Consider the following 69,770-nt stretch of genomic DNA (forward strand, 5'->3'; position numbering starts at 1 on the left):
TATTCGTGAAGAAGAAGGATGGTAGTATGCGGATGTGCATCGATTATCGAGAGTTGAACAAAGTGACGATAAAGAATCGTTATCCATTACCTCGGATTGACAATTTGTTTGACCAACTCCAAGGTGCAACCTATTTCTCTAAGATCAACCTACGGTCCGGCTATCACCAAATGCAGGTCCGTGAGGAGGATATTGAGTAACCGACTTTTCGAACGCATTACGGGCATTATGAGTTTCTAGTTATGCCTTTCGGTCTTACGAATGTACCGGCGGCATTCATGGATCTTATGAACCGAGTGTGCCAACCGATGTTGGACAGGTCGGTGATTGTGTTCATTGACGACATACTTGTCTATTCGAAGAGTATGAAGGAACATGAACATCATTTGCGTGGTGTGTTGAAGACGTTGCGGAAGGAGAAGTATGCAAAATTCTCCAAATGTGAATTTTGGCTAAGGGAAGTTCAATTCCTTGGCCATATTGTGAACAAGGATGGTATTCAAGTAGATCCGGGGAAGATTGAGATGGTGAAGAGTTGGGGACGAACGACTACGCCTACGGAAATCCGAAGTTTTCTCTGATTGACCGTTTATTATCGTCGATTTATCCAAGACTTCTTTAAAATCGCTTCTCCTTTGACAAAGTTAACGAGAAAGAACGCGAGATTTAATTGGGAAAACGAGCAAGAAATTGCTTTCCAATTGCTAAAAGAGAAGTTATGTAAAGCTCCGATTTTAGTGTTGCCGAAAGGTGTAGAAGATATGACGGTTTATTGTGATGCTTCTTTAAATGGGATCAGTTGTGTTCTAATGCAACGAAGTAAAGTCATCGCGTATGCCTCTCGACAATTAAAGGAACACGAAACGAGATATTCGACTCATGATCTTGAGTTGGCGGCGGTTGTTCATGCGTTGAAAATTTGGCGCCATTACTTGTATGGTGTCAAGTGTACGATTTATTCGGATCACAAGAGCTTGAAACATCTTTTTGACCAACGAGATTTGAATTATCGTCAACGTAGATGGATGGATGTGGTGAAGGACTATGATTGTGAAATACTTTATCATCCGAGTAAGGCGAATGTGGTCGCGGATGCGTTAAGTCGGAAGAGTCAACATCCGACGATACGAGTAGGATCGTTACGCATGATTATTACTAACGATTTTCTTGTAAAGCTTGGTGAGACTTAAATTGAAGCTTTTGTTAACAATAAGCATGAAGAACGAATCGTGGGACAAACGGAGTCTATTACTTTAGGTTCGCATGGTTTGTTGTCTTTTCAAGGACGAGTGTGGGTGCCTAGAATGGGAGATTTCCGACGAGTGCTACTTGATGAAGCACATAAGTCAAAGTATTCCATTCATCCGGGCGCGAATAAAATGTATCTTGATTTGAGGAAAGAGTATTGGTGGCCGGACATGAAACGTGATGTTGTTAAATATGTTGAACAATGCGTTACGTGTTTGCAAGTTAAAGCTGAACACCAAAAGCCGTATGGTACATTACAACCTTTAGAAATTCTGAAATGGAAATGGGAGCACATTACCATGGATTTCATCACAAAGTTACCAAAGACGGCGAGAACCCAATTTGACTCGATTTGGGTAATAGTTGATCGATTGATGAAAAGTGCTTTGTTTCTTCCCATTCGAGAAGCGATATCATCGGAGGCCTTATCTAAGTTGTTTATCAAGGAGGTGATATCGAGACACGGGGTTCCTATATCTATTATTTCGGATCGAGATACCCGTTTCACATCTCGGTTTTGGGAGAAGTTTCATGAAGATATGGGTACACAATTGAAATTGAGCACGGCGTATCATCCTCAAATGGACTGTCAAATCGAACGTACGAATCAAACATTGGAGGATATGTTACGGGCGTGTATTATTGATTTCGGCGGTAGTTGGGATAAGCACTTACCATTGGTGGAATTCTCGTACAATAATAGTTATCATACTAGTATCGGGATGCCACCTTACGAGATGCTTTATGGGCGTAGATGTCGAACCCCGATTTGTTGGGGTGAAGGGGGTCAAAGAGAAATCGAGAGTACTGATTTGGTTTTAGAGACGAATAGCAAGATTGATATGATTCGGGCTCATTTGAAAAAGGCTCAAGATAGGCAAAAGGCGTACGCCGATAAACGAAGGCTACCGATTGAGTTTCAAGAAGGCGACATGGTGATGCTTAAAGTTTCGCTATGGAAAGGTGTCATTCGATTTCGAAAACGGGGAAAGTTAGCTCCTCGGTTTGTTGGGCCATTTAAAATTCTAGCTCGGGTTGGTGAAGTTGCGTACCGTTTGGAGTTACCCGAAGAGCTTGCGGGGATCCATAATACATTTCATGTTTCTCATCTCCGTAAGTGTCTTGCGGATGACACGGCGTGCGTACCGCTGGACGAGATTTCCTTAAACAACAAATTAGAGTATGTTGAGGAACCAATGGCAATTCTTGATGAAAAAGTTAAAATGTTGCGTAACAAAGAAGTGAGGACTTTTAAAGTCCAATGGCGTCGTAGTAAGGGTTCCGAGTTTACGTGGGAATCCGAAGAGTTTGTTTTGGTGTATCTTCCTGCTTGTCATGCGGCTTGGATCACGAGGTCGCAATCCGGTTCAAGTGGGGGAGAGTTGTATGATCCTGTTTTCCAAGTTGTTTGGGACGCCGTTCAAAATGGTGGGACGCCGTCCCAGTGTGATGGGCTGGAAGCCGTCCAGTAATTTGGACGCCGTCCAGATGAACTGGCGGGCCAGCTGTTTTGTTTTTAGATATTTAAAATGGGTATTTTGGTAATTTCACATGGGGGACGACTTAAAGGTCCCAAGATCAGTTTGGTGAGCCTCATTACTCCATTTTCAACAACTCTTTCATTTCCACTTCAAGTTTAGAGAGAGAGGAGGTTTTAGAGTGAGAAAGCTCAATTTAAGGAGGAAGAATCTTGTTTTGGGTTAAAGCTCGAGTGTTAATGTTGTTCATCTAGTCTCTAGCTACATTTTGATTGTTGTGGTAAGTCTTAACCTTGATTTCCTTGTTTTAATTGTTTAAGGGTTAGGGTTTGGGTTAGAGATGAATATAAAACCCATTTGTTAGTGATTTGGGGGTTTTTGGGTCATGAGTATTCAAAGATGACTAACCTAGGGTTTTGAAATGTTAAATTGTGTTTATGGGTCTTAAATGTTAGTAAGTCACTAGCACACTTAGTGTTTAAAGTGAATGGGTGTATTTGGGTATGATAGTGACCCAAATGAGTGTGTTAACCTTGAAATGGATCAAATGAGTCTTTGATGACCTAAATGGGTTAATGGGTGCGAAAATGAGATAACTTTGTGTTAAAAGGTGTATTAAGACCATAATCGAATTGTTAGTAAGGGTTTGACGAAATCCCGACCTAGTGTTAGAAAGAATGGTGAAAATGGGTCACGTTTGCACTATGGGCCAAATGGCACTTGTATGGCGAATAAGTTGGTTGACCAACTTGAATGAATAATTGATATATGTACTTAATGTATTAGGTACTTTGCTTTGAAGCGTACGGAAGTGTTTAATCATCACCGATGTGTAAGGTGAGTGGAATAATTATGCGTGTACGTATATAATGTATTTATTTGTGTAGCGTGGAATGTGGAATTGTCGCGGTGTTCAAGACACAACATTCTACATAACGAGTGGAATTGTCGCGGTGTTCAAGACACCACTCGTTGATTTGACTGACATGTGAAATAGTCGCGGTGTTTAAGACAACACATTGTCATGGGAGTGGAATTGTCGAGGTATTCAAGACACCACTCATTTGGTTTGATTGACATGTGGAATTGTCGCAGTGTTCAAGACACCACATTGTCGTGGGGGTGAAATTGTCGCGGTGTTCAAGACATCACCGGGATTAGTGATTACGCGTCGTATGTACACTAATGGATGTTATGAACTCCGATGGTCTCTAGCGAGTACCGTTCCCTTGTACGATTGGTTAACCATGATTGTGTGAATTTTGTATTAGCATATTTAATTGTGAACTATATGCTTTTGGTGTCGCTAGCTTATTATGAATTGCGGTTATTGCTTTATGCATAATGTTTGCATAGTTGTCGAATTGCTAGCTTGTATGCGGTATTGTGTAAGTGATTGCAAGTAAGTAGGTTATATATGTATATGTATAATTATTGCATTCATTAAGCTTTAGCTTACCCTCTCGTTGTTTACCTTTTTAGGCTACGACGTGGACAAGGGCAAAGGTATTCGGTTGGAATAGTAGTGGCTCTCAGGGGTTTAGCTTTTTGGAAGTTCGGCCAAAAATTGGGTAGTTTAACCCCAAACACCATGCTCTAGTGTCGTTTGGAAATTAAACTATAACGGTCGAAACTTGTATTTTGAACGAAACTCGTAAAACGACCGATGTGGGCCCGATGTTGTAAAACTTGATTTTATTGTGGAATCTCTTAGTTTAACTTATATTGACATGTTGTGAAAAGGTTTTCATTTAAAAGTGTCGGGAAGCGGGTTTTTCGCTTACGTAAGTGGGACAACCAAATCAGTAGCTGGCAGTTCATTTGAACGCCGTCCAAACTTTCTGGACCGTCCAAGGCTTCTTTGCTGGACGCCGTCCAGAAGTCTGGACGCCGTCCAGATGTATTGAAACAGAATTTTTTTTTAGTGTGTTTTTAAGATAACGAAGTCGGGTCGTTACATGGTTGATGCGCTGTACTCATGTCTAAACGTTGTCCCAAGGCTTTTTGTAAGTCTAAAAGTTAAATGAGCATCTCGATCCAAAACAAGGTACATTTCCTTAAGATATATTTGAACAAGCTTTCGTTCCTCAAGAAATTCGCGCCGCGGAAGATTTATCGGTTTCTGAAAACGTTCGTTAGGACTATTCACCCTCGTGGCGAATACTAGTATAACGTGAAGAGTCTCTCTCTCCATTGAGAATTTAGATAAAAGGTTTCCTTATACGGGGGTACGAGTTTAATGCGAGAGAAATTTCCGCCTCGATGTGAGCATATCATGCATTTTGTAGTTCGTCGATAAAACTGTGCGAAAACGAGATAGTATACACGTGTAACATATGTTTGAAGTTGAAAGAATTTGCCATTCATTCGGAAGCATAAATATGGTTAGGCAATAATCGAAGGTGTGTCCTTGGTATGGTTGTTATCAATATTCTCGGAGTTTTCGGATGTCCAACAAGAAAAATGAAGTCATGTACATGGCACATGGTGGTTATTAGGTTGATCGAGTCCAATCACCATCAAGAGTCATTAGAACTTTGTTATGACTTTCCATAATATAACCACATTGATCGAGTGTCATTATATTACGCTAACTCATACCTCCATTCCCACATCACTCCATAGAATTAGTGCAACTCTGAAGAAGCGTTTCTCGAGGGAAGTGTATAAATGATTGTTCACGTCAATGCGGTTCAAGTCAAACAATAATGTCTTTAGGCACGAAAAGAGTAAAAAATTATGATAACGAGTAGTACGCAACCTTAGTGATGAGTAGTGATGATGATACCCACTAGAGTAGTGGCAGTAGTAACAAGAAGTGGTAGATAGTGAAGAACACCGGTGTAACATCGGTAGTGGTTAATGATTGCCATAGTGGTGGAAACTTTACAGCACTTGTGGATAGTAAGCTGGGACGGTGGTAAATAACAATCTGGGAGACAGAGTTCCCGGACTTGTGTGACTAATGAATTCGTCGTCATCCTTGCGCGTATGAATCTCGAATTTACGTGTGTTACCAGAAAGTGGCAGAATACGGATTCGTATGATGAAAGTTTGGTACCATTATGGAGTTCACCTAAGAAAGATTCAAGTATAAATGCACAAGTAGTCAAGTAAGTGCTATTTATAGCAAATGCAAGTCAGGATGCAATGGTTAACTATCCGGTTGTAGTCTAGATTCACTAATGCGTCCTAACGACTCTGTCAGACACACTAATGCACATCCTCGATCCCTACAACCAACGCTCTGATACCATCTGTAACGACCCGACAAAATCGTTATTGACGACGCCATTAACTTAGGTCCCGTTACGTGGTCATAGTCCCTTAATGAGACGCGTTTGACCAAAATTATATCGCATTCATTTGAAACATGCATGACTTGTAAAGTTTTAAGTTACCAAACAGTTCGATAACAAGTTTAAGTTTATAAAAGTAGTAATGTATAAATGAAATAACTTGCGACATAATAAGTTGAAAATCACGGTTGATATAAATAGCGTAAGTATGTAAACAATATGTTTGAATCCAAAGGTGCTATCACTAGCGAATGCATGTATTCTTGATCCCAACCAAGTAATCAAAGTGTGCGGAAGCATGTATCAAGTAGCCAATCAAGAACCTGAGAAACATATAGAAAACTGTCAACGAAAAACGTTGGTGAAATCATAGGTATTTTTGTAAACGTTGTTTTTGAACCACAAGATTTAGTATTTCCATAAAGTTGATTATCCAAATTGTTTGCATTCCAAAATTACGTTCGCGAGCACCCAATTATCAAGACTTAACTGTTTTGTACCCTGTTACGTAGTGTTAGAACATACACTATACCCGAAAATATATTTCATCCGCTAACGGTAGCGAACCATCCGAATGAGGGCGCGTCAAGCCCGCATGGATCCACACAACATAAGTTCACGTTTACACCCTACAAGTGTAACTAATGATAATTGAATTGAGGCTTTTTGTTCTAACTCGTTGTGGAATGTTTGTTTTCGTACTTGTGTTCAAAGTATAAAAGTATGATACGTATATGTTTCTCATCCCATGATTTAAAAGTATAAAAGTTGTTGAAAAGATGGGACTATGATCTCACCTCGAGTGCAAAAATATAAAGGTACTTCACAAAGTAAACGTGTGCATAAAAGTCGTTTAGTCTTGACCTAAACAAGTAAGTTGTATCAAAATAGGGTAAGACACAGGGTCGGTCGAAATGTGTTCAATTAGTCATATGGCTCGTTACGACTCGATTATATAGCATATGAGTCACGTTGTCAAGTTTCATGCAAGAATCAAGTATAAAAGAAGATTAGAACGATTGCATAAGTATTTGGTTAAGTTTGACTAAAAGTCAAACTTAGGTCAAAGTCAACGAAAAAGTCAACGTGTTCGGGTCGGGTCTCGGACAATTTTTCTGAGCTAATTAATCATATATGAGCATGTTAGAACAAGTTACATGTTAATTGGAGGTGCGTGGCATAGTGAGAATTAAATGTAAAAATGAAATTTTGAACAGCCCACGGATAAGGCATATGTCGCGCCGCGACTAGGTATGGCCGCGCCGCGGCAAGTGGCTGGAGCTGATTCCTGGGCTGTTTTAATTGTTCAAGTCTCGAACCGAAATTCATTCATACACAAATTATGAACCGAAAACACTTACAACATGTATCTTATATCGTTGGAAAGGTATTTTGATAAGGAATACAACTAAGAACATCTCATCAACCAAAACTAGCATTTACAACAATAAATTCCGCAACGAAAGATCATTAGATGTTCATTATCAAAAGTTCAAAGTTCATAACGCATAAGATGATTCGGGAATCCAATTTACACATACGATATGCCGTTTCGAAGGTAATTACACACACAATGCAACTAAACACATACAAATAACGTCTCATAGCATTCAATGCATCAAATGTTCATTTTAAAGTTCATCATGTAGTGACCCGAACTTTTCCATGTTTATATATATATATTAAATGAAATTATTATTTACATGATTAAGTGTTTCCAACATGTTAAGCAATCAAACTTGTTAAGACTTGATTAATTGAAATAGGTTTCATATAGACAATTGACCACCCAAGTTGACCGGTGATTCACGAACGTTAAAACTTGTAAAAACTATACGATGACATATATATGGTTATATATATAGTTAAAATGATTTTATTATAAGTATGTATCTCATTAGGTATTTTAACAATGAGTTATATACATAAAAATGAGACTATTAATTTAAGAAACTCGAAAACGATATATATAACGATTATCGTTATAACAACGTCTTACTAGGTACATATGAATCATATTAAGATATTGATACACTTGGTTAATTATGTTAAATGATAAGTAATATATTATTAAGTGTATTAACAATGAAATACATATGTAAAAATAAGACTACTAACTTAATGATTTCGAAACGAGACATATATGTAACGATTATCGTTGTAACGACATTTAACTGTATATATATCATACTAAGATATATTATATATCAAAATATCATGATAATATAACAATTTAACATCTCATTTGTTATAATAAATAATGGGTTAACAACATTCAACAAGATCGTTAACCTAAAGGTTTCAAAACAACATTTACATGTAACGACTAACGATGACTTAACGACTCAGTTAAAATGTATGTACATGTAGTGTTTTAATATGTATTCATACACTTTTAAAAGACTTCAAGACACTTATCAAAATACTTCTACTTAACAAAAATGCTTACAATTACATCCTCGTTCAGTTTCATCAACAATTCTACTCGTATGCACCCGTATTCGTACTCGTACAATACACAGCTTTTAGATGTATGTACTATTGATATATACACTCCAATGATCAGCTCTTAGTAGCCCATGTGAGTCACCTAACACATGTGGGAACCATCATTTGGCAACTAGCATGAAATATCTCATAAAATTACAAAAATATGAGTAATCATTCATGACTTATTTACATGAAAACAAAATTACATATCCTTTATATCTAATCCATACACCAACGACCAAAAACACCTACAAACACTTTCATTCTTCAATTTTATTCATCTAATTGATCTCTCTCAAGTTCTATCTTCAAGTTCTAAGTGTTCTTCATAAATTCTAAAAGTTCTAGTTTCATAAAATCAAGAATACTTCCAAGATTGTAAGTTTACTTCCAAGTTTTCTAAATCCATTCCAAGTAATCATCCAAGATCAAGAAACCTTTGTTACTTACAGTAGGTTATATTTCTAATACAAGGTAATAATCATATTCAAACTTTAATTCAATTTCTATAACTATAACAATCTTATTTCGAGTGGAAATCTTACTTGAAATTGTTTTCGTGTCATGATTCTGCTTCAAGAACTTTCAAGCCATCCAAGGATCCTTTGAAGCTAGATCTATTTTTATTATTTCCAGTAGGTTTATCCAAGGAACTTGAGGTAGTAATGATGTTCATAACATCATTCGATTCATACATATAAAGCTATCTTATTCGAAGGTTTAAACTTGTAATCACTAGAACATAGTTTAGTTAATTCTAAACTTGTTCGCAAATAAAAGTTAATCCTTCTAACTTGACTTTTAAAATCAAATAAACACATGTTCTATATCTATATTATATGCTAACTTAATGATTTAAAACCTGGAAACACGAAAAACACCATAAAATCGGATTTACGCCGTCGTAGTAACACCGCGGGCTGTTTTGGGTTAGTTAATTAAAAACTATGATAAACTTTGATTTAAAAGTTGTTATTCTGGGAAAATTATTTTTATTATGAACATTAAACTATATCCAAAAATTATGGTTAAACTCAAAGTGGAAGTATGTTTTCTAAAAAGGTCATCTAGACGTCGTTCTTTCGACTGAAATGACTACCTTTACAAAAACGACTTGTAACTTATTTTTCTGACTACAAACCTATAATTTTCCTGTTTAGATTCATAAAATAGAGTTTAATATGAAACCATAGCAATTTGATTCACTTAAAACGGATTTAAAATGAAGAAGTTATGGGTAAAACAAGATTGGATAATTTTTCTCATTTTAGCTACGTGAAAATTGGTAACAAATCTATTCCAACCATAACTTAATCAACTTGTATTGTATATTATGTAATCTTGAGATACCATATACACGTATAAAATGTTTCGACCTATCATGTCTACACATCTATATATATTTCGGAACAACCATAGACACTCTATATGTGAATGTTGGAGTTAGCTATACAGGGTTGAGGTTGATTCCAAAATATATATAGTTTGAGTTGTGATCAATACTGAGATACGTATACACTGGGTCGTGGATAGATTCAAGATAATATTTATCAATTTATTTCTGTACATCTAACTGTGGACAACTAGTTGTAGGTTACTAACGAAGACAGCTGACTTAATAAACTTAAAACATCAAAATATATTAAAAGTGTTGTAAATATATTTTGAACATACTTTGATATATATGTATATATTGTTATAGGTTCGTGAATCAACCAGTGGCCAAGTCTTACTTCCCGAAGAAGTAAAAAAATCTGTGAAAGTGAGTTATAGTCCCACTTTTAAAATCTAATATTTTTGGGATGAGAATACATGCAGGTTTTATAAATGATTTACAAAATAGACACAAGTACGTGAAACTACATTCTATGGTTGAATTATCGAAATCGAATATGCCCCTTTTTATTAAGTCTGGTAATCTAAGAATTAGGGAACAGACACCCTAATTGTCGTGAATCCTAAAGATAGATCTATTGGGCCTAACAAACCCCATCTAAAGTACCGGATGCTTTAGTACTTCGAAATTTATATCATATCCGAAGGGTATCCCGGAATGATGGGGATATTCTTAAATATGCATCTTGTTAATGTCGGTTACCAGGTGTTCACCATATGAATGATTTTTATCTCTATGTATGGGATGTGTATTGAAATATGAAATTTTGTGGTCTATTGTTACGATTTGATATATATAGGTTAAACCTATAACTCACCAACATTTTTGTTGATGTTTAAAGCATGTTTATTCTCAGGTGAATACTAAGAGCTTCCGCTGTTGCATACTAAAATAAGGACAAGATTTGGAGTCCATGTTTGTATGATATTGTGTAAAAACTGCATTCAAGAAACTGATTTCGATGTAACATAATTGTATTGTAAACCATTATGTAATGGTCGTGTGTAAACATGATATTTTAGATTATCATTATTTGATAATCTACGTAAAGCTTTTTAAACCTTTATTTATGAAATAAAGGTTATGGTTTGTTTTAAAAATGAATGCAGTCTTTGAAAAATGTCTCATATAGAGGTCAAAACCTCGCAACGAAATCAATTAATATGGAACGTTTTTAATCAATAAGAACGGGATATTTCAGTTGGTATCCGAGCGTTGGTCTTAGAGAACCAGAAAATTTGCATTAGTGTGTCTTATCGAGTTTGTTAGGATGCATTAGTGAGTCTGGACTTCGACCGTGTTTTCTTTAAAAATGATTGCTTAACATTTTTGTTGGAAACTATATATTATTAACATGTATATATTATGTGATATATTAATCTCTTAACATGTTTGATATTGTGTGATAGATGTCTACCTCTAGAACAAGTCCCATTGACTCACCTAATAATAATGAAGAGTCAAATGTAAATTGGAATGATTCGTGGACTGATTCACAAGTTCCCGAAGAGGAACCGGAAGAAGAGTCGGAACCGGAAGAAGAATCGAAACCGGAAGAAGAATCGGAACCGGAAGAAGAAATAGAACTGGTGGGGGAAATAATAAAACGGGTAAGTAAAAGAAAATCCTCAACCAACCGACCAAGGTTAATTATGGTCAATGGTGTTTCCGCCAAGGAAGCAAAATATTGGGAGGATTACCAATTCTCCGATGAATCGGATTCCGACAAGAATTCCGATGATGTTATAGAAATTACCCCAACTGAATTTAAAAAGGCAAAAGAAAATAATAAGGGAAAGGGCATAAAAATAGAGAAATCTAATTCCAACCCCGATGAACTTTATATGTATCGGCAACCCCCGAAGCCCTTAAGTTGTAACAATGACCCGGGAACCTCTAAACCACCAGGTTTTTCTAAACCGTTGTGGAAAACGACAGCTCGTATTAGGGGAACATCATATATCCCTAGAAACTTGGCAAAACGAACCAAAACTGAAGAAGAAGAAGAAACGAGCGAGTCGGAATAAGATAGTTGTATTCGTGTGGTGTAATATATGTAATATAGTGTGCTTATGCTTTATGATATATGTAAAAATTGCTTGTATTAATAAGTATTTTTTTTTATGAATCTAACTCTTGTCTATTTTACAGTATAAAAACACAAAATGGATAGACAACCCAATATTTTAAGAGACCTACCCGGAGACATGATTGATGAAATCTTGTCTAGAGTCGGTCAGAATTCTTCGGCACAACTATTTACAGCGAAATCAGTTTGTAAGACATTCGAAGAACGTTCCAAGAATGTCTTGGTTTATAAGAGACTTTCGTTTGAAAGATGAGGGATATCACATTGGGAAACCCATAAGTTACGATGTATTTACTTTGACGCATATATTGCGGGGAACCCAAATGCTATTTTACGCAACGGGTTAAGAAATTATTTTGACTCATTGTATCCGAATATAGGACTTCATGATTTAGAAAAAGCGGCTAACATGCAACATAAAGAAGCATGCTATGCTTACGGGTTAGTAATGTTCGCTTCTCACCAAAGTGAGAAAAAGAACATCGGGCTACAACTATTAAACAAAACGTATCCACAAGTGACGGAGTTGGTAATTGGGGTAAGAAATGAGGTTTTTAGGTTATTACGAGACTGTTGGTCATTACGTAACCCTCGTCCCTTTGACGACGTTACAACACGCTGTCTTATCAACGGCCATAACGGTTATGTTCCACAAGACCAAGGATGGGAAGTAGTCCTAGTAAAACCAGAATGCATGACTTGTTTCTGGACGTATGAATTACGTGTCTTTATTGCCTTTGCTGAACGACTTGTGTACTAGCTAGAATTATCTTCACAACCATATTGTATCAAATTTATTGTGTGCTATATTTCATGCTATATGTAAAATAAGCGGTATTGTAAGTTTGTAAAATATTGTGTAAAAGTTTGAACGCGAAATATTATTATGATCAGTTTTTCATATAGAATTGTAGTAGTTGAATTGTATATTAGCTACTAAGTATGAACTTAACGGGTAGGTACTACCCGAATTTAAACTTATAAAATGCTAATATGAAGAAAAAGCTTTTATAAATGAGTTCATATTATGCTACGAGATACTATTGACTACTCTTAATATTCTGTATGATTAACTTGTTCCATTTGACTATTTTGAAGGAAATGGCACCAACTACTCGACACACCGTGAATATGAGTGAAGAGGAATTTCGTACTTTTCTAGCGTCGAACATAGCCGCAGTACAGGCTGCGCTACATACCAACAATAACCTTGGATCTAGCAGTACAGAAAATCATGTAGGATGCACTTACAAAGAATTCACTGCCTGCAAACCTTTGGAATTTGATGGAACCGAAGGACCGATCGGATTGAAACGGTGGACCGAGAAGGTCGAATCGGTGTTTTCCATAAGTAAGTGTACTGAAGAGGACAAAGTGAAGTACTCTACGCATACCTTCACAGGTTCTGCGTTAACATGGTGGAATACCTATCTAGAGCAAGTGGGACAAGATGATGCTTACGCACTACCGTGGTCAGCATTCAAGCACTTGATGAACGAGAAGTACCGTCCCAGAACCGAGGTCAATAAGCTCAAGACAGAACTTAGAGGGTTACGAACCCAAGGATTTGATATTACCACGTACGAAAGACGATTCACAGAATTGTGCCTATTGTGTCCGGGAGCGTTCGAAGATGAGGAAGAGAAGATCGACGCGTTTGTGAAAGGATTACCGGAAAGAATCCAAGAAGATATAAGTTCACACGAGCCCGCCTCCATACAACAGGCATGTAGAATGGCTCACAAACTAGTGAACCAGATTGAGGAAAGAATTAAAGAACAGACGGCTGAAGAGGCCAATGTGAAGCAAGTCAAAAGAAAGTCGGAGGAAAACGGTGATAAGAATCACCAATACAACAACAACAGCAATTACAACAATAATCGCAACAACTATCCGAACAATCGCAACATCAATCGCAACTACAACAAATGGCCCAACAACAACAACAACAACAACAACAATAATAACAACAACAACAACAACAACAACAACAACAACAACAACAACAACAACAACAGCAACTACAACAATCATCCCAACAACAATAATAACCGCAACAACAACAACAATCAGAAGCAGCTATGCCAAAGGTGTGAAAAGTATCACTCGGGGTTCTGCACCAAATTTTGCAACAAGTGTAAAAGAAATGGTCATAGCGCGGCAAAGTGTGAGGTCTACGGACCAGGGGTTAACAGAACGAAAGGAACAAATGGTGTCGGAACGAGTAATGGCGGAGCAAGTAGTGTCGGAGCAAGTTATGCCAATGTAGTTTGTTATAAATGTGGAAAACCGGGCCACATTATTAGAAATTTCCCGAACCAGGAGAACACGAATGGACAAGGTCGCGGAAGAGTTTTCAATATTAATGCGGCAGAGGCACAGGAAGACCCGGAGCTTGTTACGGGTACGTTTCTTATTGACAATAAATCTGCTTACGTTTTATTTGATTCGGGTGCGGATAGAAGCTATATGAGTAGAGATTTTTGTGCTAAATTAAGTTGTCCATTGACGCCGTTGGATAGTAAATTTTTACTCGAATTAGCAAACGGTAAATTAATTTCAGCAGATAATATATGTCGGAATCGAGAAATTAAACTGGTTAGCGAAGCATTTAAGATTGACTTGATACCAGTAGAGTTAGGGAGTTTTGATGTGATATTCGGTATGGACTGGTTGAAAGAAGTGAAAGCAGAGATCGTTTGTTACAAAAATGCAATTCTCATTATACGAGAAAAAGGAAAACCCTTAATGGTGTACGGAGAAAAGGGCAACACAAAGCTACATCTTATTAGTAATTTGAAGGCACAAAAACTAATAAGAAAAGGTTGCTATGCTGTTCTAGCACACGTTGAGAAAGTACAAACTGAAGAAAAGAGCATCAATGATGTTCCCGTCGCAAAAGAATTTCCCGATGTATTTCCGAAAGAATTACCGGGACTACCTCCACATCGATCTGTTGAATTTCAAATAGATCTTGTACCAGGAGCTGCACCAATAGCCTTTTGCTCCTTACAGACTCGCACCCAGCTAGATGAAAGAACTGCAAAGCCAAATTGCAAGAACTATTAGATCGTGGTTTCATTCGACCAAGAACATCACCATGGGGAGCTCCCGTTTTGTTTGTCAAAAAGAAGGATGGTACATTTAGGTTGTGTATTGACTACAGAGAGTTGAACAAACTTACCATCAAAAACCGTTATCCACTGCCGAGAATTGACGACTTATTTGATCAACTACAAGGCTCGTCGGTTTATTCGAAGATCGATTTATGTTCTGGATATCATCAAATGCGAGTAAAGGAGGATGATAATCCAAAAACTGCTTTTAGGACGCGTTATGGTCATTACGAGTTTATGGTTATGCCTTTTGGATTGACTAACGCACCAGCTGTGTTCATGGACCTTATGAACCGAGTGTGTGGGCCATATCTTGACAAGTTTGTCATTGTTTTCATCGATGACATACTTATTTACTCAAAGAATGATCAAGAGCACAAAGAACATTTGAGAAAAGTGCTAGAAGTATTGAGGAAAGAAAAACTGTACGCTAAGTTTTCAAAGTGTGCATTTTGGTTGGAAGAAGTTCAATTCCTCGGTCACATAGTGAACAAATAAGGTATCCAGGTGGACCCGGCAAAGATCGAAACCGTTGAAAAGTGGGAAACCCCAAAAACTCTGAAGCATATACGTCAATTTTTAGGATTGGCTGGTTACTACAGAAGGTTCATCCAAGACTTTTCCAGAATAGCAAAACCCTTGACTGCATTAACGCATAAAGGGAAGAAATTTGAATGGAAGGATGAACAAGAGAAAGCGTTTCAGTTATTGAAGAAAAAGCTAACTACGGCACCTATACTGTCATTGCCTGAAGGGAATGATGATTTTTTGATTTATTGTGACGCATCAAAGCAAGGTCTCGGTTGTGTATTAATGCAACGAACGAAGGTGATTGCTTATGCGTCTAGACAATTGAAGACTCACGAACAAAATTATACGACGCATGATTTGGAATTAGGCGCGGTTGTTTTTGCATTAAAGACTTGGAGGCACTACTTATATGGGGTCAAAAGTATTATATATACCGACCACAAAAGTCTTTAACACATATTTAATCAGAAACAACTGAATATGAGGCAGCGTAGGTGGATTGAATTGTTGAATGATTACGACTTTGAGATTCGTTACCACCCGGGGAAGGCAAATGTGGTAGCCGACGCCTTGAGCAGAAAGGACAGAGAACCCATTCGAGTAAAATCTATGAATATAATGATTCACACTAACCTTACTACTCAAATAAAGGAGGCGCAACAAGGAGTTTTAAAAGAGGGAAATTTAAAGGATGAAATACCCAAAGGATCGGAGAAGCATCTTAATATCCGGGAAGACGGAACCCGGTATAGGGCTGAAAGAATTTGGGTACCAAAATTTGGAGATATGAGAGAAATGGTACTTAGAGAAGCTCATAAAACCAGATACTCAATACATCCTGGAACGGGGAAGATGTACAAGGATCTTAAGAAACATTTTTGGTGGCCAGGTATGAAAGCCGATATTGCTAAATATGTAGGAGAATGTTTGACGTGTTCTAAGGTCAAAGCTGAACATCAGAAACCATCAGGTCTACTACAACAACCTGAAATCCCGGAATGGAAATGGGAAAACATTACCATGGATTTCATTACTAAATTGCCAAGGACTGCAAGTGGTTATGATACTATTTGGGTAATAGTTGATCGTCTCACCAAGTCAGCACACTTCCTGCCAATAAGAGAAGATGACAAGATGGAGAAGTTAGCACGACTGTATTTGAAGGAAGTCGTCTCCAGACATGGAATACCAATCTCTATTATCTCTGATAGGGATGGCAGATTTATTTCAAGATTCTAGCAGACATTACAGCAAGCATTGGGAACTCGTCTAGACATGAGTACTGCCTATCATCCACAAACTGATGGGCAGAGCGAAAGGACGATACAAATGCTTGAAGACATGCTACGAGCTTGTGTTATTGATTTCGAAAACAGTTGGGATCGACATCTACCGTTAGCAGAATTTTCCTACAACAACAGCTACCATTCAAGCATTGAGATGGCGCCGTTTGAAACACTTTATGGTAGAAAGTGCAGGTCTCCGATTTGTTGGAGTGAAGTGGGGGATAGACAGATTACGGGTCCGGAGATAATACAAGAAACTACCAAGAAAATCATCCAAATTCAACAAAGATTGAAAATCGCCCAGAGTCGAAAAAAGAGCTACGCGGACAGTAAAAGAAAAGATATAGAGTTTGAAATTGGAGAAATGGTCATGCTTAAGGTTTCACCTTGGAAAGGCGTTGTTCGATTTGGTAAACGGGGGAAACTAAATCCAAGGTACATTGGACCATTCAAGATTATAGATCGTGTCGGACCAGTAGCTTACCAACTGGAGCTACCTCAACAACTCGTGGCTGTACACAACACTTTTCACGTCTCAAATTTGAAGAAATTTTTTGCTAAAGAAGATCTCACTATTCCGTTGGACGAAATCCAAATTAATGAAAAACTTCAATTCATTGAAGAACCCGTCGAAATAATGGATCGTGAGGTTAAGAGACTTAAACAAAACAAGATACCGATTGTTAAGGTTCGATGGAATACTCGTAGAGGACCCGAGTTCACCTGGGAGCGTGAAGATCAGATGAAGAAGAAATACCCGCATTTATTTCCAGAAGATACGTCAACACCTCCAACTTCTTAAAATTTCGGGACGAAATTTATTTAACGGGTAGGTACTGTAGTGACCCGAACTTTTCCATGTTTATATATATATTAAATGAAATTGTTATTTACATGATTAAGTTTTTCCAACATGTTAAGCAATCAAACTTGTTAAGACTTGATTAATTGAAATAGGTTTCATATAGACAATTGACCACCCAAGTTGACCGGTGATTCACGAACGTTAAAACTTGTAAAAACTATACGATGACATATATATGATTATATATATAGTTAACATAATTTTATTATAAGTATGTATCTCATTAGGTATTTTAACAATGAGTTATATACATAAAAATGAGACTATTAATTTAAGAAACTCGAAAACGATATATATAACGATTATCGTTATAACAACGTCTTACTAGGTACATATGAATCATATTAAGATATTGATACACTTGGTTAATTATGTTAAATGATAAGTAAATATATTATCAAGTGTATTAACAATGAAATACATATGTAAAAATAAGACTACTAACTTAATGATTTCGAAACGAGACATATATGTAACGATTATCGTTGTAACGACATTTAACTGTATATATATCATACTAAGATATATTATATATCATAATATCATGATAATATAATAATTTAACATCTCATTTGTTATAATAAACAATGGGTTAACAGCATTCAACAAAATCGTTAACCTAAAGGTTTCAAAACAACATTTACATGTAACGACTAACGATGACTTAACGACTCAGTTAAAATGTATATACATGTAGTGTTTTAATATGTACTTATACACTTTTGAAAGACTTCAAGACACTTATCAAAATACTTATACTTAACAAAAATGCTTACAATTACATCCTCGTTCAGTTTCATCAACAATTCTACTCGTATGCACCCGTATTCGTACTCGTACAATATACAGCTTTTAGATGTATGTACTATTGATATATACACTCCAATGATCAGCTCTTAGTAGCCCATGTGAGTCATCTAACACATGTGGGAACCATCATTTGGCAACTAGCATGAAATATCTCATAAAATTACAAAAATATGAGTAATCATTCATGACTTATTTACATGAAAACAAAATTACATATCCTTTATATCTAATCCATACACCAACGACCAAAAACACCTAAAAACACTTTAATTCTTCAATTTTCTTCATCTAATTGATCTCTCTCAAGTTCTATCTTCAAGTTCTAAGTGTTCTTCATAAATTCCAAAAGTTCTAGTTTCATAAAATCAAGAATACTTCCAAGATTGCAAGTTTACTTCCAAGTTTTCTAAATCCATTCCAAGTAATCATCCAAGATCAAGAAACCTTTGTTACTTACAGTAGGTTATATTTCTAATACAAGGTAATAATCATATTCAAACTTTAATTCAATTTCTATAACTATAACAATCTTATTTCGAGTGGAAATCTTACTTGAAATTGTTTTCGTGTCTTGATTCTGCTTCAAGAACTTTCAAGCCATCCAATGATCCTTTGAAGCTAGATCTATTTTTTTCATTTCCAGTAGGTTTATCCAAGGAACTTGAGGTAGCAATGATGTTCATAACATCATTCGATTCATACATATAAAGCTATCTTATTCGAAGGTTTAAACTTGTAATCACTAGAACATAGTTTAATTAATTCTAAACTTGTTCGCAAATAAAAGTTAATCCTTCTAACTTGACTTTTAAAATCAACTAAACACATGTTATATATCTATATGATATGCTAACTTAATGATTTAAAACCTGGAAACACGAAAAACACCGTAAAATCGGATTTACGCCGTCGTAGTAACACCGCGGGCTGTTTTGGGTTAGTTAATTAAAAACTATGATTAACTTTGATTTAAAAGTTGTTATTCTGGGAAAATGATTTTTATTATGAACATGAAACTATATCCAAAAATTATGGTTAAACTCAAAGTGGAAGTATGTTTTCTAAAATGGTCATCTAGACGTCGTTCTTTCGACTGAAATGACTACCTTTACAAAAACAACTTGTAACTTATTTTTCTGACTATAAACCTATACTTTTTCTGTTTAGATTCATAAAATATAGTTCAATATGAAACCATAGCAATTTGATTCACTCAAAACGGATTTAAAATGAAGAAGTTATGGGTAAAACAAGATTGGATAATTTTTCTCATTTTAGCTACGTGAAAATTGGTAACAAATCTATTCCAACCATAACTTAATCAACTTGTATTGTATATTATGTAATCTTGAGATACCATATACACGTATACAATGTTTCGACCTATCATGTCGACACATCTATATATATTTCGGAACAACCATAGACACTCTATATGTGAATGTTGGAGTTAGCTATACAGGGTTGAGGTTGATTCCAAAATATATATAGTTTGAGTTGTGATCAATACTGAGATACGTATACACTGGGTCGTGGATTGATTCAAGATAATATTTATCGATTTATTTCTGTACATCTAACTGTGGACAACTAGTTGTAGGTTACTAACGAAGACAGCTGACTTAATAAACTTAAAACATCAAAATATATTAAAAGTGTTGTAAATATATTTTGAACATACTTTGATATATATGTATATATTGTTATAGGTTCGTGAATCAACCAGTGGTCAAGTCTTACTTCCCGACGAAGTAAAAAAATCTGTGAAAGTGAGTTATAGTCCCACTTTTAAAATCTAATATTTTTGGGATGAGAATACATGCAGGTTTTATAAATGATTTACAAAATAGACACAAGTACGTGAAACTACATTCTATGGTTGAATTATCGAAATTGAATATGCCCCTTTTTATTAAGTCTGGTAATCTAAGAATTAGGGAACAGACACCCTAATTGACGTGAATCCTAAAGATAGATCTATTGGGCCTAACAAACCCCATCCAAAGTACCGGATGCTTTAGTACTTCGAAATTTATATCATATCCGAAGGGTATCCCGGAATGATGGGGATATTCTTAAATATGCATCTTGTTAATGTCGGTTACCAGGTGTTCACCATATGAATGATTTTTATCTCTATGTATGGGATGTGTATTGAAATATGAAATTTTGTGGTCTATTGTTACGATTTGATATATATAGGTTAAACCTATAACTCACCAACATTTTTGTTGACGTTTAAAGCATGTTTATTCTCAGGTGAATACTAAGAGCTTCCGATGTTGCATACTAAAATAAGGACAAGATTTGGAGTCCATGTTTGTATGATATTGTGTAAAAACTGCATTCAAGAAACTGATTTCGATGTAACATATTTGTATTGTAAACCATTATGTAATGGTCGTGTGTAAACAGGATATTTTAGATTATCATTATTTGATAATCTACGTAAAGCTTTTTAAACCTTTGTTTATGAAATAAAGGTTATGGTTTGTTTTAAAAATGAATGCAGTCTTTGAAAAACGTCTCATATAGAGGTCAAAACCTCGCAACGAAATCAATTAATATGGAACGTTTTTAATCAATAAGAACGAGACATTTCACATCAAACCCTAACCAAGAATCATGAATTTAATAATATTGTTAATGAAGTTTTTCTAAATCAACCTACATACCAAAATGAAGCTAATGATGCTAGTAACACATTTAATACATGAACTTTAACATTTAAAAAACATTTAATCAACCAAAATCAAGGATTAAACTAACCCATTTCAAGTGTTCATGCTAGTTACTCAAAACAACAAAATCAAGCAAACAAATCACATATCCATGTTAGACTTGAGCCATAGACACTAATTAACACCCATTCAAGTCTATAAAACGAATTTAGAGAAATCTAGAGTTTTTAGAAACTTTACCCCAAGTAGTGAAATTGGTACCAAATTGAAGAGGATGATGCAAGGATCACAAATATGTAATTTGTTTCGATGTTTGATTGCTAGATCAGATTTAGATGATGAATTAGTGAATTGGGTATTTGAGAGTAAAAATGGAAGTATGAAGATGGTGGTGGGTGATGAAATGAATGAGTGGTGGGGAGGTGATTGACTAGTTGACTCTCTTGGTCAAGTTTGGTCATTTGGCACAAATGGTCCCTCGAGTTTGAAAGCGGGTGCGTGAATTAACCAAACGAATTATTTTAAAAACGCTAGAGTAAACGAGAGATGTTATAATTAAGTAACGAAAATATTGGAAACACTTATTAACGGGGGATACGAATTTAGATAACGAAAGATATTATCTAAAAAAAAAAGACTGTGTTAAAATAAATTTAACGGAAAAAGGCGGGATGTTACAATCGCACATTCACACTCATTAGACAACTTAGGTCACCCAACTCATTTGACCCATTTCAAGGTTAACATACCCATTTTGGGTCATCCACTAACCCAAATAACACTCATTCACTTAACAACCATGTGTGCTAGTGATTAACTAACCATTTAAGACTCATAAACACCAATTATCACTTTAAAACCCTATGGTAGTTCTTCTTGAGTCCCCATGACTCAATCTTACCCAAAAAACCCCCCAAAATCACCAACAATGGGTTTTATGTTCATCATTTACCCAAACCAAAACCCTTAAATAAATCAAAGTAAGGAAAATCAAGGGTAGGACATACCACCACTATCAAAACGTAGCTAGTGACTAGATGAACAACTTTAATATACGAGCTTTGACCCGAATCAAGCTTCTTCCTCCTTGATTTGAGTTTTCTCTCTCTCAAAGTGTTTCTCACTCTAAAATTGAAGTGGGGTAGGAGATGATGTTGGTGGTTGTGTTGAATGAGTTTCAACCACCAAAAATCTGGCCATAAATGACCTAAACCCGGCTCCAAGCAAAAAGACTCAATTGCCCTTCATTTAAATCTAATTAAAGGTAGGAATCTGTCACAGGAAGGGTGCGCGGTGCGCGCCCTCAACCCTGCGCGCCGCGCCACATGCCAGATCAGTTTTCTTTAGCTTTTCAATTACACTACACTTCACACACTTTATGTACATCATATTTACTCTTATGTACAATAAATATTTGGGTCTTACAACTCTCCCCCACTTGAATCGGAGCGCGTCCTCGCGATCCAAGCCACATGACAAGTGGGAAGATACACTAACACAAACTGTGATGACCCGAAAATTTTTGACTTATTTAAACTAATTCTCTATACGATTTATTATTTTAACACGCTAAACAAAGTCTGTTAGATTGAGTCTCAAAATTTTAGAACTATTTCATATATACAATTACCTTTGATTACTCTCTATGATTCATGAACAATTATATGTATGTATATATATATGTACAAGTAAAAACGACTTTCCTACAGTAAAACCCTATTTGCTACAGTAAAAATTACTTTGCTAAAGTAAAACACTATTTGCTACAGTGAAACCGTATTTTACTACAGTGCTACAGTGACTTTTTAGCATGTTTTATTCTCAGGTCCTTAGAATGCTTCCGCTGTGATGTGCTTGTTGCCTGCATGGAGTCTCTCATGCTTTGTACAAAGTTTATTGCATTCAAAATAAAACTGCGTTGTGTAATAAATAATTGGACTGTGATGTCAACCTGTAAATTAAAGACTTATGTATTTCGGGGTTTTGCTTATACCTAAGCACTCGCCCACATGTTTATAACTTTCTATGTTTAGAAAGTCACTTATTTTAATGAATGCAATATTTTATCAAAACGTATCATATAGAGGTCAAAACCTCACTTTGGAATCAATGATTAACGTGCCGCGTCAATAGCGATTTTGACGGGTCGTTACAGTTGGTATCTGAGATTGAGGTCATAGGGAACCAGAAATTACATTAGTGTGTTTAACTGGTAATTGTTAGGATGTATTAGTGAGTCTGGACTATGACCATATCTGTTTTTACTGATTTTTGCTTATCATTTGGTCAAAAACATTATATGTGATATATTTATATGCTAACGTAATTGTTGTTTCAATTATGTGATAGATGACTTCTTCTAATCCTATCATTTTGTACGACTCAGAATCGGACACTGAATCTATTATATCCACAACTGAAAAGGGCATTCCAATACCTATTAAAGAAGAAATTGTGTTAGCCGGGGAATCTCAACTCCCGGTAAACCCAGAGGAGGTTCCAGCTCCACCCAGCTTTAGTTTTCCGGAGCCACAGTATCGTTGGCATGGACCCATGATCCCTGGAGTAAACGAGGATCGTCCATTTCTAAACAAATATGGACATTGGTCCAGATATACCGCCGACGGGCGGGTTGTGCCGATTACACCTGGCAGATTTCGGTTCATGACCACCGGTACATATTCTTGCAGTTCGTCATCATATTCTCCAACACATGACTCAGACAGTTTGTCATCAGACGAGATCAGTAAGGAGGAGGATTTCGCTAATGAAATAAAAGAGATCACTAAGGAGAAATTCCAACTTGCTATAGATAATAAAAACAACCACAATAATAAAATGTCCTTAATTATTAAAAAAGAACAGGACCATTCGATCCGTAACCACCCTTATTGTATTAAACTCACTGAGGCAACGGGTACCTCAAAACCCCAACTAAAAATAAAATACACTGCCAGAATGTCTGTCGGACCATGTGCACACAAACAATTGGCAGAGAGAACCAAATGGGAAGAAGTTTCTGATAGTTCTGAATAAACGACCTCGCAATCATAAATCTTCCATGCGCTATTTTATTGCTTATGTGTGCTACTCTATCTTGTTATGTAAAATAAGCATATGTAAAATATCAGTATTGTATGGTATTGTATTATTTTGGTTTATTAATAATAAATGCATGGAATGATTATTTGTATTATTACTACTTCTTATTATTATTATTACATAATAATGTAGTAACTCGCTATAATTTTTCATAGTGGAATATTATTAGAATTTTAGTAGTTAATTCCTTGTACTAGCTATTATGTATGAACTTAACGGGTAGGTAATACCCTAGAAATAATTATAAAATGCTAATAAGAAGAAAAGGCTTTTATAATAATTGGTTCATATTATTAATATGCTACGATTAACTATTGACAACTCATTTTACCTATAATATTCTATATGATTAAATTATCTCTGTTATGTTTATTGAAGAAACATGTCTCAAATGTCGGATGCTGAGTTTGAGCAACTAGTCGAGAAACGTGTGAATGAAAGAATTGCTGCAGCTGAGGCAGCAAAAGCAACAGCCGAAGCAGCAGCCAAAGCAGCAGCCGTAAACACAAACTCACGAAACGGATGCTCATACAAAACTTTTCAAGGATGCAAACCACAGACGTTTAGTGGAACCGAGGGACCAGTCGGTCTAACCCGATGGTTTGAAAAGATGGAGTCCGTTTTCAAAATCAGTAATTGTGCGAACGGAGACAAGTCAAAGTATGCTTCGTGCACGTTGCAAGATGGTGCACTTACTTGGTGGAACAATTCTGCTAAAGCAAAAGGAATAGATACGGCATATGATATCTCTTGGGAAGAACGGAAAAAGATGCTAATCGAGGAATACTGTCCTCGAAACGAGATCAGAAAAATGGAATCTGAGTTACGTAATCTGAAGGTTATCGGCGCGAATCTCAATAACTATGAAAAGCGTTTCATGAAACTAGCCTTGTTGTGTCCCGAATTGGTGCCAAACGAGAAACGAAAGATAGAAATGTATATTGACGGTTTATCGATCAATATCAAAGGAAATGTTACATCGTCCAAACCAAATACGATGCAGGAAGCCATGACAATGGCACACCAACTCATGGACCAGATCACAGAGAGTTCGATTAAGGCACCAATTACCGAAGTTAAGACAACTGAAGGAAAGAGGAAATGGGAAGACTATAAGGGCAAAAGTACTCAACTGAAGAAACAAGAAACTTTTAAAGGTAAACAAGATGGGGCAACTGCTAGTCCAAACTATAAGGGACCCCATCCGTTCTGCAAAAGATGTTACACACATCATGCAGGTTATTTCCAAGTGGTCTGTGATAAGTGCAACAAGAAAGGACATGTGGCGAAAGATTATTATGCCACCATTTCTGAAGTAAAGACAAAATCGACCGATGTCAAGAAATGTTATGGATGCGGGAAGTCTGGTCACTTTATAAATCAATGCCCTTATAAGGAGAAGAACAAAGAACCCGCACGTGGGAGGGCATTTAATTGTAGTGCCAGTAAAGCACGTGAGGATCCTAATCTTGTCACGGGTACGTTTACCCGGGTGCTGATAGAAGTTATATGTGTAAAGACTTTAGTTTTAAACTAAAATGTGCATCATTACCTCTAGACGATAAATATACTATTGAATTAGCTAATGGTAAACTGATAAAAGCCGATAAAATTTGCCATGGTTGCGAAATGAATCTCGCTGGTGAAACCTTCAAAATCGATTTGATACCCGTAGAATTAGGAAGTTTTGACGTAATCGTTGGCATGGACTGGATGTCCAAAACAAGAGCGGAAGTTGTTTGCGCTGAGAAAGCAATCCGCATCCCTCGTAAGGATGAAACGTCATTAATGATTTATGGGGAGAAGAGCAACTCAAAGCTGAACTTTATCAGCTGTATGAAGGCCCAGAAACTTATAAGAAAAGGTTGTTATGCTATTCTGGCACACGTAAAGAAGATCGATACTGAAGAAAGAAGCATTAATGACATGCCGGTTGTAAGAGAATATCCCGGAGTATTTCCAGAAGAATTACCGGGGCTACTGATAATGCTAAAAACGAACATATATTTCATAGCATTATTCCTCAAGAAAGACAAGCTTTTAGTTGCAATTGTTCTATTTACAAGTGATATTCGTTTAAATAATAAAAGGTGAAGACAAAAGACAGATTCGACGAATTGAAGACGCAAATGACCAAAAAGCTCAAAAGTACAAAATACAATCAAAGAGGTTCCAATTATTGATAAGAAACGTCTCGAAATTACAAGAGTACAAGATTCAAAACGCAAAGTACAAGATATTAAATTATACGCAAGGACGTTCGAAAATCTGGAACCGGGACCAGAGTCAACTCTCAACGCTCGACGCAACGGACTAAAAATTATAAGTCAACTATGCACATAAATATAATATAATATTTAAATAATTCTTATAATTATTTAATATATTATATTATTTATAAAATCGTCGGCAGAAGAAAACAACCAAAAATGAGCCTCCCCAGCTGGCCATGCGATCGCATGGCCTGGAAGGCATAAATCCATGCGATCGCATGAGCCCCAGTTCCAGCCCACATGCCTATAAAAATCGAGCTTTGGTGCACCACAAATCCATCTATCTTTCTCTTTTCTCATTCATACTATATATTTATATTTATAATTTATATTTTAATTTTAATTTTAATTATAATTCTAATAATAAGGGTATGTTAGCGAATATTGTAAGGGTGTAAGTCGAAATTCTGTCCGTGTAACACTACGCTATTTTTAATCATTGTAAGTTATGTTCAACCTTTTTACATTAATGTCTCGTAGCTAAGTTATTATTATGCTTATTTAAAACAAAGTAATCATGATGTTGGACTAATCACTAAAATTGGGTAATTGGGCTTTGTACCATAATTGGGGTTTGGACAAAAAGAATGACACTTGTAGAAATTAGACTATGGGCTATTAATGGGCTTTATATTTTTTTAACTAAATGATAGTTTGTTAATGTTAATATAAAGATTTACAATTGGGCGTCCCTATAAATTACCATATACACTCAATCGGACACGATGGGCGGGGTATTTATATGTACGAATAATCGTTCATCTAGCCGGACACGGGAATGGATTAATAGCCACTAGAATAATTAAAACAGGGGTGAAATTATGTACAAGGACACTTGGTATAATTGATAACAAAATATTAAAACCTTGGGTTACACTCAGTCGACATTCTGGTGTAATTATTAAACAAAGTATTAAAATCTTGTTACAGTTTAAGTCCCCAATTAGTTGGAATATTTAACTTCGGGTATAAGAATAATTTGACGAGGACACTCGCACTTTATATTTATGACTGATGGACTGTTATGGACAAAAACCAGACGGACATATTAAATAATCCAGGACAAAGGACAATTAACCCATGGGCATAAAACTAAAATCAACACGTCAAACATCATGATTACGGAAGTTTAAATAAGCATAATTCTTTTATTTCATATTTAATTTCCTTTATTTTATATTTAATTGCACTTCTAATTATCGCATTTTTATTGTTATTTTATTTAATTGCACTTTTAATTATCATACTTTTTTTTTATCGCAAGTTTATTTTATCGCACTTTTATTATTCGCAATTTTATTATCGTTATTTACTTTACGCTTTAATTTAAGTCTTGTATTTATATTTATTATTTTACATTTGGTTTTAACTGCGACTAAAGTTTTAAAATCGACAAACCGGTCATTAAACGGTAAAAAACCCCCCTTTATAATAATAATATTACTTATATATATGTATTTGTATTTTTATAAAAGTAAACTAATATAGCGTTAAGCTTTGTTTAAAGATTTCCCTGTGGAACGAACCGGACTTACTAAAAACTACACTACTTTACGATTAGGTACACTGCCTATAAGTGTTGTAGCAAGGTTTAAGTATATCCATTCTCTAAATAAATAAATATCTTGTATAAAATTGTATCGTATTTAATAGTATTTCCTGCTAAAATTAATAACTATTTTATACCACTCTGCTAAAACATCAAGTATTTTTGGCGCCGCTGCCGGGGACAGTCTTAAAAGCCGGAAGCGCAATGCTATATATAAAAAAAAAAGATTTTTACTTTTAGTATGCTTTTGTAAAAATACGTTTTAAATATTCAAAAATATTAAAAGAAAAACAAAAATATAAATATTTTTTTTAAGAGTTTGGTAAATATTTAAGTTTTATAAAGTTTCTTTATTTCTATTTTTTTTAGTTTGTAAAAATATAAGTTTTATTTAATTAATAAATATATTTTATATTTTACAGCAAAAACAGAAAAAAAATAATAATAAAATTTTAATCGGCCTGTACTATAGCAGCCCAACTCTGGCCCGAAACCCTAGCTCATGCGATCGCATGGCTGGGTAACTTAGAACTCATGCGATCGCATGAGCGTATCTGACAAGCCATCATCGTACAGCAATTAATACGATTAGGGTTTTAATTAATTATTAATTTTATTATTAACCCTAATTAAGTTTTATTATTTAATTAGTTATTAGTTTAAGTTTAATTTGTATTTTTAGTTTAATTAGTTTATTTAAATTGTAAAATTAATAGTTTTATAAAATAAATAATATAAAAATAATATTTTTATAAAAATTGTACTTTTTACAACTTTTTATATATTTTTATATTTTGTCCCTTTTTAATCGTTTTAGCGTAATATTTGTATTTTTCGCTCATATTTAGTTTTAATTCATAGTTTTTGCCATAATTATTTTTACTTCTAGATTTTTAGGCTTTGCCGTAGAATTCCTTAAGTGCTTTTTCTTTAGATTAAGATTTAAGTGCTTTAGAATTTTGCGACGCCTTTTTAAGTTTTAGTTTCTTTTTAAGTTAATTCCATTTGGGATTTAGTTTTTCCTGTAAGCTTTAATATTTTTAGACACCTTTTACTATGTATCAATTATCATTCCAATTAGTAATCTCAATTTGCGATTATAATTTTAAGTTAGTTGTAGTAATAAGGTTAGGTTAGTCAAGTACTATTAAGTTTTATAAGTTTCTTTAATTTTTCCGTCACCTTTTATTTTTCAACCATTTTTCTTTTTCGACATTTTTCCGACGAACTCTTTTTCTTTCTTATTTCTCGTTATTCTAGTTTTAGGACATAGATTTTTATTCTACTTCTTATCTAAATTTCTTAAAATTACGAAAATTTATTTTGAGTGGTTAAATTGATAGACATCAAAATTTTCTGGTTCGTAGTAATAGTTGGATTTGTATGTGGACCGGGTTATTGGAGCCAAACAGTCCTCAATTATATTGAGACCAAACGAATCCTGCCCCTCTGCTGCATCTTTTGGCTATTCGAAACGTGGGCAAAATCAGAAAAGTCTATTGATTGGATAACTTATTATAATTTTTCTTTCCTTTTAAAAACTAATAGGATATTCAGTGAATGCACCGAGCAAGACGTTCACCACCTTTTGTACGTTCACCACCTGTAACTAGATCAAGACATTTAGCAAATATTACCACCGTTGATTTTTCTTTAGAAACGTCATCCAGTCGACCAAGTACTTCAGTTCAAATTTCCGATAATCCATTTTTTGAACCCGACCTCACAATTGAGAATCCGGAGAATATTCAGGAACGGTTCGTAGATCCTGAACCACTAAACTTTCCCCCGGAACCACCAATCATTCAAACAGAGATTGTTGAGGAACGAACCATTAAATCAGAATCCTCTAGTGATTCCGATTCAACAAATTCAATTATGGAGAATCTGGAACCTTTAAGTATGGAAGACCGAATGAGAGCTAAACGCACTGGTCAAGGTCACGCAATTACTCATCCAGACATTAATGCGCCAGATTATGAAATCAAAGGACAAATTCTACACATGGTGACTAATCAATGCCAATTTAGTGGTGCGCCGAAGGAAGATCCAAATGAACATCTACGTACCTTTAATAGGATCTGCACACTATTTAAAATCCGAGAAGTGGAGGATGAACAGATATATCTCATGTTATTTCCCTGGACTTTAAAGGGAGAAGCCAAAGATTGGTTGGAATCGTTACCTGAAGGGGCGATTGATACATGGGATGTTTTAGTTGACAAATTTCTTAAACAATTCTTTCCTGCATCTAAAGCCGTAAGACTTCAAGCATAAATTGTTACATTTACACAGAAGCCAAATGAAACTCTATATGAGGCGTGGACAAGATATGGAAAGTTGTTAAGAGGATGTCCGCAACATGGTTTAGACACCTGTCAAATAGTACAAATATTCTACCAAGGATGCGACATCACTACAAGGAAAGACATAGATATAGCAGCTGGTGGTTCTATTATGAAGAAAACCGAAACTGATGCTTACAAAATTATTGATAACACTGCTTCCCACTCACATGAGTGGCACCAAGAAAAAGATATCATTAGATCATCTAAAGCAGCTAGAGCCGATTCTAGCCATGACTTAGATTCCATTTCCGCAAAGATAGATGCTGTGGAGAGACGAATGGAAAAGATGACTAAAGATATTCACTCAATACGAATTAGTTGTGAGCAGTGTGGAGGACCGCATTTGACAAAAGATTGTCTCAGTATTGAATTAACAATGGAACAAAGAGAGAATATTTCATACATAAACCAAAGGCCTGGAAATAATTATCAGAATAATTATCAACCGCCAAGACCGATTTACAATCAAAACCAGAATTATAACAGAAATATTCCATACAACAACCAACAAGGTCCTAGCAATCAACAAGTATCCAATAATAATTACAATCAGCAAAGACCTAATTTTCAAAACAAACCACCACAACAAACCGATGATAAAAAGCCGAATTTAGAAGATATGATGACGAAGCTAGTTGAAACTCAAACACAGTTTTTCACCTCTCAGAAACAAACCAATGAACAAAATGCTCAAGCATTTAGAAATTAACAAGCTTCTATTCAAAATCTGGAACAAGAAGTAAGTAACCTAGCAAAGTTAATAGGTGAAAGAAAACCGGGAAGTCTACCTAGTGATACAAATGCTAACCCCCGGAATGAAACAGCTAAAGCTATTACTACAAGAAGTGGTGCAAGACTTAAACCACCTGAAATACCTGTAACTTCTGATGAAACTATTCTTACTCCACAAGAACCACAACCTGATCAAGATAAGGAAAAAGAACCGGTAGTTGAAAAGGTTAATGAAGATAACACAGTTAAGGATAAACCTTATGTTAAACCATACCAACCACCACTTCCTTACCCGAGTAAAATGAAGAAAGAGAAACTTGAAGCCGAGCAATCCAAATTCTTGGATATGTTTAAACAGATAAATGTAAATCTTCCTTTCATTGATGTGATTTCAGGAATGCCTAGATATGCTAAATTCTTGAAAGATCTAATCTCAAATAGAAAGAAAATGGAAGAGCTCTCGGCTGTTACTATGAATGCTAATTGTTCAGCAGTGCTGTTGAATAAGATACCAGAAAAATTATCTGATCCAGGAAGTTTCACAATTCCATGTTTTCTGGGTAGTCTTAGTTCAATAGAAGCATTGGCAGACTTAGGTGCTAGTATAAATTTAATGCCGTATTCACTATACACTAAACTAGACCTTGGAGAATTGAAACCAACCAGAATAAGCATACAACTAGCCGATAGATCAATAAAATATCCTAGAGGGATAATGGAGAACATGCTAGTTAAAGTTGGTACTTTAGTATTTCCAGTAGATTTTGTTGTTTTGGACATGGAAGAAGATTCTCAAGTTCCTCTCATATTAGGAAGACCATTCTTAAACACGGCTAAAGCAATGATAGACGTGTTCGGTAAGAAATTGACCCTAAGTATAGAGGATGAGAGTGTTACCTTTTCAGTTGATAGAGCAATGCAACAACCACAATCTGCAGATGATACATGTTATTATATTCAAACTATAGATGCACATGCAGAATTATTAGAAGAATTTCCAGAATTACAAGGAACAGGAGAATGTTCTTTAGGAGAAGGTAATGAACCAATTGATGAAGCTGAAATGTTAGCTACACTTATAGCTAATGGATATGAACCAACAACAGAAGAAATTCAAATGCTAAAAGAAGAAGACAGATATCGATACAAATCATCGATAGAAGAACCTCCGAAATTAGAGTTAAAGCCACTTCCAAACCATTTGGAATACGCTTATTTACATGGTGAATCTGAATTACCTGTAATAATATCGTCTTCTCTTACTGAAAATGAGAAATCACAACTCATTTCTGTGTTGAAAGCTCATAAACCAGCCATTGCATGGAAGATTCATGATATTAAAGGAATAAATCCTTCGTATTGCACACATAAAATCCTTATGGAAGAAGGTCATAAAACGTATGTGCAACGCCAACGAAGACTAAATCCTAATATGCAAGATGTAGTTAAGAAAGAGATTATTAAACTGCTAGATGCAGGTCTAATTTATCCAATTTCTGATAGTCCATGGGTAAGCCCAGTTCAATGCGTGCCTAAGAAGGGTGGCATGACTGTCATTACAAAAGAGAAAAATGAGCTTATTCCTACTAGGACTGTAACAGGATGGCGTGTATGTATTGATTATAGAAAATTAAATGACGCCACCAGAAAAGATCACTTTCCCTTACCTTTCATAGATCAAATGTTGGAAAGATTAGCCGGAAATAGTTACTATTGTTTTCTAGATGGATTTTCCGGATATTTTTAAATTCCAATAGCACCCGAAGATCAAGAGAAAACCACATTCACGTGCCCTTATGGTACTTTTGCTTACAAACGCATGCCATTTGGACTTTGTAACGCCCCTGCAACCTTTCAAAGGTGTATGATGGCGATTTTTCATGACATGATAGAAGAATGCATGGAAGTTTTCATGGATGACTTTTCAGTCTTTGGTGATACATTTGAATCATGTCTAGTTAATCTGGAACGAATGCTTCTTAGATGCGAACAATCAAATCTAGTACTTAATTGGGAGAAATGCCATTTCATGGTTAAAGAAGGCATCGTTCTTGGACATAAAATTTCAAAAGAAGGAATTGAAGTGGATAGAGCTAAAGTAGATGTAATTGTTAAACTTCCACATCCCACCAATGTTAGAGGAGTTAGGAGTTTTCTAGGGCATGCCGGTTTTTACCGACGTTTCATAAAAGATTTTTCTAAAATTGCCACTCCTATGAATAAACTCCTAGAAAAGGATGCTCCATTCATCTTTTCAGATGAGTGTATCAAATCTTTTAATATTCTTAAAGAGAAACTCACTAATGCACCGATCATGATAACACCAAATTGGAATCTACCATTTGAACTAATGTGCGATGCAAGTGATTTTGCAATGGGAGCCGTTTTAGGACAAAGGATTGAAAAACAATTTCAACCTATATATTATGCTAGTAAGACGTTACAAGGAGCACAAACAAACTATACAACTACTGAAAAAGAACTCCTTGCTATTGTCTTTGCTTTTGACAAATTTCGATCATATCTCGTTCTAGCAAAAACGGTGGTCTATACCGACCATTCTGCTCTTAGATACCTATTTTCAAAACAAGATGCTAAATCAAGATTAATCCGTTGGATCTTACTCTTACAAGAATTTGATATTGAAATCCGAGATAAAAGAGGAGCAGAAAATCTCGCCGCTGATCATCTTTCTCGTCTTTAAAATCCCGAATTAGAAGTTCTAAATGAATCAGCCATACAAGACAACTTTCCTGATGAATATCTATTGAAGATAGATTATAAAGAAATACCATGGTTTGCAGACTATGCAAACTATTTAGTATGTGGATTCCTTGAAAAAGGATTATCGTACTAAAGACGAAAGAAATTCTTCAGTGATATAAAACACTATTTCTGGGAAGATCCACATCTGTTTAAAAGTTGTCCCAATGGAATAATACGCCGATGTGTATTTGGAGATGAAGCTAGTAAAATATTAAACCATTGTCACACAGGACCAACAGGAGGGCATTATGGGCCTCAACTAACAGCAAGAAAAGTTTATGATGCTGGATTCTATTGGCCTACAATTTACAAAGACGCACACCTTCTTTGCAAATCCTGTGATGCTTGTCAAAGGGCCGGAAAAATAAGTCAACGTGATGAAATGCCACAAAATGTCATCCAAGTATGTGAAGTATTTGACATTTGGGGTATTGACTTTATGGGTCCATTTCCAAAATCTCATAATAATCTATATATACTTGTAGCCATTGATTATGTATCTAAATGGGCGGAAGCACAAGCTCTCCCAACTAACGATGCACGAGTTGTAGTCAACTTTTTAAAGCGTCTTTTTGCAAGGTTTGGAACACCGAAAGCTTTAATAAGTGATCGGGGTACTCATTTCTGTAATAATCAACTTGAGAAAGTTCTTAAAAGATATGGAGTAACTCATAAAATCTCCACCGCATATCATCCACAAACAAGTGGACAAGTTGAAAATACCAACCGAGCTTTAAAACGTATTCTAGAGAAAACTGTAGGATCAAATCCGAAGGAATGGTCCATTAAATTGGAGGATGCACTCTGGGCTTTTAGAACAGCCTACAAAACTCCAATTGGAACCACACCTTTTAGACTTGTTTATGGAAAAGCATGTCATCTTCCAGTAGAAATTGAACACAAAGCATTTTGGGCTTTGAAGACATGTAATCTTGATTTACATGAAGCCGGACATCTACGATTAAGTCAACTAAATGAATTAGAAGAATTAAGACATGAAGCATACGAAAATTCGTTAATCTATAAAGAAAGAACGAAGAAATGGCATGATAAAAGAATCAGAAGTTCAAAAGAATTTAAAGAAGGAGACAGAGTTCTTCTTTTCAATTCACGATTCAAGCTATTTCCTGGAAAATTGAAATCAAGATGGTCTGGACCATTCATAGTCAAAAGATTTTTCCCATACGGAACGATAGAATTAATAAATTCAAATGGGATTGAATTTAAAGTTAATGGTCACAGAGTTAAACATTACATACATGGTCCGATGGAAGTCGACAACGAAGTTAATCACAATTTCGACCCCACAGCTAACTAAGTGTGGGGAGAATCAAGTCTTTAAAGGATAATATGTATTTCTGTTAGAGTTAGATTGTCTGTTTTCGTGTAGTTCTCGAAAATGTAACCCGAATGGTCTTTCCCTAGCAGACCCTAAAGAACTAGTCTTCTCCCCCCATTCTGAATTTTTATTTTTTTAGGTTTTTACAAAATGAAGACTGCCTGTGAACTAAACCATGGTCTAATGCTACACGCTTTGATCACTAAACGTAATAATGACATACTACCGAGTGAACTAGTATCAGTAATCAGAGAAAGAATGGACGGAGTTAGAAAAGAATCCAGATGCGAAGATAATAAGTTACAATTTGGTAAAGGAAAATCAAAATCCGCAGCAAAAAGAAGAGCACGACACCTAGAACGATGTCACAAATGCGGAAAATGGTCACATGGAGGTAAATGTTCAAATAATCAAACCTATTCAAATACCGAATTTATTACTTTATGCAGAGACGGACCGTTCATATGTTTAGAAGAAAAGACACTGAATGCTCGAGGTTACGCCTATGTAGCCATGGAAAACCAATTAAACCGACTATCTTATGAATGGGATAGATCATATAACTAAGAAATCTATTTCACAGGTATGTTTGTACAGTTTTTTTTTTTTAACCTTTTGATAATAAACGCTAATTTATTCACTATAAAGTATTAAATTGGTATTGAATAAAATTAGGTTTGGCGACCGAAATTATTGATATCATTCAAAAATTTATTACATCACTGCGAAATTTAATGTTTATTCTTAAGGTATAAATATCTTTAATCAATCAACCCAAAATATTTCAAAAATTTGTCATGAGTTAAATTAGGTCTTGGAACCGAAATTACTTTACCGAAAAGAGGGGCGCATATTTATGATAATATTTGATTGATTAAAGTGGGATAAAAAGCCAAAAAGATTTTTAATTTTATTTTTACCATGTTTTTAAAATTAATATTTAAATCTTAAATTAATATTGTAAACTTTGTAAAAACAATATTTTTAAAAAATGTAAATATTTAAAAAATTAATATAAGTTTGGTGTGAATTTATAATGTGAATTTTTAAAATTAAGTTTGGTGTGAATTTTTAATTTTTAAAATATGAATTTTTAATTTTATGCATTTCAAATTTTAAGTTTGGTGTGAATTTTTAATATTAATTTTGAATTTTATATTTAAGTTGTGTGAATTTAAAAACAAAAATTTACTTTATCTCATTAAGTTAAAAATATGATTTTTAAAATTCTTCGTAAGTTGAAGACTAGGTCTTTAAACCGAAATTGCTTTACCCGAGGGAGGGACGAGAACTTTTATTATCATTATTTTTAATCTTATTGAATTAAAGTATGCCAAAAACATTAAAAAACCCAAAAATCTTTACTTTTAAAAACCGCGCTTTGATTTGACAAATTTTAAAATTTTGTCGAGGGACAGACTAGGACAACGATCCGAAACGCCCTCGCTCCTAAAGGAAAACAAAATTTTTAAAATTTAATTAATTATATGTTTTATAAAGCATAAGGTTTTACAAAAAAAAAAAAAAAAAAAAAAAAAAAGCTGAAAATACTGTAGCTGGCACCCCATGCGATCACATGGGGTTTGCACTTGGAACCCATGCGATCGCATGGGGACCAAATGCAGGTCAGAAACAAAAACAGCAGCGGGTCTGCTCTTCATCCACAAAACACACACACATTCACGAACCAACTCCAAAAATTCACCAATTTTCGCCATTTTTCCACCGTAATTCATAAAATTTCTTGCTCTAATCATGCCTAGATTCTCATTCCTCAGCAAATTGGTAAAAATTACACCCCTAAACTCTATAAATTCCTAGTTTTTGTGATAATTACCAATTTTTTACCTAATGCAATTTTGTTAATTTCTAGTGTAATCAGTGTTAAATTGTTAGTATTTTATGCATGTATAACCTAGATTGATGCTATTTAACATGATTTGAAGCCAAAAACTTCAAAATTTTTAGAAATCTAGGGTTTGTGTTCTTGAGCAATTTGGGGCTTTTTGATATAAACAGGTTATGGCCGATTTTTGTCATGAATTATTGCTAAATTAAGTAGTGTAACATGTTTAGATAGTTAAATGATCCTAAACATGATTTTTGGATATTAAAGTGGACTTTTTAAGTCCAAAATTCATGAACTTGATTAATTTGATATATTTTCCATATAAGACTTGTTTAATTATCAGTAATGACTATTTTGACATGTTATTTGAGTTAAATGCTTATGAATTTTGTATACATTTTCATATGTGCTTATTTGAAAAATATAGAATTGTGAAAAATTGTGAAAATGTGTATAAGTTTAATTTTGATATAACATGTTATAGTGATTGTTTTAAGTTGTTATTTTGCTAACACTAATGCATATTTGGATGCACAATTTTTGTGTTTAATGTGTTTTACAGAGAGCCGATACTGGAGGTTCAGGAGCATCATCATCTAGACGACCAGCACCAGAACCAGAACCAGAAATGCAACACGAACAAGAACCACAACAGGAACAACAACAGCCTGATCAGCACATACCTTATTATGATCCAGTACAGTTTGTTGATGAATTCATAGTATTCCCAATGAGGCCGCCATTAGAATTCCCAACGATTCCTGAGCACACTCTACATCCTAATCTGAGATTTGATAGAAGATGGAGAGATTACGAGACATATCAAAGGAACAAATTCAAATTGGTAACAAAAAATGTAGAGGTGCCAAGGGTAATTGATTGGGCCCCTTTGGAAACGATCCATCTAGCTGACCGTGTTAGACAGCTTTTAGTTCAAAGGTATGGCAGTTCTTCTTTTACAGATTGGGAACGTCTTTTCACCATTCGTAGACCTGTATATAAGGAATGGTGTGTTGAGTTGATGAGTACTGTATCACTTGATACAAATATAGTTAGGATAGATGATAGAAGATTTCTTAGGTTTATCCTTGGCGGTAGGATGTACAGAATGTCCATGCTGGACATGGCCAGGGCCTTACAGATATATACTCCTGGTGAGTTGCTATTACCCGAATGTACAAACTTGATTCATTATGGTGAACGGGTAGATAGTAACTTTGACGCTGACGCCATTTGGAGGCGTATGTCACATTTTGATGTTTTTACACGAGCAGGAGGACACTCCTATACACATATTGACAGAGCCGAGCTTCGTATTATTCATAGATTTTTGGCTAACTCGATTACACAAAGAGGTCATAATAAAGAAAAAATTACCTTATATGATTTATTCTACCTAAAGTGTATTCGAGATCCTAGAAGCTTTGTCAATATCCCTTACTGTGTTGCTTTTTATTTATCTAAAATGGTAGAGGGAATGCAGGACGGGAGTATAATAGGAGGAGGTATTTTTGTTACTCTCATTGGAGAGTATTTAGGTGTTGATAGGAACTAAGGGGGTCCATTACAGATTTGTAGAGAACAGGTTGAGCCCTTAGGATTGAAAGTTTATGTGGGTGCTAAGGTATTGAAAAGTAGACGTAACCAGGCAGTACCCTATGAGGGATCTCATCCTCAGGTAGAGAGAGGCTCAGACGAGGAAATGGAGGAGGCAGAAGACATTAGGGATGTCTTTCGAGATGCTATTCTTGACGTCCACATTCGTATAGATGAGGAAGCAATGACGAACGCGGCAAGACATAGTATGTATGAGCAGTGGAACTCCGAGCGAGTATACGAGGATTATAGGTGACGCCAACACGATAGCTGGTTAGTTCATCAGCACCAAATCATGAGCCAGCTATCATATCAGGTACCAAATAACTATGTACCTACTCGACCTGCTCATTTTCCGCCACATAGCCCCGATTTCCGACCACCCTTTAACCGGTATGACTATAACCAAGCCTATCAGAACACCTATAACCAACAATGGAACCCACCCGATGAGATGAACTAGAACCCCTATCCAGACTGATTTAGTTCCATTTGGTTATTTTTATGATTATTATGTTTTTAACTTTTGACTTTTTCATGTTTAAACTTATGTTATTGGATAAATTTGTGTAATTTTTATTATTTTATTATTATTGTGTACTAATATTTCATATTTAGAATTTGAAAGTGGGATATTAAGTCCCATTTCAAATTGCCATGCATGATTATACTTGTATGTATGTATATTGTCGATTGTTCAAAACAGGGTAAAACAGCGCATTTTCAAAGACTGGCATTAAGTTCAGCAAAAGCTACTAATTTTGACGACAAGATGACAAATAAATGTGATGTAACAACAGACGAAATGAACAAATGCTATGCACCATTTATCATTCAGCAAACAAACGCCAATATATTTGGAAACTTTGGTAAAATTTAATCATTTCTACGCTAATCACCCTCAATAATTTAAATTGTACTGATTTCTTGCAAATGAGGGTATTGCAAGATCTTAAGTGTGGGAAGGGGTTAAATTCTTTCGGATTTTTAAAATTTTTATCTTTATACACTTGGTTACCATTAAAAATACTAGTAACGTAGTAGTTGTATTAGAATCTAGTGCTCTCTGATAATAAAGAACAGCCCTAGTCTTAAATACTGACTACCCAATTCTAGTAAAATTTTTCAAAATTTTCAATTAAATGAACTCAAAATCATGTTTATACATATTTATGAACGATAAAACTAGGTGTTAAAACCGAAATTATTGTAACCTCGGAAAGGACATAAATTGATAAACAAACCAAAATGTTGAAATTCATTTAAAATGGAATAGAGGACGATAAAAAGGAAAATAAAAGCCAAGTGTGGGAAAATTTACCAAGTTATCTTAAACATATGTCACATATATCTGTAACAAATAACTGAAAATACTTTTGCTTTGGACTAAACTAAACCATTTTTCCCGATGAAAGAAAAGAAGAGATGGATCTACACGATGAATAAATTCCATCATTAAAAGGAAGTAAAGTCTTCCGAAAAAGACACGCGCTTCTTGATTTAGGTCAAGAAGTTGTCGTCTAGACCAGCTGTAGGTTGACGAAAAATCTAGAAAAGTCATCTCTAAAATCAGCAGGAAATCCACGGACCTCAGCATCAAACAGGGTCGCCAAGTGGTCAGATTTATCCTAACCATGAGAAGGATTTATCTCGTACAATGGGGGGGCACCGTGCAAATTAGCTTGATAAGACTAATGAATCAGATCTCCAGAAAGGATAATCTCCTTAAAAGATCAAAAATCAGCTTTTAAGACTGATATTACTCAATCCTTGAGATTGACTTTAAAGATTGAGAATTACAAACTCATGGAATTCGATGATATCTAAACTCGAGCTTGAACGAGAAAATATTTTGATCAAATTAAAACCGATTTGTTTTCTGAAAACCCATTTTCAATGCGTTCATTACCATTGAACGTAAAATCCTAGGAATTCACCTGGAATTCATTAGGTCACCTGAACCAAATCGGATGTCAACCGTAAGAACGGTGGTTGCATAGTGGTCAATGACAGGACCTTGTGCCAGACCGAAAAATCATAAGGGTGAGCTTTACTATTGCTCCTACCAAGGATAGTAATTGCATCCGACACGTTATAGACCATAATTAAAAGCATGTCAGGGGACATTGCCTTAACAGTTGCTTGTTCAACGCTTTCCTTTACAACCGGACGGTAGTTTATCGAAAGGTAATATACGGAACAAGTAAACTGGACGTGTTGCTTTCCAAATACAAGGTTAGCAAGTAGGTGACACAAAACTGCAAGTTTTGAGCCAAAATTTTCAAATCTGAAACCCACCAAACCCACAAAAATATTTTGCAAACACCGGTGAAGGGTTATTCCGGAAAACTTATCTAGGGTAAAAGCTAGATTGAATTTTCAAAAGATCAAATATTTTCATAAAGATCCAATTTCCTTAAGGATCTACATTTTCATAGTCATGTGGGACTGTAAACCGCCTTTCAAATGTGCACTTTGCTTTAGAAACCGAAAGTAAATCGGCTATTTGATTGCAAGTGTCGTTGACCTAAACCCGAGGCAACTGTGGATGACACACCCACCTTTAACCATGGTTCTATCGTTACTATCATTGTTTATACCGCCGTATAGAAATCACTGATGTACAAAGTGTGAAGAATAAAGAAGTGATTCTAGTATTTCAAGACGATATTGCTTGAGGACAAGCAACGCTCAAGTGTGGGAATATTTGATAATGCTAAAAACGAACATATATTTCATAGCATTATTCCTCAAGAAAGACAAGCTTTTAGTTGCAATTGTTCTATTTACAAGTGATATTCGTTTAAATAATAAAAGGTGAAGACAAAAGACAGATTCGACGAATTGAAGACGCAAATGACCAAAAAGCTCAAAAGTACAAAATACAATCAAAGAGGTTCCAATTATTGATAAGAAACGTCTCGAAATTACAAGAGTACAAGATTCAAAACGCAAAGTACAAAATATTAAATTATACGCAAGGACGTTCGAAAATCTGGAACCGGGACCAGAGTCAACTCTCAACGCTCGACGCAACGGACTAAAAATTACAAGTCAACTATGCACATAAATATAATATAATATTTAAATAATTCTTATAATTATTTAATATATTATATTATTTATAAAACCGTCGGCAGAAGAAAACAACCAAAAATGAGCCTCCCCAGCTGGCCATGCGATCGCATGGCCTGGAAGGCATAAATCCATGCGATCGCATGAGCCCCAGTTCCAGCCCACATGCCTATAAAAATCGAGCTTTGGTGCACCACAAATCCATCTATCTTTCTCTTTTCTCATTCATACGATATATTTATATTTATAATTTATATTTTAATTTTAATTTTAATTATAATTCTAATAATAAGGGTATGTTAGCGAATATTGTAAGGGTGTAAGTCGAAATTCTGTCCGTGTAACACTACGCTATTTTTAATCATTGTAAGTTATGTTCAACCTTTTTACATTAATGTCTCGTAGCTAAGTTATTATTATGCTTATTTAAAACAAAGTAATCATGATGTTGGGCTAATCACTAAAATTGGGTAATTGGGCTTTGTACCATAATTGGGGTTTGGACAAAAGAATGACACTTGTGGAAATTAGACTATGGGCTATTAATGGGCTTTATATTTGTTTAACTAAATGATAGTTTGTTAATGTTAATATAAAGATTTACAATTGGGCGTCCCTATAAATTACCATATACACTCAATCGGACACGATGGGCGGGGTATTTATATGTACGAATAATCGTTCATCTAACCGGACACGGGAATGGATTAATAGCCACTAGAATAATTAAAACAGGGGTGAAATTATGTACAAGGACACTTGGTATAATTGATAACAAAATATTAAAACCTTGGGTTACACTCAGTCGACATCCTGGTGTAATTATTAAACAAAGTATTAAAATCTTGTTACAGTTTAAGTCCCCAATTAGTTGGAATATTTAACTTCGAGTATAAGAATAATTTGACGAGGACACTCGCACTTTATATTTATGACTGATGGACTGTTATGGACAAAAACCAGACGGACATATTAAATAATCCAGGACAAAGGACAATTAACCCATGGGCATAAAACTAAAATCAACACGTCAAACATCATGATTACGGAAGTTTAAATAAGCATAATTCTTTTATTTCATATTTAATTTCCTTTATTTTATATTTAATTGCACTTCTAATTATCGCATTTTTATTGTTATTTTATTTAATTGCACTTTTAATTATCATACTTTTTTTTATCGCAAGTTTATTTTATCGCACTTTTATTATTCGCAATTTTATTATCGTTATTTACTTTACGCTTTAATTTAAGTCTTGTATTTATATTTATTATTTTACATTTGGTTTTAACTGCGACTAAAGTTTTAAAATCGACAAACCGGTCATTAAACGGTAAAAAACCCCTCTTTATAATAATAATATTACTTATATATATGTATTTGTATTTTTATAAAAGTAAACTAATATAGCGTTAAGCTTTGTTTAAAGATTTCCCTGTGGAACGAACCAGACTTACTAAAAACTACACTACTTTACGATTAGGTACACTGCCTATAAGTGTTGTAGCAAGGTTTAAGTATATCCATTCTCTAAATAAATAAATATCTTGTGTAAAATTGTATCGTATTTAATAGTATTTCCTGCTAAAATTAATAACTATTTTATACCACTCTGCTAAAATTAATAACCATTTAAGACTCATAAACACTAATTATTACTTTAAAACCCTAGGTTAGTTCTTCTTGAGTCCCCATGAATCAATCTTACCCAAAAAACCCCCAAAATCACCAACAATGGATTTTATGTTCATCATTTATCCAAACCATAACCCTTAAATAAATCAAAGTAAGGAAAATCAAGGTTAGGACATACCACCACTATCAAAACGTAGCTAGTGACTAGATGAACAACTTTAATACACGAGCTTTGACCCGAATTAAGCTTCTTCCTCCTTGATTTGAGTTTTCTCTCTCTCAAAGTGTTTCTCACTCTAAAATTGAAGTGGGGTACGAGATGATGTTGGTGGTTGTGTTGAATGAGTTTCAACCACAAAAAATCTGTCCATAAATGACCTAAACCCGGCTCCAAGCAAAAAGACTCAATTGCCCTTCATTTAAATCTAATTAAAGGTAGGAATCTGTCACAGGAAGGGTGCGCGGCACGCACCCTCAACCCTGCGCGGCGCGCCACATGCCAGATCAGTTTTCTTTAGCTTTTCAATTACAGTACACTTCACACACTTTATGTACATCATATTTACTCTTATGTACAATAAATATTTGGGTCTTACAACTCTCCCCCACTTGAATCGGAGCGCGTCCTCGCGATCCAAGCCACATGACAAGTGGGAAGATACACTAACACAAACTCTTCGGGTTCCCACGTAAACTCGGAACCTTTACTACGACGCCATTGAACTTTAAAAGTTCTCACTTCTTTATTTCTCAACATTTTCACCTTTTCATCAAGTATAGCTATCGGCTCTTCAACATACTCTAACCTGTTGTTTAGCTCAATCTCTTCTAACGACACCCATGATAAATCATCCGCAAGGTACTTACGGAGATGAAAAACATGAAATGTATTATGGATCCCCGCAAGCTCTTCGGGTAATTCTAAACGATACGCAACTTCACCAACACGAGCTAGAATTTTAAATGGCCCAATAAACCGAGGAGCTAACTTTTCCCGTTTTCGAAAACGAATAACACCCTTCCATGGCGAAACCTTAAGCATCACCATGTCACCTTCTTGGAACTCAATCGGTCGCCTTCGTTTATCGGCATAAGACTTTTGTCTATCTTGCGCCGCCTAAATAATACTTGTCTTAAATTTCTTAAACGTAATTTTAATGACTATATTTAAAAATTCCTAATAATAATAGTATTATACATCTTTCGTTTCAATTTAATAGTACTGAATTGATTTTTTACAACTTTAACCGTAAATAATTTGTTGGTTATATAATACTTGATAAAAGTTATAATAATTGAAAGTACATATAAAAAACTTAATTTATTAATGTAAATTTTATTATGTATAACATAAAAAAATTATTAAAAATTAACGTTAAGAAAATATAAGAATATAAAATTGAGACTCGTACTAAGTAGTAGTCCATATACTGGTCAATAGAAGACAAAATTGTGACCGTTTTACGATTAATTAATGTATAGTTCCAAAATAAAATTTGATTAAATGAAAAATGTACGGAAGCACGTTGATTCCAGGTATATATATTATTTGTCTTTCTCTAACTATTAAAATATTTATGTAAAAAAACTAAGGAAGCTTCACTTTAACGGTATCTCCTAGGATGAAGATTAGATCATAGATTTGAGTCTCGCTCAAAATATTCTATTAATGAATCTGCCTAAAAACATGGAGCTCTATATTAGCCTAGAGTGATTTTCTCCAGAATCCATTAAGAAAAGAACAAAATACTGAGTACATAGCATAGCCTAGCCATCGCCTAACAAAATTAAATTAAAACAATACGGAGTATAAAAAACAAAATACTGAGTACATAGCATAGCCATCCATCGCCTCATTATATTAAATAGAATTAAATTAAAATAATAGGGAGTAGTATAATTATTATAATATATAATATATAATATAATATATACGTATAATAATAATGCTATAATAAGTAGCTACATATTTAAATTCCGTTGATCGTCTTCTATGGTTTCACACAGACTTTTCAGTCTTCCCTTCCAACAAGTCATCTCTACTCTTGTTGTTGTAAGTCTCTGATTTCACTATTTTATCATTTTATCGCTTCAATCTTTATGTACGGATTATTTCTTTATTCTTATTTTCTTTTGTACGAAATTGAATTGAATGAATAAAATGAGAATATACTTTAGTAATTTGTAAAAAAGTTGTCTTCTTCAACTACACTAAAACATATTCTTGGGAATTATTTTTGATTTGATGGTGATTACCAAGTCCCTATCATGAACATCATAAATATCACATTACCAAATCTTAACAACCACCCATTTCACTTTTATTTTTATTATTATATGAATATGAATATGAATATGAATATGAATATGAATATGAATATGAATATGAATATGAATTAAATCAAATTATATATATTTTTCTTTCTATTATTATTATTATTATGTTAATGTTAATTTAATTTTATTTGTTAATGTTACTTTTAGTACAAAAATTGCCAATTAACTTCTTGATTTACAATTTATTATTAATTATTAATTACTCCTAATTACTCGTATTTAATTGTACATTATATATTTTTTTATCATTCCGTGGTTCATCATGAGTTTGGGTTGAATTTACAGTTTGATTCCGTCGATGGTGGGATCCACCGTTGCTTCTCCACTATGCACGTGGTTAGTCGCTGCTTGCATGTCTTTTTCCGGTGACAAAAACCACCACCGTCCGGCGCCACTCTTCTCTTCTTCCAAAAGGCTCAGTCGTTCCGCCAGAAGGAAGTTACTGGCGGTGACAAAATGCAATAATATCTCCGGCGACGGTGGATTCATGTCTTCGTTTTACGGGTCGGGTATTATGAACCTGATGACTTCATTTGAGCCATGTGAGGAGTATTATAAATCCATAAATCACTTTCACAAAAGTGTTAATCCACCTGCCTCCCAAACAGGTATGTAATACCCATATTTCTGTTTCACCCCCAATTATGCTTTTATTTAACTTTTTCAAAATTACTAAGGCTTGTAATTAGGTAAATGATGGATATAATACAAAGAAACCAAAAATATATCGATGAGAAAAATAAGGATTGGAGCAATTTTCTGTTGTATTTCTTGAATGAAAACAGTACAAGACTTGAATGAAAAACAAATTACATAATTCATCTATTTAAACTAAACACAGATAAAATCTTGCATCATTATTCCACTTATCCACGTTTTCTTGCATCATTATTCCACTTCTCCATATTTTATTCACGTCCAAATACTCAGTCATATCCTACAAATTCGGTCAACTCCACAACGTCACAATTTGTTCCAACAATCTCCCCTTCAAATTTGACTTGTGCTTTGAAGATCTTTGACTCCAAAGAGATCCCTCATCTCTGCGAATTTGATCCTTGGTAATGCTTTTGTTAATATATCTGCCTTCTGCTCTTTGCCGCTAACGTATTCAACTGCAATTAAATCTCTTTCGACACATTCACGTATGAAATGGTATCGAGTATCAATGTGTTTGCTCCTTCCATGAAAAACTGGATTCTTCATTAGCTCTAAAGCCGATTTGTTATCAACTAGTAAGGTCACCTTCGAGTTACTCCAACCCGTCACATCGCTTAACAAATTCTTAACCAAATCGCTTGGCACGCTGCTGACGTTGCTGCCATGAACTCCGCTTTACACGATGATAATGCAACAGTATTCTGTTTTTGTGAAGCCCACGTGATAGGACTGTCTTCGAGGTAAAATACCATACCGGTTGTACCTCGTCGATCATCTTCATCCATCCCATGGCTACTATCGCTATAGCCGATAAGCGTTCCTTTTCCACCTCTCTTATAAGCAATCCCATATTGGATTGTTCCTTTCAAATAACGTAAGATGTATTTCACAGCCTTCATATGTGTTTCTTTGGGCGTTTGCATATAACGGCTTGCCACCCCCACCGAGTAGGCTAAATCGGGTCTTGAATGTAATAGATATCGCAAGCTACCTATAATCCTTCTATATTCAGTGGCATTTACGGCTTTCCCTTCTTCATCTTTTGACAAACGAAATTTATGATCCATTGGAAACTTGACTGGATTACATTCCCACATGCCACTTGATTGCAATATTCTTTTTGCATAAGCTGCTTGGGATATTTCGATCCCACTGCCACTTTGCTTCACCTCAATGCCCAAGTAGTAACTCAATTTTCCCAAGTCACTCATTTCAAATACTTGCATCATCTTCTCTTTGAATTTCCTTATCTCAAGCTCACTAGACCCTGTCACTATTATATCATCTACGTAAATTCCAATAATTAAAATGGTTTTTGAGCAGACCTTGTAAATGGTTTGCTCATGTGCACATCTTTGAAACCCCATTTCTTTGATCGCCTTATCCAATCGAATATTCCAAGCTCGTGGAGCTTGTCGTAAACCGTATAAAGCTTTATGAAGTCGATACACCATGCTCTCTTTTCCTTTGACAATGAACCCATCTGGTTAAGACACATACACCTCCTCCTTTAATTCACCATTTAAAAATGCGGACTTCACGTCTAAATGATGAACCAACCAACCTTTCATTGCTGCAATCGCTAGTAATAGACGGATGGTCTCGATTCGTGCTACGGGTGCAAATACTTCATCAAAGTCGATTCCCTTTCGTTGAACATAGCCCTTTGCAACAAGTCGTGCCTTGTGCTTTACGGTTCTTCCTTCTGAATCCTTTTTTACTTTAAAGACCCACTTTAACCCTATGGCTTTGTGACCATGTGGTAAATAAGTGAGCTCCCAAGTATGATTTTTTTCGATGGCTTTTAACTCTGCCTTCATAGCTTCCTGCCATGCTTGTATGTTTGCTGCCTCAACATAATTTGTTGGTTCTTCACCTATAAACATCAATTCGTCATCAGATAAGCCTTCACCGTCAACATAATCTTCCAACCAACGAGGAGGTTGTCGGTTACGGGTAGGCGTATGATCATGAATAGGTGAGTCCACATTTGCGTTAGATTCATAAGATGTTTGTGCACCACTTGAACTTCCACTTTGAACATGGGCTGTTGAACTTCTACTAGGTGTTGAAAATGCACGTTGACTTGGACTATTTGTGACAAAATCATTCACAACATAACCTTCTGCTTTACTACTCATATCAACAACAAATCTTGCATTTGTTGACAAGCTCTCTGTCTCCTCAGAATGTTTCCACACCCATTTTCTTTTTTCATCAAATGTGACGCTTCTTGCCACTACCACCTTATTATCACATGGATTAAACATACGATATGCCTTGCAACCCGGTTCGACCCCAAGATACACCATAGCTCGGCTTCGATCACTTAACTTCGTTACATGATTATCTGTTACTTTCACATATCCGACACACCCAAATACCTTCAAATGTTCAAGTGTTGGTTTGTTCCCCTTTAACGCCTCATAAGGTGTCATTTGCTTTACGCCTTTTGTTGGAAGCCTATTTAATATATAAACTGAGTGACGAACCGCTTCTCCCCCTAATTCGTCCGGTACTTCCATTGTCTTCATTATTGATCGGGTTGCCTCCATAATGGTACGGTTTCTTCTCTCAACGACGCCATTTTGTGGTAGTGAATATGGCGCCGTTAGTTGTCTTCTTATACCTTCCTGTTCACAAAAATCAGAAAACAGTTTGGATGTGAACTCCCCACCTCGGTCAGTACGCAACCCGGTTAGCTTTAAGGACGTTTCCTGTTCAACTTTTCTTTTAAACGACACAAACTTTTCAAAGGCTTCATCTTTAGTTCTCAACATAAATATCCACATATGGCGACTATAATCATCAGCAATCAACAGAAAATATCGATTACCTCCAAGTGTCGCTGGTGTGATCGGCCCACAGAGGTCAACGTATACTTGTTCGAGTGGTCTTTTGGCTCGCCATTGGGCTTCTTTTGGAAACGGTTTCTTTGGTTGCTTCCCTATCATGCACCCTTCACAAACCTGTGATGGATGTTTCACCTTTGGTACACCCCGCACCAGTCCTTTTTGAACCATTGACTCGATAACCTGAAAGTTTACGTGACCCAAACGAGCATGCCACAACCAAGCCTCTTCTTCTATATTTGCCATTAAACAAACAGGTTGTGTGACTTTAAGGGTAGACTTGTACAGTCGATTTATTGAACGCTCTACTTTCAAGATCAGTCGATTACTTTCATCATGAACATTTAAGAATTTGTGTAGCATTTCAATTTTGTACCCCAACTCTGTCAACTGACCTAAGCTGATTATATTACTGCGTAGTGCAGGAATATAATACACATCGGCAACAAGTAATTGATCACCATTTTTGCATTGAAACAAAATGGTTCCTTTGCCTTTGATTTGAACATTTGACCCGTCACTAAACCTCACTTTCCCAGTAATATTTCCATCTAAATCAGAGAATGAATCCTTCCTTCCTGTCATGTGATTACTTGCTCCATTATCGAGATACCACACGTCCACCTTTGATTGTTCACTGTTGTCAAATCTGTTCGGAACCACTTTCTCTTCATTTAGCAATACCATTTTTTCAACCTTCTCACCACAAACCGACAACAGTAATGCAGGTTCATCTTCAGATGTATGGTTCAAATTTGCTTCCTCATTCTTTTCTTTATGGACCTTACATTCAGAAGCATAGTGTCCATAATTTTCACAATTAAAACACTTGATGTGCTTTTTGTCTTTTGGTCTTTGATAGTTACCCCCACTATCTCTGTCTCAATGACCATTATAACCGCCACGATTGCTCCTTCCTCGTCCTCTACCTCGACCACCCATTCGACCACCCCGGTCATGATGATTTGTACCACGTCCTCTACCTCCAGAACTCGAACCACCCCTTGAACTCTTCTGGGATGACAGGGTTTCTCCTTTCATAAGGAGTAAACTGTTTTCACTGTTGTTCGTGTTGCTTGCACGAAGTTTCAAACGATCTTCGTAGGCTTTTAACCTACCAATTGCTTCTTCAAAGGGCATCTTATCGATGTCCGAATATTGCTCCATGGATGCTACCAACTGGAGGTATTTATCGGGCACGGAATCGAGCAGTTTTATTACTAGCATGTTGTCTTCAAGAGTGGCTCCTAAACTGTTATGTTTAGACACCATGCCGCTCAGTTTTCCAGCGAATTCATCAATCGATTCGCTGTCCTTCATCTTCAAGCTTTCGAATTCACTCTTTAGTGTGTGCAACCTTGCCTTTTGCACACGCTCAACACCGAGGTATCGCATCTTCAATGATTCCCAAACGTCCTTCGCCGTCTTATTCTTTGAGATTTGTAACAACACATCTTCTGGTACAGCCTGAAATATGAAAGCCCTAGCTGACTTGCTTTTCTTCTCGTCCACATCCACCCCGGCCTGTGGTTCTACCGACTCCCATAACCCATGAGCGTAGAGAATGGCTTCCATGCGAATTGCCCAGGTTGTATAATTTGTTGATGTTAAAATTGGACATTGGAATGAAACGGAACCTTCTTTTGCTGTATGAGCTACGATCGACATATCTTTAGTTTTTATGTATTTTGGCATACAACCAGGTTAGCTCTGGATACCAATTGATGGATATAATACAAAGAAACCAAAAATATATCGATGAGAAAAATAAGGATTGGAGCAATTTTCTGTTGTATTTCTTGAATGAAAACAGTACAAGACTTGAATGAAAAACAAATTACATAATTCATCTATTTAAACTAAACACAGATAAAATCTTGCATCATTATTCCACTTATCCACGTTTTCTTGTATCATTATTCCACTTCTCCACATTTTATTCACACGTCCAAATACTCAGTCATATCCTACAAATTCGGTCAACTCCACAACGTCACAATTTGTTCCAACAGTAAATGATTCAGTTTAGGTGTTTGTTGGTGCATAATTGTAAATCCCTAGTTCTGGATTCTTAATTGTATAAATCGGTCTGTAATAATAAATATTGTGACTATTGAATATTAGTTATCGTGCGTGAAATGTCTAAAATCAATAGTTAAACTTACCTGACAGTCGAGTCGGTCGGTCGATCGACTGTGACTGCTGTCGACCGACAGTCCAGGTCGGTGGAAGTTGATCTTCGATCGACTAAGCAGACAGTATATAAACGGGTTTATGCCTCATTTGTTAGGTTACGTATCATATTAACCCTAGGTCGTCTGCAACTCGGTGCCTACGTCCAAATACCACAGAATATCGCTCTAGGCTTCGTGTTAATCAAGATCTAATCTTGGTTTGGCTTATACAAACCCGAAAACCCATAGATATTCGTGTTAGCACTCGTTCTAGTGTTATTCCGCCTCTAGGTTGAGTTAGATTGATTCTAAGATCCTATAATAACGTCTACAGTGTTTATTGAAATTGGTTTTCAAAAAGTTGTAACCTTTGATGCTTTCACCCTGCCATACACTATTTGGCAGGCAGATTCTGTTAAATTAGATACTGCTTTGTGATTGTATCTTCTTATGTTATTGATTTGTTTAGGCAAAATAAGGGCAGTTGCTGTGCAGCCTTCAAAAGGACCAACAACAAAGAAGAAACCGATCACCAAGAAACGAAGAGTTGTGGTGACAGGACTCGGTGTGGTATCGCCGGTTGGTCATGCTGCAGATGTTTTCTATGACAATTTACTGGAAGGTGTTAGTGGCATAAGTGAGATTGAGGCTTTTGATTGTGCACAGTTTCCCACCGTAAATATATATCATATATTCCTTTTTTCGTTATGATTTTTTGTTATTGTAACTATCTATGTAGTTGTTTGACTATTTTGTTGTTGATTTCAGAAAATTGCAGGGGAAATTAAGTCATTTTCACCGGATGGGTGGGTAGCACCAAAACTTTGTAAACGGGTGGACAAGTTTATGCTTTACTTATTAGTTGCTGGAAAGAAAGCGTTGGAAGATGGTGGTGTTACCGAAGATGTGTTGAAAGAGCTTGACATAGCAAAATGTGGCGTGCTTATTGGCTCTGCACTTGGAGGCATGAAGGTTTGTTTGTTTTCTGGTTTGTAACACAACCTTACACGACATTAAGTCTACTGAGCGGATCAATAAGTTACATGTTGGCACAGATATTTCAAGATGGAATTGAAGCTTTGAGGATTTCATACAGGAAAATGAATCCATTTTGTGTGCCATTTGCAATGACAAATATGGGGTCTGCAATGCTTGCTATGGATTTGGTAATTATGAGTTTGCGTGCTTGTGTGAATTATAACGTGAAGTATCTGTGGATGGGTGGTAATTGATTTTCATTGATATGTATGTAGGGTTGGATGGGACCGAATTATTCGATTTCTACAGCTTGTGCTACAAGTAACTTTTGCATACTAAATGCAGCTAATCATATTATCAGAGGTGAAACTGTAAGCATCATTCTCAGGTTGTCGTATATGTTCTGAAGAATGAATACATTATACAAACTCTTAAAAAGTGGGTGTAGACTTAATAAATGAATACATGCAGGATATGATGCTCTCGGGTGGTTCTGATTCAGCCATCATTCCTATAGGTAGATACTGACTGGATAAGTCATAAGTATTGCACCTATTATTATTGATCCTACTTCACGAATTATTATATTAAAATGATTACACTAAAATTGCAGGACTTGGAGGTTTTGTTGCTTGTAATGCTCTTTCCGAGAGGAATGGTGATCCAACAAAAGCCTCGCGCCCTTGGGACGCAGTATGTTTTATGCATTTAGTTACTTATTTTGAATAACCCTGATTTTTTTTCTTTAGTTTAGTTTTTTAACTTTTAACGCTTATTTAATTTGGTTAAGCAGAGTCGTGATGGATTTGTAATGGGAGAAGGTGCTGGTGTTCTTCTTCTAGAAGAGTTAGAACATGCTAAAGTACATAATATAATATTAATATTATGTTTCGTTTCTCCATTAAACATGATTTTGTTTTGCTACTAAATAAAATAAAAAAATGGTTGGCAGGCTAGAGGTGCAAAGATTTATGCAGAATTCTTGGGGGGAAGCTTCACTTGTGATGCGTACCACATGACCAAGCCTCATCCTGATGGTCCGTATTTTCAAACTTTAAAGTCCACCACCGTCTCATTTTTTGGTGTTTGCTGGTAATTTACTATTTTTTGGTTACTGAAATCAGGGACAGGAATAACGTTGTGTATTCAAAAGGCTTTGGCTCAATCTGGGGTTGCTAGACAAGATGTAAATTACATAAATGCCCATGCCACATCTACGCAGTCTGGTGATCTGCACGAATATGAAGCTATAGTTCGTTGTTTTGGGGATAATTCTGAGGTAATAATAAAGTTCATAAAAGTCGATTGTGGCTGAACATGTTCTGATGTGTATTTTTTTCTTTCTAAATCTTGTAGTTGAAGATGAACTCCACAAAATCCATGATAGGTCACCTGCTTGGGGCAGCCGGTGCTGTGGAAGCAGTAGCTACGGTTAAGGTAACTGATGATAAGTTAACTTAAACATGTATGTACAAGGTGAATGTATAATTTATTTTAAGTGATTATATAAATAAATTTGGAACCCCTTTATATCTAGGCTATACAGACCGGATGGCTCCATCCAAACATCAATCTTGAAAATCCAGACGTTGGTGTGGTAAGTAGTCACCTCCTTGTACCATGTATTTCGAGAGATTTTCACTCCATTTGCTTGTGTTAAATATCGCGTGAAGAATATTTTCTTATGTAGTAATAAACTGTTGTTGAATCAGGATAAAAAGTTGTTGGTGGGCGCAAAAAAGGAACGTTGCGATATAAAGGTGGCACTATCCAACTCTTTTGGGTTTGGAGGACACAATTCATCCATCTTATTTGCTCCTTACAAGGATCAGTGACTTAAATGGTGTATCGCAACAAATACTTATTCCTTGTGTAAATGTACAATATCAGTACATTATATTTAAATCAAATTTAAGACTATCAGTCTTTGCACTCAAATGTTGCATAAGTTGGTACAAGTTTCTCCTAATTTGAATTCACATACGAGACATTGTTATGGTGAATGACCTGATTCGCTCGCACTCATAATTGGACCGGCTTGGTTCTCTTGCACTCGCGTTTGCTTAAATCGAATGCGAACTTGGGAGAAGCCATTTTCTGAGTACGAAAAGAAAATTCTCGGTCACGACTTCTCACAAAAAAATGGACGAAAAAGTGGTGTATTTTGGCACATATATATTTTTTAAAAGTGTATTTCGTTATAAAACTGTTTAGAAAAGTGCATTTTTATGAATTTCCGAATTAAAAATTGGGTAATCTGTTTAAAAAAGAGAAATTATGCGTGAGACGTGATGCATAATGCTCGTAGGCCTTCCACCAACAAGCTCTACCATTTTCAGATTTGGATGGTGTTTTAATTTTAATCTTCTATAAACGATATATATATACCATACATTTTGAATATCAATTTCATAAATTACATGTTCATTATATACATATAGAATACAAGTAGTACAAGTTTATAATTATAATACATAGTTTAAGTTAATAGTTATAACAGATTTATCAAAAATCGGTAACAGTTTTTATCACCACACCACGTTACTTTTCTTTTACCATCAAAAGCCTACATCATCATTGTAGTGAAAGAATATCTAACATGCATTTCCATTAAAAAACATGGTTCGACATACATGATACAAACCTTATAATGAGTAAGCTACAACAAATATCATCGAGTTCCGCGACCCAAAAATTGCGAGGTTTAAAGTTCAAGGTTCGGTCAGAGGAAAATTGGGTATCAGGTCCACACAATATGCTGAGGTCACTTGTTTTGCAAAGCATCCATATTTATAAATTTATATAAACCTCAATTAAAAGCAATGCTACCAAAATGGTGCCCTTTCGCATGCTGAAATCCCAAAAGGATATATTAATGGTTAGTGTGGTTTTGGTTTGTATCCATCAACAGCAAAATTTCGAGAGGCAGCTGGAAGGGCAAGACGAAGGCCATCAAGTTCAGGTTTTGCAATTACTTGACAACCCAGACGAGACCTGCACAACATAACATACAGCTTAATTTGGATTCAACATTTGACCATATGCTTATGCTATGATGATAACAACACATGTGAGAAAATTACGTTTCTGTCAGCCCAAACGCAAGATCTAGCATATCGTTCTCCTCATCTGTAGGATCTTCAAGCTTATTATATTGTTCCACATCCTGACCAATCATAATACATACGTACATGTTTATAATAAATCATTGCTCTAGCAAAATTATTGAAGGTAGTATGCATGTGATGGCATACCATTACAATCACATGACAGGTGGAACAAGCAAGTGACCCTTCACATGCTCCTGTTATAAAATTCATATTGAAACAAAGAGAGACTTGTGAGATTTCAATGCTCTACAAGATCGATCATAAGAGGAAGCAAAATAAAACGGTGATGAAAATAAAGTTGAAGCAACCTTCGAGCTCTATATCATTCTCGTGGGCAGCTTCTAATATTGACATTCCAATAGGAACCTTTATCTCCTGTTCACCATCTTTGTCAAAGAAGGTCACAGAGATCCTGCACACCCGATCAAAGGTTGTAACAACATGTTCCAAAAGAAAATGCTAATTTGTCACACAAATAACGGACAGCAATTTTGTTTTTCCTCGTTAAACACGACAGAATAAAGAAAATTGTGAAGACGTGATCGGAGTTGTTTAGCAATATACTCACTTTTGGCTTTCTTCACTTTCTGCCAGTGAATTGCCACTGGTTGTTGTAGAGAATAATTTACAGCTCTGGAAGGTAAGATAAAGTTGTCACAACCAAAAGCAAAGAGTAGATAAATCAAAAACTTTAAGTAGATAAAACCAATGTAGTCACACGATTAGATGTGGCTTAACATCATTGTAGTGCAGCTCAAAATATATGTCGAAAATGTGCAAGGCCAATAAATAACTAGAAGCAATCCAACTCGTTAACAATTAGATCACCCATGTACAATTACATATTGCAAAGTTGGAAACAGTTTTACACCTTTTTGTTTCTGCCGTCAAGCAGGACAATTTGATACATACAACTTCCGTGGTTGGATGTTTTATATGATTATTTACTTTAAAGATAAAATCATATTCTAAAGTTCTGGAAGATCAATATTACGTACTCATGTAAGAAAAGTATAACCCCAACTAAAGACTAACATGCTTCCCTATTTGGTGGTTGGAGTAAACGCTATGCAGGTGCAACTGAATGTAATGTAAATCCAATTAAAAGACTAGCAGCTAGCCAGCTACCTAGCACAATCATATCTAGATAGCTAAAAACAATTTCTGACTACTCAAACTGCATCTAATAAGTCATAAAAAGTGTGATTTTTTTTTTTTTTTATCTAGATTGGTGGTCAATGAGTATGATTACTTAATGCTGCCCTCGTCCTCACAAATTCGCGGTCTTCTAGCACATTGAAGCAGTTAAGTGTACAAAAAAGATTAGTTTGCAGTACATCAAAAAGCTATGTTTAGCATGCAACACATAAAACAATATCTAGCACATCAATCATGCATTAATTCAATCCATCTAAAACAATATCTGCAACTGAGGTAAATGGGTCAAGTGAACCTAAAAGCTATGTTTAGCATGCAACACATAAACAAATAAAAGGGTTTCTATACGAGCAAGATGATCTAACCAAGGCTTCCAAATATGCATTCCGAGGTATAGCAAAACATGGATTTTTTGATCGAATTGTTTGTGGGGCTGCAATTTATACAATGAAAAAAAAAAATCAGAAACCGTTACATATTTTGCATTTACAAGTTCAAATGAGAAAGCTTCCATTACATAAAATGAAACATATATTACGATGACGAGAGTACAAGACTGCAAATTTTGAATAAATCATGTAGTGAAAGCTTATTAAAGTATCAAAAAGGACGAAACATCAAACCTTTCGATAATTCCTTAACAGCCTGAGCTCCAAGTCTCGAAAATTTAGAAATGAACATAGTAATAGTAATAATAGTAGAACCCGCACTATCTGAAATAACTAACGGATAACCAAAAGATTAGGTTTTTATTGTAATTTTTACTGGCAAAAAAACAAACACTTGGTGGGCATATACTAGAAGATTGAAATACTTGAAGCAGAGGTCAGAAACCTCGATATACAGAACTGAATATGTGAAATGTAATATTGAATTGAATAGCTTAAATAAAAGAAAAATTCGAATTAACGCGAAAAAAACAAATGTATTCGCGGAATTGATTAGGGTTTTTTGTAACATTTTGGCAATTGGAAATATGTAACAAAATTAGGGCTTTCTGATTACGAAAAGAGGGGGCTAAGAATGAAAATTTAGTAAAAGTGGAGAGATGTTGGTACCTACCTCTGTGATCGCCCCGGAGATGAAGAGAAAGATGTGCCAAGGGTTTTAGAGAAAAAGAAAAAGGGGTTGCTTTTGTTTGTTCAAGATCAATTAGGGTTTGTTCCGGAGAATGTTTGGGGAAGAAAAGAAGTGAAATGAAAGGGAAGGAAGAACATCCTTACATTTTGGGAGGAAGCATTTGAATAATCTTTCCACTTCTTTTGCTTTCTCCCCGAATTAAAACTTAGGAACACTAAATCTCTAAATTTTCTTTCTGTTATAATTCAGTAGGGCTTATAACTACCTTTAGTGGTTTAATTCTTGATGTTATAATTCAGTAGGCTTATAACTACCTTTAGTGGTTTGATTCTTGATGTTATAATTCAGTAGGCTTATAACTACCTTTAGTGATTTGATTCTTGATTTAGAATACTAATAATGAAGTGTAAGAACAAAGATGATAATGGAGAGAAAGAAAGAAACACTTTGTAAGTGTGAGAAATGGTGCAAGTTTAATGCTTGCATTCATGAGTATTTATAGCCTAAAATCTCAATATAAAAATACATACTTTGTGTACCAAAATTGACTATATGTATACACCAAAATTGACTATCCATATCTATATTATTATTATTATTATAACACTCCCCCTTGGATAGCAATTTTATTTTGTTGAAGATCAACTATAAATTACTGCCTCGTTAAAAACCTTGCTAAAGAAAACCCAGTGGGAAAAAACTTTAGCTAAGGGAAAAAGAGTGCAGCATGGAGTTGACTCCCCCTCAAGTAGACATCGCTTCAGCTGTTACATCTTTTGAACATGTCTCATGCCAATGTTATGAACGTGTGTTCTGAAAATAGCAGTTGGAAGTGCTTTCGTGAAAAGATCAGCAGAGTTTTTGCTAGATTGCACATATCTCATTTCAATCTGGTTGTCCTTAATGAGATTTTGAGTGTATGAGAAGAATCTAGGTGGTATGTGTTTTGTTCGGTCACTTTTGATATACCCTTCTTTCATCTGTGCTATGCAAGCTGCATTATCTTCATAGATAGTTGTTGGACTTTTATCGCGTTCTAGTCCACAAGAATCAGTAATGAGTTGTGTCATTGATCTCAACCAAAAACATTCTCGAGTAGCTTCATGTAATGCAATCACTTCGGCATGATTTGACGATGTAGCAACAAGTGTTTGTTTTTGAGAACGCCATGATATTGCAGTACCTCCATTTAGGAATACATATCCAGTTTGAGATTTAGCTTTATGTGGATCAGATAAATAACCTGCATCTGCATAACCAACCAAATCTTGTTTTGATTCGTTAGAATAAAATAATCCTAAATCAGTAGTTCCTCGAAGGTATCGAAATATGTGTTTGATCCCATTCCAGTGTCTTTTGATAGGAGCAGAGCTGAACCTTGCCAACAAATTAACTGCAAAAGAAATGTCAGGTCTTGTACAATTTGTAAGATACATAAGAGCTCCAATTGCACTAAGATATGGTACTTCTGGTCCAAGAATGTCTTCTTGATCTTCACATGGACGAAATGGATCAGCTTCAACATTGAGTGATCTAACAACCATAGGAGTACTTAATGGTTTTGCCTTGTCCATATTGAAACGTTTCAAAATCTTTTCAGTATATGTTGTTTGATGTACAAGTAAACCATTAGGCATATGCTCAATTTGTAAACCAAGGCAATACTTGGTTTTTCCGAGATCTTTCATTTCAAATTCTTTCTTTAGAAGTTGAATGGCTTCATGGATCTCTTTATTTGTACCTATGATGTTAAGATCATCAACATAAACAGCTATGATCACATATCCGGATGTTGTTTTCTTAATGAAAACACAAGGGCAAGTAAGATTATTTGTATACCCTTTGCTTATCAAGTAATCACTTAATCGGTTATACCACATACGTCCCGATTGTTTTAACCCATATAAAGATCTTTGTAATTTAATCGAATACATTTCTTTGGGTTTTGCATTTGATGCTTCTGGTACCTTAAATCCTTCAGGTATCTTCATATATATATCACTATCAAGTGATCCATATAGATAAGCAGTCACAACATCCATGAGATGCATTTCTAAATTTTTAGAAACTGCCAGACTGATTAAGTACCTAAAAGTAATTGCATCCATAACAGGAGAATAAGTTTCTTCATAATCAATTCCCGGTCTTTGAGAAAAACCTTGAGCTACAAGTCTAGCTTTATACCTTGTAACTTCATTTTTCTCATTTCTTTTTCGGACAAAAATCCATCTGTATCCTACAGGTTTCACATCTTTAGGAGTGAGAATGATGGATCCGAAAACTTTTCTTTTATTGAGTGATTCTAATTCAGCTCGTATTGCTTCTTTCCATTGAGCCCAATCATGTCTATTTTGACATTCAACCATAGATGTTGGTTCTGGATCATCATCATTATTCATGATGTCATATGCAACATTAAATGAAAATTTCTCATCAAGATTTTTCATTTCATTTCGGTTCCATAATATTTTTGAATATGCATAATTGATTGCAATTTCTGTATTGACATCATCAATCTCCTCTGCAGTAGGAGTACTGATTTGTGGTTCTTCTTGAACACTTTCTTTTACTTCATTATCAGCTGATTTTCTTTTTCGAGGATTTTTATCCTTTGAACCGATTGGTCTTCCACGTTTCTGACGTGGCAAAGATTCATGAGTGACGTTATTGCCAGCTTTTGGAATTTCAATTCGAGCTGGAGTATTTACTGCTGGTATATATGATTTTGTCACCGTTTTTGTATCTGTAAATGCATCAGGCAATTGATTTGCAAGTTCTTGTATATGCATTATCTTTTGAACTTCTGTCTCGCATTCTTTTGTGCGAGGATCAAGATACTTTAATTGAGGTTCACACCATGAAACATCATTTTCTTTATTTTTCATTTCTCCCCCTAATCTAGGGAACAATGTTTCATTAAAATGACAATCAGCAAAACGTGCTGTAAAAACGTCACCTGTCATAGGTTCAATATACCTTAATATTGAAGATGTTTCATATCCAACATATATTCCCAACCTCCTTTGAGGACCCATTTTTGTACGTTGTGGTGTCGCAATTGGAACATACACTGCACAACCAAATGTTCTAAGATGGGAAATATTTGGCTCTTGACCAAAAGCAAGTTGTAGGGGGGAATATTTATGACTTGCACTTGGTCTGATGCGAATCAATGCAGCAGCATGTAAAATTGCATGACCCCATATAGATACAGGGAGTTTTGTTCTCATTATCAATGGTCTAGCGATTAACTGTAAACGTTTAATCAATGACTCGGCTAAACCATTTTGTGTATGCACATGAGCAACAGAATGTTCAACAACAATTCCTATAGACATGCAATAGTCATTAAATGCTTGAGATGTAAATTCACCAGCATTATCAAGTCTCACCCTTTTAATGGTGTAATCAGGAAAATGAGCTCTCAATTTAATAATTTGGGCAAGAAATTTTGCAAATGCCACATTACGGCTTGATAACAGACAAACATGAGACCATCTGCTAGATGCGTCTATTAGAACCATGAAATATCTAAATGGTCCACATGGTGGATGAATTGATCCACATATATCACCTTGAATTCTTTCAAGAAACATTGGTGATTCTTTCTCAACCTTAAGTGGTGAGGGTCTAGTTATCAATTTTCCAAGAGAGCAAGATGTACATGGAACCATTGTATCATGATGGATTTTTCTATCCTTTAGTGGATGTCCATGAGTACATTCAATAATCCTTTTCATCATTGTTGATCCTGGATGGCCTAATCTGTTATGCCATAAACTGAATACACCAGGATCAATATATTTTTCGTTAACTACCATATGTATTTCTGGTACATTTATATGTGTATAATGTAATCCAGAACTAAGTCTTGGCAGTTTTTCAACCACATGACTCTTGTCAGTGATACTTAAATATTTCTCATTTTCTGTTGTCACTGACTGATAATCATACCCGTTAAGGTATATGTCGGAGAAACTCAATAAATTTCTGCTTGACTTGGGAGAAAATAAGGCATCATTTATTAAAAATTTTGTACCATTTGGTAGTATGAAATTTGCCTTTCCTATCCCTTTTATCAAGTTAGCAGGTCCTGATATTGTATGTATAGTTCCTTCCGTTGGTTTTAGATCAATAAAATATTTCTCGGATTTAAGTATAGTGTGTGTAGTTCCACTGTCTGCTATACAGAGATCTCCACCACTTGATTGATGTTGTATTCCAGCAAAATTCATATTGAACTTCATATATAAGAAATAAATAGTGAGTACATTAATATTACACAATATTTTAAACGCAAATAGATAGTACTGAAACATTTAGCAAACATAATGACAAAGACAGACGATATTAAATCGTTTATTTTTCAAAAGACACACAACTTAAACATTCAAGAAATCTTCATATAAATCAGATGGTTTCTCAGTGACTGTTGGATCAATATTATCCACAAAATTTACTTCCTTTTCTTTACCTTTCAGCGAATCCTGATACATTTTAACAAGATGTTTAGATGTTCGGCAAGTATTAGCCCAGTGGCCCATTCTACCACATCTGTAGCAAGATTCTTCAGAATTTTTAGAAGAATTTTCTTCAACATCTTGTTTAATGGGCTTGTTTTGTGGTTGATATTTATATTTTCGTGGATTACTATTTCTTTGACCACCACGGTCACGACCACGACCACGTCCACGCCCATTACCATTACCATAAGGATGGTTTCTACCATAGTTATGGCTTTTGGCATGATGATGGTGATGGTTATTATAACCACGACCTTGCCCGCGTCCTTGTCCCTGTTTATAATTATTTGCAGTATTTGCTTCAGGGATTGCAAGTGTACCAGTAGGACGGGATTGCTGATTTTTCATTAATAGCTCATCATTTTGCTCTGCAACTAAGAGATATGAATTAAGTTCAGGATATGTTTTGAACTTTAGCATTCTCAAATTTCTTTGCACTGTGATGTTTGCAGCATTCATTGTGGAGAAAGTTTTCTCCATCATGTCTGCATCACTAATTTCATGTCCACAGAATTTAAGTTGTGAACATGTATTATACAGAGCTGAGCTGTATTCATTTACTTTCTTAAAGTCTTGGAACCTTAATGTTCTCCATTGTTCCATTGCAGCTGGAAGTAAAATTTCTCTTTGATTATTGAATCTGCTTTTGAGACCTTCCCATAAAACATGGGGATCTTCTACAGTCACATAATTATTTTGTAAGCATTCATCAATATGTTGATGAATAAAGCAACATGCCGTAGCTTGTTCTTTTTCAGAACAAGTGTTGTTTTCATTTATGGTTTCAAGAATGCCCATTGATTTAAGATGCATTTTTACTTTTATAACCCATGGCATGTAGTTGTTTCCAGTTGATTCTAAAGGAGTAAATTTAAGCTTTTCCAGATTCGACATTTTCTTTTATCAAAAATTAAAACAAACATCATGATAAATTAGAGTCAATTTATATTCATAAGTATATAAACATTAAACATAAATTTAATATAACATAAATGATAAGTAGGTGACAGTGTCGACCATGTGTAAGCAATCATAAATAAATGTTATATAACAAAAATATAAATATTAGTAAACATAAATGAAAATTTGGCGACAGTGTCGACCATATATTTTTTCAGGTGGTATAACCGACCTATATCATTCTGGTGGTATAACCGACCATATATCATTTTGGTGGTATAACCGACCATATATCATTTTGGTGGTATAACCGACCATATATCATTTTGGTGGCAGAGCCAACCATATTTAGTATTAAGATTATCGTGCTGATAACGTGTTATAATTCAGTAGGCTTATAACTACCTTTAGTGGTTTGATTCTTGATGTTATAATTCAGTAGGCTTATAACTACCTTTAGTGGTTTGATTCTTGATGTTATAATTCAGTAGGCTTATAACTACCTTTAGTGATTTGATTCTTGATTTAGAATACTAATAATGAAGTGTAAGAACAAAGATGATAATGGAGAGAAAGAAAGAAACACTTTGTAAGTGTGAGAAATGGTGCAAGTTTAATGCTTGCATTCATGAGTATTTATAGCCTAAAATCTCAATATAAAAATACATACTTTGTGTACCAAAATTGACTATATGTATACACCAAAATTGACTATCCATATCTATATTATTATTATTATTATAACACTTTCCACTTTATTTCTTTTCTCTTCAAATTAGAATTCGGTAACAAAGCATTAAAGTCAACTTTTTAGGACAACATTTTTTCCGTATTGTTTGCATAAGTTTCACGGTTGATTCCTTAGTCAAACTCCGTTAGTGAGTTGCCGTTAAATCACCACATATGTCACTCATATGTGAGAGTATTTTCGTCCATTCTATAAGTGAAAGTGAGGTTCCAATACAAACTACTTACTTACTGATTCTTTTTATCGGCGGCACTAAGGTCATAGAGCCACACCCACCCGATCATATGCAGCAATTAAGTTCACAGGCCATTAGCCACCCACCCCATCATATCCAGGAAGTTAAGAACCCAAGAGTACTCCGTAACAAATTCCAAAGCAAATTGCATTATGAAAATTCACAATTGAAATTCGAACTCGAGACCTCTCAGACACTCTAGAAAGGGCGATAACTACTTAGCTAAATAAAAATGGTTGCAAACTACTTATTATCTTGTCTTTACTTATCAAGAGTGTTTTTTATGTTTAAAATATCTGATTGAGAGTTTACATTTAATACTATAAAAAAAAGTATTTAGTACTTTATTTTTTATTTTATTTTACTCTCTTAAAAAAAATTCTACTTGCTGGTCGGAGGTCCACTCGGAAACAATCTCTTTATCCCTCGAAGAGAGAGAGAGATGATTTTCTCTACTTTTGAAAGTGTTTCACTGTGGGTGGAGAAATAACTTGTTTTTATTCTCAGATAGGGGAATGATTGTCTACATTTCACCTACTCCATACACCACTCATATAGTATTGGTTTTTGTTGTGCACATTTTAGTGTTGATAAAGGACAAGAAAGATTAATAACATGCTCCAAGATATCATAATAATGGAAAAATTATTTATAAATGCATTGAACTTTTACTAAATTTCTATTGTATGCATTTAACTTTCAAATCTCCTATTGTATGCATTCAACTATTTAAATTGTTCTATTGTATGTATTTCAGGTCACCTTAATTTCAAAATGACATAATTGATCCCTCATGTTTGTCAAATATTGCATTATTTACTTTTTCTAGAAAAAATTATATCATTGATCCCTCACATATATACTTTTTCTTTCATCTTCATCTTCCCAAAATTATAAACTAAATTATCATAGGTATTCACTTTCATCATCTTACATCCATACACAAGTTAACTTTGTGTGCTTTCTGATTCACATAACTTCATGAAAATCAAGTCCAAACACAATTTATAAATCAAGTTATTTCAACCTTAAGTTGTCACAATTACAAATTACAAAAGTGAAATTCAACAATTCATAAAAGTAAAAGTTAAAACCCAAACTCAACAACAAAACTGAAATTCAACAAAATGTTTCGGCTACGGTACATCTTCGCGGTCACCGGAATACCATCAACTTCTCCGACGAATACTCGGTGGTGTCGTTATTCCGGTCGAATGGCTATGCTACCAACATTTGCTGCTGCTATCCTATTCAAAATCTGGTCAGATTTACTTATTTTGGCCATCAATAACCATTTAAGTTATAGATCTACTATTGTAACGTCCTCCCAATAGGGTCTGAAAGGAACGTCACTAATATCAAAACATACCAACATATTATAATAAACGAGAACAATATTAAATGATGAATTTAACTTTAATGAGTACGCAGCGGAAAATGAAATATCGTTACAATGACAGGAATAACAATATCGTAAATGTTCACATGCAGAAGTAATAAATGCGATATCTCTTGATCCTATGTCCAAGTAGCATCACATAAGCAGTAAGTATAAGAGCTTGAATCAAACAATACCTGAGACAAAACATGCTAAAGTGTCAACCAAAAAGGTTGAGTGAAGTTCATAGGTTTAACAAAAAGTTTGTCGTTGTTTTAGACCACAAGATTTAGTTTGTAAAGTTGATCTCCCGCATGATCAAAAAGTTATGCCAATGCGTGATATTTAGACTAAACGTTCAAGTTTGCCCCATGACAAGTTGTGTCTGTCCTTGTCGGTTTAATTTCATTATTAAGTAATACAATGACTTGGTCAAATGTATCGGGGACGTTACTCCCGATAGGCCTACCCCCAATAATTAAGCATGCCGCAGCAATTAAAAATATCACTGTAGGGACTTAGTCGAACATAGCCGGGTATAGCATAGTTTAACAGTTTGGTACTTGTGTCTAAAGTGTAATAAGTAAAAACAGCATGTGTCTCACCCCAAGTAAAAGTAAGTAAGTTTGCTAGCAATTAAAGAGGGGCTATGAATTCACCTTAGTAAGTAGAGAGAGTGTTATTCCTCGGAATAAAGAGTTGAACGAGTGAGCAGGAAAGTCAACCTATTGACATTTAAGAGTAGTTAAGTGTCTTGCCCATGTTTAAGTTTAAGTATGTGTTTAAGTATAGTTTGTTTTACTAAGTTTCTATTCCTAGTAAGTTACTATTTTTATAAAGTTTCCATTTTTAGAAAGTTTCTTATTTTACTAAGTTTCTATGACTAGAGAGTTTCTACTTTTATCAGTGTTTTCCATTTTAGGATACTTGTCGTATTAGATAAGCTTCCAATCACCCCTTTCCCTTCGAATGGCTAATTTAGATCTAGGGGCTTGAGCCATAGGACCCTTTAAATCGGAAATCCAAACCCTCTGCCTAGAATCTCATAGAAACCATTCGTCAAGAAAGTTCGAAGATCTATACATCTCTAATACATATCCCAAAATGTTTTTATGTTACAATATAAGTAGTAGGTTATAGGTGCTAGTAATAGTAATAGTGTATACATGTTATTTATTTTATTTTTAATTGCATATAATTTATAACATTATTTACATATTTCGGTAAAAATAATAACCGAAGTAAAAAGTAAAAAGTAAAAAGTGAAAAGTAAAAAAAATAAAAAGTAAGAAAAGAATACTTACTAGTAGTAATTCTTCAAAGAGAGAATGAGAGAAATTTTGGTGTGAGTTTGAATGAGAAATGAGGGGTATTTATACTTGAAAAAATTAGGTAAAAAGAATAAAATAATTAAAAGAAAAAGAAATATTTAATTCTTAATGGGATTTTAAAATTAAAAAGTATTAAATGTTAGGTCATGGGATAATGCACAAAATAAAATAATAAAAGTAGTTTTTCCATTAAAATTTTTAATTAAAAAGTAATTTATTTATTTATTTTTTATTTATTTATTTTTTATTTATTTTAAGGATTTTTTTTATGTAAATAAACAAATTTATTTAAATTTTTTTCAAGAATATTTGTCAATAATATATTTTTTTATTTTATTTTTGTTTTATTTAATTAATAAATACAAATTTTGCATAAAAATAATAAATAATTCGGTATTTTGTATTTTTAATAATAATTATGATTTTAATTATTAAACTATAGTTTTAGTAAGTTTGTAAATATTATTACATTTATATATAATTGGATTTATTATATAGTTAAATATATAATACATTAACTAAATAATAAAAGTGATACAAAGTTTATATACTTAGTTAAATTATGTCAAATTATATAAATTAATAATATATTATTTATTTAAGCGTACATTGTTGACTAAAAATTACTATTCGGTCAATATTTAATTGTATATAACAACCCTTAATACATATAGTCAGACATATAACCCTAGGGTTAATTCAGTAATTTAGAAGTCGAAAAGTGAGGGTTGTTACAGTACCTCCCCGTTAATAAAAACTTCGTCCCGAAGTTTTAGGTAGACTTCTCGGATGTATCAGCGGTTGAGAAGAGATGGGGATATTTCTGTTTCATTTGGTCTTCACGTTCCCAGGTATGTTCGGGGCCTTGCGTGTTTTCCAAAGGATAGAATATTGTTTTGTTTCAAGCATTTAAGTCGTACAAACCATAATCTCTATAGGTTCTTCTACGAAGTGCATTTTATCATTAATGCAGAGATCATTCAAAATGATGATGTTATGCAAGTCATTTCAGTAAATTGGATACATGAAATGTGTTATGAATAATATTGAGCTCATTTAAAACCTTGAGCGTTTATGCTGCAATATTAGGCAGACAAAACATAGAGGAGTTCATGAAAATCATAGTCATGAAATTTGATAGAGATCGTCATTCTTTATAACAAGAATGATGAATTAGAGTTTTATCGACATTAAATAATATGGATAAAGTAATTCGATTATAGAAAGAGTATAAACGAAGCTATCGTAAAAGAGTAAATGAGAAAATTAAATGTTTGCCTTAACTTTTGACGTAGTTACGATTGATTTTCGGATTTCAAGGAATTAAAGAAATCTTCGAAATCTTTATAAGATTTGATTTTTCGGTAATTACAGAAATTAGGATTTTCTTTAATTAAAGGCGGTGAATTGCCTCGATTGCTGCGTCTGGAATTTTTGCTATAAATTAGCTTCTTCCGTTTCATTATCTTCACCACTTATATACTTTCTTTCTCAATTCATACTTCCAAAAGTTTTGTTAATATGCTCAATCCAGTTCTTGTCTTTGACATTATATTGGTTATCGCTACAATCATCCTTCTTTTCCAACTCCCACCAGAGGAGTCTGTTTACTTCTACTATGCTCTAGAATTTATTGTGTTTTTAGTTCTCCCGTGTCTTTATATTGCTATACGCATTGATATACACGGTTTGTAATTTCAGTGTTGTTATCGGGATTTATATTTTCCCTTATATGTCGAAGCTTCATGCTTTTATAAAGGAAGTAACGGTCCAGAATTCGTAGGTATGAAGTTTCGAATGATCATGATATTCAAAGCAGAAGGAAAGGTAATAGCACGATTTGATTTTTCATATTACCAGAATATCTGGAAAAGACCGAATTATCAAGAAAAATATTTTCTTGATATGTTTAGAGTTTAAATAGATAAGAGTCGTGTAACATGGCAAATGATGATTATAAAGTCTATGAATCATCATCTTCCATTAAAAATTTAGCATGACTTACTGTAATATAATCACGTTGGCCTGACGTCATTATATTATACTAAATCATGCTTCAATTCCCAACACTACTTCAAATCATTCATAATTTAAACTTGAACTTTACAGAATATAGAAACTAAAACAGTTTCCTTTATGATGTGATAAAGATATCGCAAAGAGATAATTAATTGCTGACAAGAATCGTTATAAAGATATCTTCAGAAATATAGAGGATATTTATAACAAAAGATACAATGATATCTCAGAATTTCTAAGTTCCAATGACGAGGAAAATTCTTTTGTTTCCTCTGCATTTAATGCTACCATATCTGAATCATTGGTTATCAATCCGAGATGGTTTCAAGAAATTTTATTTTTTTAGATGATTAAACGCTGAATGTAATCGTCAACGGATCTAATGGTTAACGAATAGGCGTTGTTGATGATAATTTCGGTGGTTTGATGTGATAATTCATCATAGAATACGAATGAATATAATTCATGAATGTAGTGATCTTTAGGAAGATAACACCTGCTAAAGCTTTACTTGAATTCTGGTATGTTAATTTCAGAATGTGTAATTAAATTTGTATGAAAATGATTGTGTATCACAGTGAAGGCAGTGAGTATAATTAATGATTTATGAATCAAAATTTAAGAATGTACAGTGTATTTATGTGAGATGTAAATATTTCTCGGGTATTACCTACCCGTTAAAATATTTTCACAATTAACAGTTTTTACAATCTTTATGAAGATATACGTTCAT

General features: G+C 34.8%; 2 protein-coding genes across 5 annotated transcripts; one reads left to right on the plus strand and one right to left on the minus strand.

Moving 5' to 3' along the window:
- The first annotated feature begins 45,547 nt into the window (after window positions 1–45,547).
- On the plus strand, window positions 45,548–54,461 carry LOC139892743 (3-oxoacyl-[acyl-carrier-protein] synthase II, chloroplastic-like). Its single transcript, XM_071875862.1, has 14 exons — window positions 45,548–45,607; window positions 46,177–46,499; window positions 52,047–52,252; window positions 52,346–52,549; window positions 52,633–52,743; window positions 52,831–52,926; window positions 53,027–53,072; window positions 53,169–53,248; window positions 53,349–53,417; window positions 53,508–53,592; window positions 53,680–53,834; window positions 53,912–53,992; window positions 54,093–54,152; window positions 54,268–54,461. The coding sequence occupies exons 2-14, from the start codon at window positions 46,190–46,192 to the stop codon at window positions 54,388–54,390; spliced, it is 1,626 nt and encodes a 541-aa protein (XP_071731963.1). The 5' UTR covers window positions 45,548–45,607; window positions 46,177–46,189; the 3' UTR covers window positions 54,391–54,461.
- A 628-nt stretch (window positions 54,462–55,089) lies between these two features.
- Window positions 55,090–58,033, minus strand: LOC139892744 (uncharacterized). 4 transcript variants are annotated; one of them, XM_071875866.1, is made up of 8 exons: window positions 57,886–58,033; window positions 57,447–57,536; window positions 57,189–57,256; window positions 56,234–56,298; window positions 55,974–56,077; window positions 55,810–55,859; window positions 55,639–55,721; window positions 55,090–55,549 (listed from the first exon to the last, which is right to left on the minus strand). In XM_071875866.1, the coding sequence occupies exons 2-8, from the start codon at window positions 57,502–57,504 to the stop codon at window positions 55,435–55,437; spliced, it is 543 nt and encodes a 180-aa protein (XP_071731967.1). In that variant the 5' UTR covers window positions 57,505–57,536; window positions 57,886–58,033; the 3' UTR covers window positions 55,090–55,434. The 4 variants fall into 4 exon arrangements, with proteins under 4 accessions (XP_071731967.1, XP_071731964.1, XP_071731966.1 ...); XM_071875863.1 differs by having other exon boundaries at window positions 57,447–57,545; window positions 57,886–58,014; XM_071875865.1 differs by having other exon boundaries at window positions 57,882–58,012.
- Between the last annotated feature and the right edge of the window lie 11,737 nt (window positions 58,034–69,770).

This window comes from Rutidosis leptorrhynchoides, chromosome 2 (genome assembly GCF_046630445.1).
Source record: "Rutidosis leptorrhynchoides isolate AG116_Rl617_1_P2 chromosome 2, CSIRO_AGI_Rlap_v1, whole genome shotgun sequence".
Taxonomy (NCBI): domain Eukaryota; kingdom Viridiplantae; phylum Streptophyta; class Magnoliopsida; order Asterales; family Asteraceae; genus Rutidosis; species Rutidosis leptorrhynchoides.

Excerpts from the sequence above, each read along its gene's own strand:
- LOC139892743 (XM_071875862.1), top strand. The coding sequence starts at position 46,190 with ATGGTGGGATCCACCGTTGCTTCTCCACTATGCACGTGGTTAGTCGCT. Across the intron at positions 52,253-52,345 it reads ATTGTGCACAGTTTCCCACC|AAAATTGCAGGGGAAATTAA; the intron begins GTAAATATATAT and ends TGTTGATTTCAG. Across the intron at positions 53,993-54,092 it reads AAGCAGTAGCTACGGTTAAG|GCTATACAGACCGGATGGCT; the intron begins GTAACTGATGAT and ends CTTTATATCTAG.
- LOC139892744 (XM_071875866.1), bottom strand. The coding sequence starts at position 57,504 with ATGTTCATTTCTAAATTTTCGAGACTTGGAGCTCAGGCTGTTAAGGAA. Across the intron at positions 56,078-56,233 it reads GAAAGTGAAGAAAGCCAAAA|GATCTCTGTGACCTTCTTTG; the intron begins GTGAGTATATTG and ends TCGGGTGTGCAG. Across the intron at positions 55,860-55,973 it reads GAATGATATAGAGCTCGAAG|GAGCATGTGAAGGGTCACTT; the intron begins GTTGCTTCAACT and ends ATTTTATAACAG.